This window comes from Nicotiana tabacum, chromosome 22 (genome assembly GCF_000715075.1).
Source record: "Nicotiana tabacum cultivar K326 chromosome 22, ASM71507v2, whole genome shotgun sequence".
Taxonomy (NCBI): Eukaryota; Viridiplantae; Streptophyta; class Magnoliopsida; order Solanales; family Solanaceae; genus Nicotiana; species Nicotiana tabacum.
The window spans coordinates 225,219,885-225,291,973 of NC_134101.1; the positions used below are offsets into that span (position 1 = coordinate 225,219,885).

The 72,089-nt window shown below is 38.4% G+C and overlaps 2 protein-coding genes across 7 annotated transcripts; both read left to right on the plus strand.

Moving 5' to 3' along the window:
- The first annotated feature begins 36,907 nt into the window (after positions 1–36,907).
- On the plus strand, positions 36,908–55,340 carry LOC107774382 (uncharacterized). Of its 6 annotated transcripts, none has more exons than XM_075243806.1 (12): positions 36,908–37,047; positions 40,894–41,108; positions 41,191–41,367; positions 41,460–41,669; positions 41,776–42,003; positions 42,154–42,966; positions 47,905–51,706; positions 52,391–52,483; positions 52,562–52,660; positions 52,744–53,130; positions 54,968–55,017; positions 55,107–55,340. In XM_075243806.1, exon 7 carries the CDS (start codon positions 48,600–48,602, stop codon positions 49,572–49,574), a length of 975 nt encoding a protein of 324 aa, XP_075099907.1. In that variant the 5' UTR covers positions 36,908–37,047; positions 40,894–41,108; positions 41,191–41,367; positions 41,460–41,669; positions 41,776–42,003; positions 42,154–42,966; positions 47,905–48,599; the 3' UTR covers positions 49,575–51,706; positions 52,391–52,483; positions 52,562–52,660; positions 52,744–53,130; positions 54,968–55,017; positions 55,107–55,340. The 6 variants fall into 5 exon arrangements, with proteins under 6 accessions (XP_075099907.1, XP_075099908.1, XP_075099906.1 ...); XM_075243807.1 differs by having other exon boundaries at positions 42,227–42,966; XM_075243805.1 differs by lacking the exon at positions 42,154–42,966.
- A 1,328-nt stretch (positions 55,341–56,668) lies between these two features.
- LOC107774383 (premnaspirodiene oxygenase-like) lies at positions 56,669–60,002 on the plus strand. The gene is made up of 2 exons (XM_016593892.2): positions 56,669–57,762; positions 59,215–60,002. The coding sequence occupies exons 1-2, from the start codon at positions 56,875–56,877 to the stop codon at positions 59,833–59,835; spliced, it is 1,509 nt and encodes a 502-aa protein (XP_016449378.1). The 5' UTR covers positions 56,669–56,874; the 3' UTR covers positions 59,836–60,002.
- Positions 60,003–72,089: the final 12,087 nt, after the last annotated feature.

Here is a 72,089-nt window from a genome sequence, read left to right on the forward strand (position 1 = left end):
ATCCATATATTAATAATATTGACACATGAGTCGCCCATGCAACACGTGAGTTGTCCGTGTGGATCCATATATTGATACTATTGACACGTGAATTATCTGTGTAGCATGTGAATTGTCTGTGCAACACATGAGTTGTCCGTGCGGATGCATATATTGATATTATTGGCACGTGAGTTGTCAGTGCGGATACCTATGTTGATATTATTGCATGTGAGTTGTCTGTGCGGATCCATATATTGATATTATTGATACGTGAGTTGTCCGGGTCGCACGTGAGTTGTCCGTGCAGTGTGTAAAAATTGCATTTCTTTGATAATTAATCTGATTTATTTGTTTCCCTTCCTCTACATGTTATGATACTATCTGAGCAGGTTATTTGAGGATGCTCATGTACTTAGTGACCATGTTATAATACATTCCATAATGTTCTATCTTTCTAGATAGCATGTCAGACCATGTTATTGTATAGATGCTCATGTACTCAGTGATACCCTAATTTTGGGAGGTTATTGTATTTCGTCGTAGTATTTTCGTATAAGTGTTTATGATGGTACTCTTAAACTTATTTAATATATTTTCAAACATAAAAAATTGTATGAATTATTGTGATTGTCGATTCACCTAGTATTGCGATAGGCGCCATTACGACAGGTAAGATTTGGGTCGTGACAATGAAATTTAAGAAATTAAAGTGGACTTTTGACATGTAAGCCAAATATATACAAAAGTATCAAAATTATTCTTTTAAATAAGTAGTAATGAATATTCCACATGTTTTTTTTCACAACCCAAAATCCACTAAGGGTCGTGATGGTGCCGGACACCACTGTCAGGCAAACCAATACCAAATAACTAGTAATTTCTTGTTTTAATATTTTTGAAATCATTCCTTTTAAACATTAAACAATGAATAAAGAATTCCGCTGCATAAATAATGATGTCTTTAACAAATTTTAACACTGAATAATCCCATTGACATCTCAAAACCCGGTATCACAAGTGCATGAGCAATTTCTTGGAAATAATGTAATATAATAACTGTCCATAATACACATTGGACAGAAGGAAAAATACAATACAGTACTCTAATGGAGACTCTACCGGTCGCGGATCGTCTCGAGAGGTGGAGCTCACCTAAGTCTCCGTATCAAACATGTCGTTGTACGTGACTAGGCCACTAGTCATACATGTGCTTGTGCAACAACAATGCATAGCAAGTGTAGTATGAGTACAAAAACAATGTGTACCTAGTAAGCATCCCGTCTAATCTCGAAGACGTAGTGACGAGAGGTCGACTTCGACACTTACTAGTGGTCCAAGAATAATATACCAATAATATAGTAAATCGTGGATTTTCATAAAATGGCTGTAACTCAATAGCATGAAGCAAGTAAGGAATTCTTTCATTAATAGGAGGTTTTCAAATTCATTTTTCTTCATCATTTATACATTTATCTCAAGTCAGGGAGGGCAAATATCAACATCTATAAAACTCAAGGCAAGCAATACAAGCATGAGCAAATCATGCCGAGGACGTACGACCCGATCCAACAATATTTAAACTGTGCACTGCCATAGGGTCGAATGGCGTGAACCATAGATGCATCTATTACCCCGCTCGTGAATCATACATGCAATGCGGTCAAATATAAATAAACACAACATCAGTCAATTAAGAATTCATCATGGGAACAATTATCCAAAGAAAAGTCAATTCTCTTTAAACAATTCAAGAAAATAAGGTTTAATCTTTTTAGAAATTTATTTACTAATTCGATGTGATTTAAGTAATTCAAATTGTCAATAAAATTTCAAATATTCCGAGTATAGCATGCTTTATGGGTCCTAGACTACCCAGACTTATACATAATAGTAGCTATGCACGGACTCTCGTCACTTCGTGCATACGTAGCCCCCACAAATAAGAACACAAATCCAATTAATTCACCTATGGAGACAATTCCCTCTTATAAGGTTAGAGAGGAGACTCACCTCGCTCCGAAGTCCAATGACCGGCTTCCAAGCCCTTCTAACGACTCAAACTGATGCCTCGATGTTCCAAAACTAGCCAAATAAGGGGCAAACCAATGAAAATACACCCTAATATTCATAACAATTCAATCTATATAAAATCTCAACTCCGCTCGAAAAGTTATCAAAATCGTCCTCGGGCCCACGGGCCCTGATTCCAAAAATTTTCGAAGATAAATTTTACCCATAATCTCACGAACTCAAATATGTAATTTACTATCAATTTCATGTCCAAAATCGTGGTCTAAATTCAAGAATACTCATTTTCTAGGTTTTCCCTCAAACTCCAAGTTTTCCACAAGTTTTCATGCTCAAATCCATATACAATTATATATTTAACTCACAACTAACATAAACCACTTACCTCATGCTTGGTGGTGAAAATGGCACCTCAAAGTTGCTCCAAAATCGGCTCCAATGGAAGAAATGTGGTTGAAATGAATCCAGTCCCCGATTTAAAAGAACCTCACTTCTTCCTGCATTTTCGCACCTGCGGTCACTTGACCGCTTCTGCGGTTGCACAAGTGCGACCACTTAACCGCTTTTGCGGTCCTCCTCCAGGCCCCCAATTTCCGCATCTGCACCCTTCCTTTCGCAGGTGTGGTCCCGCTACTGCAGAAAGATGACCGCATCTGCGGTTCAAGAATAGCCCAACCACTTTCGCTTCTGCGGCACCTAGGCCGCTCCTGCGGCTCCGCACCTGTGGCCAAAACCTCGCAGGTGAGGTTACATTAGATACCAGCTGCTTCACCCCTTCTTCAAATTCCAAATTTGATTCGTTAACTATCCGAAATCTACCCGAGGCCCCAGGACCCCAACCAATCATATCAACCAGTACCATAACATAACGCGGACCTGTTTAAGGCCTCAAATCATATCAAACAACGCTAAAATCATGAATCAACCTCCAAATGACTCCAAAACGACCTGCAGACCTCCGAATTCTCTTCTGATCGTGCTACCAATACTAGAATCACCATGTGGAGCTATTCCCAGACTCAGAATCCCAAACGGACACGATAACACAGAAATGCACTACAAACTAACTTATGAAATTCTTCCAAAAATGCTAACTTCCACAATAGGTGCCAAAACATTCCCGATTTTTCCAAAACCCGATCCGGACATACGCCCAAGTCCTAAATCATCATACGAACCTGCTAGAACCTTTGAATCTCGATTCTGAGGCCGTTTACTCAAAAATCTATTCTTAGTCACTTCTACCAATTTAAAGCTTCCGAAATGAGAATTCTCTTTCCAAATCGACTATGAACTTCTCAAAATTCAATTCTGACCCCGCGTACAAGTCCTAATACCTGAAGTGAAGTTGCTCATGGCTGCAAACTGCTAAACGACGCGCTAGAGCTCAAAATGACCGATCGGGTCATTACATTCTCTCCCACTTAAACATATGTTCGTCCTCGAACGTGCTGAGAACTGCGATGGAGCTGTCTGAAATCACAGTTTAACACCTTGTGCACCTACCTGTGCTATCACAACTCAGTTGAGCACCTTGGCTCGATCAATCTAAAGATATCCTCTTTCACTTAAGCAAATAAGCCTTAGAGCCCAATTCTAACATCCGGAATTCTCTGTCAGGCCTGTTCCCACATACGAACAACATATCAATCACCACACGATCTACCAGAACATGACTACATACCTTTGCTGAATTCACACCTTGCACCACTTTATTCACAGGACCACAATAACATTCTCTAAGCATAATAGTCGAATTTCCACGAATCTAATACTCCCATTGCACCTCATGACATGCATAGGACTTGCTTTGACTCTTACAATACTGCCATGACGGAAGAGACATGTAAAAATTTATAACCAATTGCCAAGTCAACAAATCATTGAGTCTACACTTCTTACAAGAACCATTACCTCATCCAGAACCAATTAATGATCTTTGCTCTTTAATATACTTCATATAATCCGACTACCCTGACCCTAGATCCAATAATCTTGTCTCACCTAGTACGAACTGCTCAGGCCATAAGCTACCCAAGACACGTCCAAAAAGTCTCACATGATGCCATAATATGCTAATAGGCTATAGACTTAAATGTGATACATAAGGAAAATGAATTCTGGAAGTGACTACTCAACTTATGTGGCTAATATGAGCTTTCCTCAGAGAAATGGGAAACAAAACACATAAAAACATATATAGGGAACTGTACTCAATATCACACTGTTACAGCGTGCAACCCGATCCAAACAACATACCCATGGCGGCGCGCCACCCAATCCACACATAAAATTCACATAAGGAGATATACACCGAGCTAAATTGCTCATTACAACGAAGATACCGAATATTAGTTACAAGCACGCTAAGTGCATGATACCATCCCTGGGGATACATATAGCGCCATAAGCTAACAAACTCAAGCACAACTACGATGTGATATACGTTATGAAACTAAAGAGTCATTCTGCTCACACAATACCATCGCTAAGTGGAACCTCAACACATAATAAAGCTATCGAGCCGTTCACAACTCACACAACAAAATATAGCATTACATGAAACAGCCAACGACGACATAACATCCAACATCTGAATACTCCTCCATAAGGAGAGCTATGCTGAAATGGACATCTCCGGCCTGATATGGATCCCATATTCATACCTAAATCCATTCACAAACCTCAAGCCAATTCTGATCGTACCAAACTAGGTTCATAACCTTTCCTGGGTCCATCATAACCCCCTCCCCCCATTTCCTATAACACACAAGAACAACCATCATATCTGGAGTAAACCTCCACAGTCCACAACCCAATAAACCGAGTGCCCTCGAGGCATAAATTCTCACATTAGCAATATTACCACAATATTCATACTTGGTCTAAATCTTCAATCAATCAACAGACTACATGTCACACTTATACGATCTTCCCGTGAGATACGCTCTCACGACCTTCCGCATTAGGTAACAATTCTGCACGCCCATACTACCGGTTGCACTAATATCGTAAAGCAAATCGAGAATCCATGACCAGATTGTAAAGCCTGACTTACAAAACATCGACCTCAAGTGACGCTGGAATCAATCCCAACTTACTATAAACGTCCAAGCTCCTTTCCTGCTCAACCGAGCTCGTGACATCCTTGTCAACACCGAACAACAACCTTGATTCTCACTTTCAAATTCCATACCACTCACTACACCTAACATGCCAATTTGCGATTGCACCAAATTTTCATCATAACATTCCGAACGACTAATATGGTCAACACTTCATCACCTGGAAAACGTTTTACTTAACTCATTTTAGGAGAACCATAGCAACACACAAGCGAATTCTCATAAACATTGAATATGCTAGTCTTCAAGTAGTGGTCTAAGCCACCAAAGACGTTCCGGGATCCGCCTACACATAACAGGCCATAATACATAAATACTTCCAAATAAAATCAATTACGGCAGCCGACAAGCCTCACACATACCGTCACAAATCACCTGCATAACTTAATCACGCTGAAGGAACTGATCACTACCACCAGTGTGCCAATTCAACCATGGCTAACCAATCCAACCTCTTCCAATTTATCCTTATTGCCTTAGAATAATAATGAATTCATTCAACACATAACGCACGCACTCTTCTCGAGTGGCCTTGCAACACGAGACCATGCTGCCTCAAATCTCACAAACCACCTCATACCTTCCTTGTGTGCATATTTGCATCTCAACTAGTACATCCATTCTGATAATTCCTCTACGAATCCGAAGTCATTTTCTCTCATTTATCCAAATGATACATTGCAAATCGAAGATATCATAAAACATTCCAAGCCTCTTTTCATAATCTGCTACAAAAGCTCGATTTTTTACCATACTTGTGGGCTCGAAATCATTAGGCACCAAACTTTAACTTTTGAATCCATTAGGACCGTTGTTGAGAGCCACCCACTCTGACTTGTGTGAGCACATGATTTTTTTCCCTATATGAATTACTCCCATAAATTCAAGAAAATAGATTTTCCCCATTATTTGCAATTTTGCGGATTTTTGTAGCATTTTTAACTAATTGTTTACATTTGTCGGCGCATGTTAATTTTGTGTAATTCATGAAAAATAAAAAAAAATATGTTGCATTTGCATTTAGGATTTAATTATACATTTTTAGATGGATTAGCAAATTAGTTATTTTAAGAGAATGGAAAAATCACAAAAAAATAGTTTATTTTTGCACTTTTTAGTTTTAATTCTGAATTTTGGTAGTCTTCCCTTCAATTTAATTTTAATTAGTTGTAGTAATTAATTTAATTTGATAGGATAATTTGATTAGGAATTAATTTAGGTTTATTTTTATTTTAATTTAAAAGAAATTAGGAAAAAGGGGGAAAATGAAAGAAAAAGAAGGCAAAAGAGAAATTAAATCAGATTTTGGGCCCTCCCCAAGTTAGTTTTCCCCTAGACCCGGCCAATCCGAGTCTAAACCCGCCAACCCAGGCCCAGACCCGCTCCCAATTACCCGGTCCACCCCCTTACAATCCAAACGACCCTGTTTTGTGTTGAGTAGATCTCAACCGTTAACTTTCCTTGATCCAACGGTCGCGAAGTGGGGGGGATGGAGGGTCGATAGTATTTATATTTCCGAACCTCTCACCCTCAAAATTGTCTCCCTCATCTCTTGTCCTTAAAGACGATGAACCCTAACCCTAACCCGCCGCCCTTATTTCCCCATCGTCTCAGGCCAGCAGCGATGACATAGACCACTCCAATCGTCACCAAACTAACACCCTAGAACCCTCTTCGTCCCCTCAGCCCAAATCTCCAATTCTTTACCCTCGAACATGGCCAGAACTCTTCGAATTTTGAATCTAGGGTTCAAGCCCTAGAAGCCAAAACCAAGATCATTCATGCAAGATCATCTCTCCAGTGTTTATGAGCATTTAAGGCTGATTTTATCGCGAAACAATGTTATTCGCCTGTTCTTGACAAAGAACAAGTGATTAATTTTATTTTGCGGTTTAAATCGGAAATCAGTCGCGAGTTCGAGTGTTGGGTGAGTTCTATTTCTTTCTTTGTCCATTTTCGTTCGTCTTTTCTCTTCCTCCTCTTCTTCTTCTATGATTATTCAAATGGCATGCTCTTGGTCTTAATTTTTTGAAGAATTTTGAACTCGATTGTCCGCTTTAGATTAATTTAGGTTCCATTTTGTCGGTCTTTCAGGTTTTCTTTTTCAAGCTTCTACTTGTTGTTCTTCGTCTTCTTAATTTTATGTTAAGTTATGGCATTTTCTGTTAATTAGATTGAATTGAGTTTTATTAATTTAGTTTAATTCCGGTCAGGGGTTTAGCTTAACAGAAAATCAATGGTTAGCTCATATTTTGGGTTTTGTGGTTGCTTCTCACTCGGATTGGTCATTTGGGGTTCTGACCTTTTGGTTTGGGCTTTGGGTGCAAGGTTGACCCATAGCTGGTTTTTAGGCTGAAGAAGTAAATTTCAGGGGTGAAGGGGGTAGTCTGGGTAATCGGTATAGGGAATATTTAAGTAACTAACCAAAGGAAGCTTGTAGGAAGCTGGGTTAGGGACTTATATGAGAATCTGAAAATAAAATTAAGGGTTTCTAAGCTAAAATAAAAATTGCAAAAGGTTTGAAATGCAAATTTGAACTGTTTGTGGCTACCCTAATGCTTTGCCTATAAATGTACATTTCCTTCTAACTAAAGGGATGGGGAAAAAATGACCTGAAAATGGAAGCGGCTGACTCTAAAAAGAAATACTGAATTCCCTGCATTTTTGGTTGGAGATTGCTCAAATTTGGTTTGTTTGCTGTATTTCTAATCTTTCCCATTAGCTAGAACCCTTGAAACCCATAAATTCTTGCATTCGAGTGAAAAATAGTCTGAGTTTTTGGGATTTTAAAGCTTATGTTGGGAGCTGTCTAGTTTTGAGTATGCTGTTCCATTGAGCTGATTCTGCTGTGATTTTACCCTCTACCTGAATCTGTTACTGCTGCTGCTTTTGTTCTGATCTCAACTCAGTTTGTCTCCTTTTGTTTTTGTTGTTTTTTACTAGGTACATATTCTTGATCTTAAACATGTAGGACTGGTTCATGTGGTGTTTTGAAGAAAAATGAAAATTTCTATTTTTATCAGATGTTTCCTTCTTTATATTCTTTCTCACTCAACCTGTGTGTTTAATTTCCTTATCTTAGCATGTTTAAAGTAAGGTTGTGCTGTGAACATTGAGACATACGTTGAAACTGTAATTGGAGTGTTATTCAGTATTTGTTGATTTCCATTTGTTTTAATTACCTGGGCTTTATTATTGTTCGAAGAGTTAATTAATTTTAGGTTTCAGGTTGTGTTTGTAAGTTCAGATTACATAAATATTTCGTTAATTAGAAAATCAGCATAGTTAAAGTCGAGCATGTGTTTGAAATTTCGGTATGTTCCAGTTATTAGGGAGTGAGGAAATTTATCATGTTAAAGAGCAATTAGCATTTTGCTGCTGATAGGGACTCGAACTCGAGTCTGATTCCTTGATTTTGACCTTGGCGATATTTGGGCTCTTGAGTCTGGGCTTTGAGGTCTTTGGTAAAAGAAAGTAAAATGCCATGGCTACTTGGGCTTGTCCCTTAAGCTTGAAAGTTTGTTGGTTACCGCTGGATTTTTCTCAATGTGTGTTTAATTAAAAATGCATGTCATATGAAATTGGAAGCCAAGCTAGTAAACAAAACTCAGAATTAAGTGCTAGTTCAATTTCATACTTTCACATGATTTTTTTAGGTTGATTGGTACTTAATTGATCTTATACAAACATTAGTTCTGAAAAGTGGGCTAAAAGCTGGCCCAGTTATGGTGTTCAAAGCAGCAGAGACGGTTTGCATATTACATGCTCTTGGGCGTCCATTCTTTATTAAAAATTGGACTCGTTCAAATAGGTTCGGATAGTGATTGTTTGTTGAAACGATTCGTCTTGGAATTAGTTGGTCTTTAATACAACTCTTATTAGTAATAAGTAGGATCAATCTTTAGTCTTGCAATAATTAGAATCCCTTTTAAGTTTGTTCCTTAATTACTGAATTCTCCTGAAATAAATCTGAGGTGTGCCATGCCAAACAAAATCTCAAAATGTATGGCCCTCATTTAATTAATACTCGAATCCTTAGAAATCGAGGCGCGTTATTTAGTTGAATTTTCATGGGCCTCGCAAAGTTAAAATGCGTAGTTGCTTTAGGCACATAATTTAAAATTACCTTCCTAAACTCGGGTGTGCATTTCATGTGACCCAAATCCAAATCTTAACAACGTTAAATAAAATGTGTCCCAGACTGCAGGTGCATTTCATATGGCGTGGTCCATAGACGTGTTTTAGATGACGTTGAAATCTTCCTTAAAATAATTAAAAGCGGTTTGAAGTAAAATGAACATAGGTTTAAAAGTGTTTTAAAATCAGTTAATTAGGCCAATGATAACAGTTAAGAAACCGTGCTAGAACCACGAAATCCGGGGATGCCTAACACCTTCCCCCAGGTTAACAGAGTCAATCTGTGTTCGCGGACTGAAAAACAGAGTCAATCTTTCCTCTATTCGGGATTCTGAACCGGTGACTTGGGACACCATGAATCATCCCAAGTGGAAACTCTGAATTTTTAATAAAATGATCCCGTTTCGATTGTCACTTTAAGTTGGAAAAAACTCTCTTATATACCCTTCCAGGGGTGTAGGAAAGTGGAGGTGTGACAACTTGGTCTGAATATAATCAACTCCATGAATCTTCTAGCACATAAACACCCTCTCGATGAAGCACACTGTCAAATCACTTTCCTTGAAACCAGCATCTACATCAGACATTGACTTGTACCCTTCCCCAAGTCTGAACATGATCAATAAGGCCAACTGTAGCACACCTTTAACAATTACTTTGCTCAAATTACCTCTGATGTTCCTTTCGCTTAGCTGAAATACCCCATCCATATGCTAATAACCTGAAATCTCACAAATAGACAACCATGCAATCAACCGTAGGCGGTGGGACTCTCCCACTTAGCTCGAAGCCACTATTACACAACTCCAGAACCCACCAAGATTCTTTATCTCTTATTAACTTGACTTTGCACAGTCAAACTGCTAGATTCCCGGAAATCCTTCCGTTAGCACTTCATGAACACTCTGAATCCCCATTAATAACCACATATTCGACCTCTTGCCGGACGGCCGATAAAATCCTTCACAGAAGCTTCGCCAACCACGCGACTGCTAATTTGCTCATAGGGGATAACCCATCTGTGGAAATTACCAACTACGACATCAATAACCCATCTTGAGCCCGTGCTCATTTACCAGCTGCATAAGTCCATTCACTTTTCGTGGACATCAATTAAATGTGCAACAATATCCTTCCATCCCAAGTCAGGTTGCATCCTTCTTCATGTCAAACAACTCCCTTCTTTCATATCCAACCTCCCGCCGCATAATAGGCAATACTTCAAATTAAATCATTAGACCCAATCACTATCCACTAACATTCCCAAATCATTCCGAACTTTCCTCAAGGGTGCGTAGTCATACTACCACAAAAACCATATGCAACTTTGCCACTCTCCCACTTTGGCAAAACTCACTCTTTTAATCAGCTACTCGACCCTCGCTTCTTATACCTGGCCTTATAGAAATTTAACCACCGCCTGACACTCCCCACATGTCCTTCCTCATCCTTTGCTGCTCAGTTGTTGCTCTAATTCAATCTCTATCTCTGAAACATTTGAACCAACAGATTATCATTAACTTTAACTTTTCGAAGATCGACTTTCTCGAGACGTCATCATTAGAAATACTGATTCAATCCTACACCACCGCACCCTGCGATTCCTGACAGTCTCTTCTCCAATACCATTTCACAATACCCTACCCCAAAGGCGAATTGAAGATAACCATACACCGACGAACTTAGCATATTCAACCACGAACAACGACACCATGACGCAGATGAAAATCCCATCACACTTGAAATCACCAAGTCTTGTTACTCCATTACTCCAAATCTGGACATCCCTAGCCCAATTACTTTTCCTTCGCCAGAAATGAAATATCGGATCTCCGAATCGTGCACTGATTAGACTTCCTTTAAAGTCATTCACTGCCCCAACACATTAGCAAGCACCTTACCAAAACGTCAATACTGTACGATAACCGATCATAAGTAAATCAAGCATTCTTTGCATAGCATCAAAGCTCTCAAGAGTGCAGCTACCGAGCTGAAATGACAGAATATCCTTTCGCAAGGTGACGACAATAGCCCAACCAACTATGTCGGGAGAAACACCCCGCACAACATCTGTAGTACCCTTACAATTCCTCGATTCCCGATTTAGAACCATCTCTTCATGGTGCATAAGATTGAATGGGAGGGAAATGAAGGCATAAGCCTCAAGGAATCAAATTGCACGATGAGGAATCAAGAAGGGAAGTACTCCTAACATCCATGTAGCCTCTCGAAGATAAGTACATACGTCTCTGTACCGATCCGCAAGACTCTACTAGACTCGCTCATGACTCGAGAGCAGTGCTCTGATACCATATTGTCACGGCCCAAACTCCACTAAGGGTCGTGATGGCGCCGAACACCACTATTAGACAAGCCAACACCAAATAACTAGTAATTTTTCGTTTTAATATTTTTGAAATCAATCCTTTTTAAACATTTAACAATTAATAAAGAATTCCACTGAATAAATAATGATGTCTTTTATAAATTTTAACACTGAATAATCACATTGACATCCCAGAACCAGGTGTCACAAGTGCATGAGCAATTTCTAAGAAACAATGTAATAAAATACCTTTCCGGAATACAAATTGGACATAAGGGAAAATAAATATAGTACTCTGAAGGAGACTCTTCCAGCTGCGGGTCATCTCGAGAGGTGCAACTCACCTAAGTCTCTATATCAAACATGTCGCTGCGCATGACTAGGCCACTAGTCATACATGTGCATGTGCAATAAAAATGCACAACAAGTATAGTATGAGTGCAAAAACAACGTGTACCTAGTAAGTATCCCATCTAATCTCGAAGAAGTAGTAACTAGAGGTTGACTTCGACACGTACTAGTGGTCCAATAATATAGTAAATCGTGGATTTTCATAAAGATGGTTGTAACTCAATAGCATGAAGCAAGTAAACAATTCTTTCATTAATAGGAGGTTTCCAAATTCATTTTTTCCATCATTTATACATTTACCTCAAGTCAGGGAGAGCAAATATCAACATCTATAAAACTCAAGGCAAGCAATACAAGCATGCGCAAATCATGCCGAAGACGTACGACCCGATCCCACAATATTTAAACTGTGCACTGCCAGAGGGTCGAATGGCGCAAACCATAGATGTATCTATTACCCCGCTCGCGAATCATACATGCAACGCAGTCAAATATAAATAAACACAACAATCAATCAATCAAGAATTCCTCATGGGAACAATTATCCAAAGAAAAGCCAATTCTCTTTTAATAATTCATGAAAATGAAATTTAATCTTTTTAGAAATTTATTTACTAATTCGATGTGATTTAAGTAATTCAAATTGTCAATAGGATTAAAAATATTCCGAGTATAGCATTCTTTTTGGGTCCTAGACTACCCGTACTTATACATAATAGTAGCTACGCATGGACTCTCGTCACCTCGTGCGTATGTAGCCCCCACAAATAGAAGCACAAATCTAATTAATTCACCTATGAAGACAATTCCCTCTTACAAGGTTAGAAAGGAGACTCACCTTGCTTTGAAGTCCAATGACCGGCTTCCAAGCCCTTCCAACGACTCAAACGGATGCCCTGATGCTTCAAAACTAGCCAAATAACGGACAAACCAATAAAAATACACCCTAATATTCATAACAATTTAATTTATATAAAATTCTATCTCCGCCCAAAAAGTTGACAAAATTTCCCTCGAGCCCACGTGCGCGGATTCCAAAAAATTTCGAAGATAAAGTTTACCTATAACCTTAGGAACTCAAATATGTAATTTATTCTCAATTTCATATCCAAAATCGTGGTCAAAATCCAAAAATACTAATTTTCTGAGTATGAAAACTTCAGATCCATATACAATCATGTATTTAACTCAAACTAACATAAACCACTTACCTCATGCTTGGTGGTGAAAATGGCACCTCAAAGTTGCTCCAAAATCGGCTCCAATGGATGAAATGGGGTTGAAATGAATCCAACCCCCGATTTAAAAGAACCTCACTGCCTCCAGTATTTTCGCACCTGCGGTCACTTGACCGCTTTTGTGGTTGTGCAGGTGCGACCACTTAACTGCTTCTGCGGTCCTCCTCCAGGCGCCCAATTTTCACATCTATGCCCTTCCTTCCGCAGGTGCAGTCCCGCTTCTGCGTCAAGATGACTGCATATGTGGTCCCAGCCTAGTCCAACCACTTCCGCTTCTGCGGCACATAAGCCTCTCCTGCGGCTCCACACCTGCGGCCAAAACCTCGCAGGTGCGGTTATACCAGATTCCAGCTGCTTCAGCCCTTCTTCAAATTCCAAATTTGATCTGTTAACCATCCGGAATCCACCCGAGGCCTCTAGGACCCCCAACCAATTATACCATCTAGTCCCATAACATAATGCGGATCTACTTGAGGCCTCAAATCATAACAAACAACGCTAAAATTATAAATCGACCTCCAATCCAAGCTTAATGAACTTTATAATTTCAAACTTCAACATTCGATGCCAAAACCGATCAAATCCCGTTCAATTGACCCCAAATTTTGCGCACAAGTCATATTTGACACTACGGACCTACCCCACTTCCGGAATCGGAATCCGATCCCGATATCAAAAAATCCACTTCCGATTAAACTTCTCAAAAACCTTCAAGTTTCTATCTTTAGCCAAATGACTCCAAAACGACCTGCAGACCTCCGAATTCACTTCCGATCTCGCTCCTAATACCAGAATCACCATGTGGAGTTATTCCCAGACTCGAAATCCCAAACGGACATCGATAATACTGAAATGCACACCAACTTATGAAATTCTTCCAAAAATGCTAACTTCCACAATAGGTGCCGAAACATTCCCGGTTCTTCCAACACTCGATCCGGACAACCACCCAAATCTGAAATCATCATACGAACCTGCTCGAACTTTCGAATCTCGATTTCGAGGTCGTTTACTCAAAAATTCAATCTTAGTCACTTCTACCAACTTAAAGCTTCCGAAATGAGAAATCTCTTTCCAAATCGGCTCTGAACTTCTCGAAATTCAATTCCGACCCCGCGTGCAAGTCATAATACTTGAAGTGAGGCTGCTCATGGCTGCAAATTGCTGAACGACGCGCTAAAGCTCAAAACGACTAGTCGGGTCGTTGCATTTTTTTTCTTTTCTTATGAAAAATAAATTTTTATACTACGTGAGTCCGAACAAGTCGTGTCCCTAAATATAAAAAGGAAATAATACATTGAATGATTTTTAACAAAAAAATTTTTTAAACAGATTAAAAATGATAATATATGTCAGACAAAATGGTACAAATGGAATGTATTCTTGCAAAACCCTTTCTTTATTAAATCGATATATTTTAATTATTTTGTTTTTCTGCTTTATTAAAATCAAATTTCTCGTAGCTGCCGCCGACAGTCTTTTTATCATATTTCATTGGTTACTAGAAATTGACCACGAATGGACAACAAATATAATTTCATATTCTACCAATCTTTAATAATTGCTACTCTCTACATAACAAAATAAATAAAACGTTAACGTCCTCCGTTATTGTTATATTCTAACCTGTTAATTTAGATTTTTGATAACTTCCTAAATGTATTAAAAACAAATAATTTACCTGTTCTTGCGGCAGCTATATTTGATTTACAAGGCATTTATGTTTAAACATATACTCCCTTTGTTTTATTGATGTAAAACTGTTTGATTGGACACAAAATTTAAAAAATTAAAGCAGACTTTCGACATGTAAGCCAAATATATGTACATAACTAAAATTATCCTTCTAAACTAATTTTGGTCAATCTTTTCATTTGTCTTTTCCTTCACTCTCTTCTTATAAAAGAAAAACCCTTTTTATAAAGTGGGTCCCAATAATTAATGCAGAAAAACTAAATGAGAATGCTAAGATATATAGTTTACATAAAAGGAAAGTACCATTATTTTTTAGTTAGGCTAAAAAAGAAAAGCGTGTCACATAAAATGGGACATAGAATCATATATTCTTACACGGGAGTGGCTCCGCTCCATTAGTGCTTGCCCCAGTATTTATCAATGTATATTTAGATTAATTACACGTGTTCATGTGAATCTTCGAAGGATGAGATTGTTTTTGTTAATTCTCTATTATTATGCTTATATATTCTCGTTGATAGTAATAATTGAAGAAAAAGAAGAAAAAAAACTAAAATCTGTGGAAGTTGATACCCACTAGCTACATTGTATCTATTAAATTGCTTTTTTATTTCATAGTTGGGTGAATATGCTTATTTATTCAGAAAATAGAGTAATTATTACATATTTTTTGAGCTTGATTTTTGTATTAGGGTAAAATTGGTTCATATTAAATGCTCGTATAATAGAATGACACGTGGAACTAGAGACAGCTGGAAAGCAAAATAGGTGAAAGCCAAGACCGGAGGCAACAGTCTTGGCTGGCACCAGGAAACCCCTGAAGGGAATGTTGCTCATGAAGACGAATGAATACATGTCAACCCATAGCATTCCATGTAGAATATTCTGCATATTAAATACATAGTTCGTTTATAGAATATGACATTCATAGCCTGCCGTTACACATTCTTCAATGGCCCCATAATTATCATTTAAGAGAGGCTTGATCCTAGGACATTGTTCCCTATGTGACACTATAAATAAGTATTTCAACAACCATTGTAGAGACGACGAATTTTCTGAAAACTTATGCTATATGCTGTTTAGAAGATCAATAATATTTTATTTTCTTACTTCTTAATACCGTTATTACTGGCTTCGCAAGCTCCGTCCCGGAACCAAGCTCTCCACTGTCTTATCTCGATTTCAATGCTAAGTCTTTCATTCTTATTTTACTTATTTTTTATTTTGGGATCAAATTGATTCTCTTGTCTATAAACCACATATAAATTTAATTGTAGCGTTTTCCGGGTAAACAATTTTATTTGTCAATGTTATCTTTATATAAGTTTAATTACTTATTATATTGGGACTGTAAAGTATGAAGTATTAATCGACATTTTTGGTTATAACTTTCTACTAATGGAAATATAAGCATAATAGAGAATTAACATAATGTATAGGGTAAAATCGGAGTGTCCAATTTTAGGTCATTACGACGCTTTATGAGCATATTTCCAAAGGTTTGAGACTATGGTCGAGATTCACACCCGAGGGGTTATCGACGTCGACCTCGGGGCAGTACAGATCGATAGTTATGATGAAAAAGTGGGTAGTCCCCAAGGCATGCGACTAAGGCCGACCAAGTCTATTTGGCTAGTTCAAGCCCGTACCATGGCATTAAATGGTTGTATCAACCATCTATCTTTGTAATAAGTGCATTTGTACAATATTGGGATTACCCCGCATATATAAAGGGGATCCTTGTCATTTTGTAGATCATCTGATATACAATATTGAATATACAAGAACATTCTCTATGCTTTCTAACTTAACAAATTCTCTTGATTCCACTACTTACATTTATTGCTTATATTCATCGTGTTCTATTTATCGTTCTTCATTTATTGCTCATTATTGGTCATAAAGAGCCGCCATCAAATTTATCATAACTTTTAATCCTCTATCGACTACCTTTAGCTAGGCATCCGACTCGACCTCGAGGCCCCGTATACACAAGCTCGAGGCTCCGATTTCCAGTCATTCGGTTTGATTACTATACTATGTGCAAGCTATTATCTCAGTGTTTCTAATCTTTCACTTAGCATCTATTGACTAACAACTAGCATAAAATAGATCACATATTTTTAGAACCACAAAATCAAATCTAATTGTTATTACCATTTTCAAGGTAAATAGTTTGGCGCCCACCGTGGGGCTAAAAATAATAGTGATTATTTTCTTGCTGGTTCACTCCGTAACGCAAGTTACCTTTTACACTTTTTCTTGTCCAAGATCTTTGATTTTAGGTCAAAATGTCTAACTCAGTAAATGCTCATGAAAAAAACAATCTTGAGGACCATGAAGAAAATGGTGTGGTTGTTCCAGGTATTGGTTTACCACCACGAAACCCTGAGGATGTACCAGAACCGATTCCCGTGTATGTGGTCTCGCGCAATGCTCAACACGTCGAAATAGGCTCCCACACCAACAAGAGCATACACCAAGGAGATCAACAAGAAGCTCAAAAAAACCCGGCTCAAGAAGAACAAGGGGTTATCCTTCACGTCATCTTCGAGATGTTACAAGCACAACAGTTGGCGATTGCTCAGCTGTAAAGGCACCAGAAAACTCCAATCACGGTAGCACCAGAATGGCTCCCCAAGCCGAGAAGGTACCAGAAAGATCAAGCAACAATGGGTCGGCAGCCTACCCTGCCATCATGAAGATGCTCAAGGACCTGACAAAGAGCATCGAGTCGGGCGAGAAGAAGATAGAATCCAACGAGAAAAAGGTAGAGACCTACAATTCTAAGGTCGATCAAATTCCTGGCGCACCCCCAATCCTGAAAGGTGTAGATTCAAAGAAGTTCGTACAAAAGCCGTTCCCACAGGAAGTGGCCCCGAAACCCATTCCAAAGAAGTTCAGAATGCCCGACCTTCCAAAGTACAATGAAACCTCGGACCCCAATGAGCACGTCACTGCTTACACTTGTGCAGTGAAGGGCAACAACTTAAAAGACGACGAGATCGAATTCGTCCTACTAAAAACGTTTGAAGAGATGCTTTCAAAAGGGGAAATGATGTGGTATCACAACCTAGCCCCAAACTCGATAGATTCGTTTGCGATGCTAGCAGATTCTTTTATAAAGGCACATGCTGGTGCCATCAAGGTAGCTACAAGGAAATCCATGTCTTCAAAATTAAGCAAAGGGAGAATGAGATGCTGCAAGAGTTTGTATCTCGCTTTCTAATGGAACAAATAGAACTACTACCGATTTTCGACGACTGGGCAGTGCAAGCCTTCACTCAAGGTTTGAACGAGCGAAGCTCAATAGCTTCGAAATAGTTGAATAGTATCCCATTGTTACTTGGTCAGACATCCATACCTGATACCAATAAAAGATTAGGGTCGAAGATGACCAACTAGGAGTCCCCTCGGGCTCGTTATATCCTAGCTGGCTTCCAGCAAAGGAGTCACAGCCAAATAAAGAGAGATACCAACCATACACTGAAGATAAAAGAAACACCCCAAGGCGTAACATACCCCGTAATGACCGAAGGATGGATTGAGGCCAGAATCCTCGGGGACTTGTTAGCAGAGCTGGATTCAATAGGCACACAGGGCCGACAGAGGCACCCCACTTGTCGGAATACAAATTCAACGTCAACATTTCATACATCGTATTTTCCATCGGTAAAATCAGAGACACTAGGTGGCCAAGGCCTGTGCAATCATACCCTTCACAAAGGAGCCATTACTTAATGTGTGAATTTCACAACACACACGGTCAAAGGACCGAGGATTGCCGACAACTCTGGGAAGAGGTAGCCCGGCTGCTCAGCAAAGGTCACCTCCGCGAATTCCTTAGTGATTGAGCCAAAATCAGTTCCGGGAAAGAGAGGCGACCAAGAAGAATGAAATAGATGATCCACAACACATCATCCACATGATCTTAAGAGGCATTGATGCCCTACAAGAACCCATGGTCAGAAGAACAAAAATATCCATCACCAGGGAAAAGTGAACTAGAGGTTACATACCTAAGGACACTCTCACATTTAGCGACGAGGACATCGAGACCTTGTCTCAGCTTCACAATGTCGCACCGGTAATCTCTTTTCTTGTAAATACATTTCAAATTAAACGTGTACTTGTGGATCTAGGTAGCTCGGCCAATATTATCAGGTCAAGGGTAGTGGAGCAGCTCGAACTGCTTGACCAAATCGTGCCCGCCTCTCAAGTCCTCAACAAGTTCAACATGGCAAGCGAAACAACGAAAGAGGAAATCACCCTCCCGGTTAACGTGGTCGGCCCTATCCAAAATGCCAAATTCCATGCCATTGATAGAGATATGAGGTCCAACGCATTTCATGGAAGGCCGTGGATACACTGAATTAGAGCAGTACCATCCTTAATCAAATGTTGAAATTGCCGACAAAGGACGGGATAAAAACCAACTACAGGGAACAACATGCAACAAAAAGGATGTTTGCGGCGCACGATGTGGCACCGATGCCAATACCTCCACCGTCGAGGGAGCCAAAGGATAAAAAAAAATTAAATAATGGTCACAAGATACATTATCGGCTATACCCGAATAAAACAAGCAAAGGACCGTGCCATGTCCTCAGAACAAACCATCAAAGCATATCGAGGCTCAAGGCTCTATCAGCATTAAGGTATAATCATCTCTCTTTTTAGTTACATTTTACACTAACCTGTGTGCAGGTATCCAAATGAAACAGCGAAAGTGCTTTCCTACTTCAAGGCCTTAGGTTCCGAAAGCATACGTTGCACTTTTTTCCTTCGACCGGGTTTTTATCCCAATAAGGGTTTTACCAGCAAGGTTTTTAATGAGGCAACATCCACATGCTACCTAATAAAGGCTCAACAAGTATTCAAGGCTTCTCTTCAATCAACCTCGAATGCTAGGGGGCATCCCCCCAGAAAGACACATCTTCGGAGAAGACAAGACGTGCTAATTGGGGTCTCGATAGGAAAACGATATATCAGGACAAATGGTCGAACAAACCGTGTCCGTATAGAATAACCGAGCCCTTGACAGCAAAAACATGTATACTTGTACCAAGTAATCAAAGAATACTTTCCCCTCTATCAAAGTATTTTGCGTTTCAAAGGAGTTCGGTATTTTTACCAAAATGGCTCTAGAGCCAAAAAAATGTCCCGAACACTCGGGGACTGACGTCAAAAAAACTCGAAGCCGTATGACCTCCAGGTTGGAAACTTCCCACTTGTAAGACCTCAATGAGGCAACATCAAGGTTACGAAAATGGCTTTAGAAGCCAAGAACATCCCGAACACTCGGGGACGGGCGTCAAAGACTCGAAACTATATGACCCCCGGGTCGGAAACTTCAAGTTCGTCAGCCCTCAGTGAGGCAACGTCAAGTCTACAAAAATATCTCCAAAGCCAAGAAAACTTTCAATGTCTCAGGGACTGTGGAGTCCCTAAGACCCCATACGGGCAACCTCGACCTCGTAAGACCTTTATAAGGCAACACCAAAAACTATAAGACCTCATGTAAGGCATGAACCATACTTGTACCAAGTAACCAAAACTGTAAAACCTCAAAGGCATGTAAAAATTATAAGACGTTACAAAAAGGCATTATCCCAACCTTAAAGTTAAGGTTATATATTCGAACTTGTAAGACCCCTAAAAAGGCATACCCTCGATATAGACGCTAAAACTACGTTACTCGGGGACTGAAAGGCTTCGGCCAAACACAATGACTATGGTCACAAGGCTGTACCAGCTAAACTAACGCTACTCGGGGATGCCCGACCGTAGCTATAATATCAAAGGCCTTCAATTACTTCGAAAGTAATTCAAAAATAACCAGTTAAACAGGCTACCCTCGACATAGGAAAAAGAGCTTCAACCATGCCAGCTCCAAACTATAGGCTTCGAAACATTCAGCCACCGAGTAAAACCTCCTGAGGTGCTCGTTCTTCGCTATATAACGACTTACAATTGAGGTTTTTATCAAACCGTCGAAGAGTCAAGCAAACACAATTTCAAAAATCCATTAACTAGGGAAAAATAAAGCCTATTAAAGGTCATACCGACCCAATACATAAGAGCCATTGCGGCCATCCCATATAAAAGTCATATCGACCCAATGCGTAAGAGCCACTACCGCCAGCCCATATAAAATGTCGTACCGACCAAACGCGTAAGAGCCTAAGGGGTGACTTATTCAAAAACTTAAGGGTCAATGAGCTTGAGGCAAAACCCGACTCGGAGACTAAACCCGAAACGGTTAACTGAATATGCCTAAGAGCAAAAGCATAAGAGATTAAATGCTAGCTTATACTAAAAGGTCGTAATGACCAAACGCGTAAGAGCCAACGGGCCAGCCCAATGAGCCCCAGGGCCATAATACAAACCTAAGGGTTCTCTTTAACTCGAAGACCAGTCCATCTGGCTAATGACCGACAAACATCAAAGCAATGGAAAGTGCATGAAAAATGAAACCGCAAGGCTTCCTCTTATACTTATATGAGGAAAAATACAAAACTCCATTTACAATGTCCTTTAGAAGTACTATACAAAAAATCAGAAAAGAAAGGCATAATTTGCATCCCCCTCGGGGACTAGGGCTCGTCGGCCTCTTTCTCGCTATCTTTAGCATCGGACAGAAGGAACTTAGCTTCATATTCGTCCGCCTTTGCCTGCTCTATCTCTTCAGAGAGATGAAGCCCCTGGCATGGATCTCCTCGAGGGTTTCCCTCAGAGATTTACACGTAACATACTCTTTGCTCCTACTATCACGGTCAAGAGCCCCTCTCAGCTCATCTCGAGTGTCGGCAACGTCTTGCAAATAGACAACCACTTTCTTATCAGCCTTGGTTCAGATCTCCTCAACTTTAGCCCGAGCATCTATAACCTCGACCTTCATCTTTAGAAGTTTAGACTCGAGCCTCGCAATCATGCTCGTTTGGACGGAGTTGTTTTCTCGAGCATTCTGGAGTTGCATTTCGAGGGCAGAATCCTTGGCCAAAGCATCCCTCTTGGCCATAACATGGGAATCTACTTGAGCCTTTAGCTCTTTACACTCATACCAAATCCAGCCAACTTCGTCCCAAAGTCATGACAGGCTCTCTATTTTACTCTGCAGTTGGAAATTGGAATATTAATCTCCGGAAGTAGAAGGAGGAGAATACATCGACTCAAAATAAAGGTTACCTATCTTTTGAGGTAGCTTTCGTAGTTCCGACATTGATCTGCCTTGTACCGCAGGTAATCCAACTCATCTCCCCGCTTCATACAAAGAATCCTGAGGGATTTCTCCCCAACCAGAGCTTTCCGCAACCTGGCCTTGCGACGAAGCAACTCAGACTTAAGCTTGTCAAATGCTTGCGAAAAGGGAGCTCAATAAGAAAGGGGAGGCACGAAAAGCTTGTACCGACTGCCAAAAACTCACCATGGAACTATGTTGTTGAGCTTCGTCAACAGTCAAGCACATATATACTGACTTAGTCTCAGTGGCCCCAGTAAACTACTCCCGATGGGAGCACGGTTACCTGATGTTCCACTCAATTCACTTGGCCCCTCGCCTCGAACTTCCCTCGAATTACCTTCGGCAACGAAAGTGGAAGGCAGCAAGAAACCCTTGTCCCTCGAAGTACCTTTGATGGGAATGGGGGACGGTGGAAAGAAAGGAACTGTCTTTCCAAAAGTAGAGGATTCAGAGGTCGCAGGTTCAGTCAACACGTCTCTTTTGAACCTCCGAACAGGGCTCGCCCCACTGCTAGCATCCTCGCCCTTCGAACACTCCTTCCGTTTGTTATCTATCCTCAGCCCTGAGGTTGGCAATCTTTCCTCCTCCCTGAGGGAACACGGCCTTGTCATACCTCCTTTTTACACCCCGAAAAGGGATATAACAGAGTTTTTCCAATTAAAGTAACATTAATCAAAATGAGATTATTTTATTTTATTTATCAGAGTCTCCACTTGGAATAGTTTATTTTGGTTTCCCAAGTCACCGGTTTATTTTAAAAATCCCAATTCGAGGAAATTTGACTTTATTTAAAGTCTGCGAACCAGAAATTCTAGATAAGAAATTTGGTTAACCCGAGAGAAGGTGCTAGGCATTCTCGGGTTTTGTGGTTCGAGCACGGTTGCTTAAACTATTAAAATTGGCCTAATTATCTGATTAATTACATATTTTAAAAATCTATGTGTATTTTTAACTTTCTAACCGCTTTTAATGTTTATAGAATTATTTTTTGGAACAAGTTACGACGTCGTACACTTGTCGTTTTGGTACGCATCGCAAACTGCGTTACATAAAATGCACTTGCGATTTACAAAGTGTTTATTTTATTATTAGTATTCAAAGTTATGGCCGGGTCACAGGAAATGCACACCCGAATTAGGATTTACGTATCATGACAACGCCACGGGAATTGTACCCGTGATCACGATAATTTTATTAATCGCGCCTAAAGCAACTAACGCATTTGAATTATTTTCCTAATCTTTAAGATTGTTGTGATGCCAAATTTATGAAGAAGATATTATTGGGGCAAATAGGCTAGCTAACATGATCTATTACTTGACTAGATTCCTTATGATCCAAGACCTATCTTATGGACCATTATTATTCCTTGCCAAGAAAGAAACAACTCTATTTTTTTCCATCTACCCAATTAAAAGAATTTATTCAAGAACCAAGACTACATACATCACAATTGAAATAAAACTAATTAAAACAATTTAAATGAAAACTAAGACATACTACTCAAATAATGTAAAATCCCAAATCAACCAACACACGCACCAAGCTATCATAAGACAATGAAATAAGAATGAAAATTGAAAAATGAACCTTTTATTGATGAACAAAGCTGAAAATTACAAGTCTATCGGGATAAACAAAGTAACAATCATTGGACCGAAATATCGAAATTATAAACTGGAACCTCGAATCGACACCGGAATCAACCTCGGCGTGCAATTGAACAAGGACCTCGTCTATCGTCCATTTTACCAATTCCAATGCTAACATTAAATCCAAACGTTTTCCTTCAGCTTATAACTTAATATTTTCCTTCCGTTTTTGATCAATTCCAACAGCTCACTTTCTTTATTGGATCAGAACATAAAGTAACATTAAAGTTTATGTCCAAATGTCATTTCCCCATCTTTGTGTGTGTCTTTTGTGTTATGAGAATAAGAGCTCCATTTCCCCTTGTATAGGTCTCTTTACACTTATAATAAGTCGAGCAAGCTGCCAACTTACGAGACCATTCAGCCAGGTTAGGAACCTCGTTCGGCAGCCAAGGGATCGCTAAAGGAAATACAAGGGAAAATATCTTTATGAAGCTCGCCTCCACCATGGACAAAAATGATAAAAACACGAGTGTACCACTTACGTGTGAAATTCCATTTCTCAAGAAATGGCAGAAACTCTCCAAGGATAATATCAATTGTCCGAGATCGAACAAACAAGCTCATCCACCCCCGGTCCTCATCCTCTTCATCGCTAACGGCAAGGGTCCGGGTGAATCGACGTCCTAGAGTAATCAGGCCCCGGTAATGCAAAGCCTGGTATAACCTAATGAGATTTTCACGACCCAAACAGATAGACCGTGACGGGTGCCCGAGTCCTACCTGTCAACCACCCCTAAGAATGCGTGTAAGATATAAACCTGAATAACATTTGCTGAATTGCGAGAATAATGTACATGAAGGAAATCTGCCCCAAAAGACACACATACATATACGTGCAACATACGTAGGGCGAGCCGACAAGGCTGCTATAGACAACTATACATCTCAAAACTGGAAGCTGGCAAGGCCACATACTATCCAACTAGACATACTGTCTACAGACCTCTAATAGAAATATAACAATACAAAGACGGGTAGTATATATATATATATATATATATATACACACACACACACAAACATATCATACCAAAATCAAAAGTAGCTCCGGATCAAGTGCAGCACGCTAACTCTCGCTGATCAAGGATCTTAAGAAGGAGGACCGCCAGCTTGCCTACCTGCACCTGCAGGCATGAAACGCAGGCCCTGTAAAATAGGGCGTCAGTACGAAAAATGTACTGAGTATGTAAGGCATGGAAATTAGTATGTAAAAGACGTAGATGAAACATGGAATATAGAAACACATCTTTAAATCTAAATAACTTTGTAAATTGGCCACTTTCAACGAAACTAATTTTCTTTAATTCGTGTACCCCTTTATCCTTCATAACTTTATTGCTTGATATAAATAGCGTAAATATGTTAACGTCAAGATGATCTTATCCCAGAGTCTACGTCAATTAACTGAAGACAAAACTCTTAACGTTCGAAAATGCGTGATGTAACATCCTTCCCCCCTTAAAAACATTCGTCCTAGAATGTTTAACTTCCCGTGATCTATGTAACTTTGGCATGGTCGCCTTTGTAACAATACTACTACCAACTCGTCCTGTAGAAACTTAATAATTTACCGCCACATAGGATCACAATCATCAATATCAACAATGACCTCACAGGACCAACGACAATAACTGACACTAGAATCCATACATGTACCTTAAAGTTATGACGTCTCGGTCTGACCCTTCTGTGGAAAAGGAAATAAGTAGGGATATCTAGACTTCATGTCTTCCTCGGCTTCCCAAGTCATTTCTTCCACATTGTTGTTCCTCCAAAGTACTTTCACAGAGGCTATCTCCTTATTCTATAGCTTGCGGATTTGTCAGTCTAGGATAACAACCGAAATTTCTTCGTATGACAAGTCCTCTATAATCTGTATATCATCCGTGGGAACCACTCAGGTAGGATCGCCAATGCACTTCTATAACATAGACACGTGAAAAACTGGATGGATAGACTCCAACTCCGAGGGCAATTCTAACTCATAAGCTACTTGGCCCACTCTCCGAATGATCCTCTATGGCCCAATATACCATGGGCTAAGTTTGCCTTTCTTGACAAACTTCATTACACCCTTCATAGGTGACACCTTTAAGAATACCCAGTGATCAACCCCGAATTCTAAAACTCGACACCGCACGTCAGAATATGACTTTTAATGACTCTGAGCTGTCAATAGTCAATCCCGAATAAGCTTTACTTTTTCTATGGCTTGCTAAACCAGGTCTGGCCAATGTAACCCAGATTCTCCAACATCAAACCACCCTACATGCGACCTACACTTCCGTCGGTAAAGAACTTCATATGGAGCTATCTGAATGCTGGAATGGTAGATATTATTATACGCGAACTCAATAAGCAGCAGATGATCATCCCAGCTACCTTTGAAGTCTATTACACAATCTCATAACATATCCTACAGTGTCTGAATAGTACGCTCAGCCTGTCCACCTGTCTGGGAATGAAATGTTGTACTAAGACTTACTTAAGTCGCCAATCCTTTTTGGAAGGACCTCCAGAAGTCAGCTGTAAATTGAGCTCCTCTATCCGAGATAATAGTTACAGGGATACCATGTAGTCGCACTATTTCCATAATATAAAGCCTTGCATAATCCTCCGAGGAATATGTAGTTCTAACGGGAAGGAAATGGGTTGACTTCGTAAGCCTATCAACAATCACCCATATCGAATCGAACTTACACTGGGTACGAAGTAAGACCATGATGAAATCGATATTGATTATTTCCCATTTCTAAGTCGGAATCTCCATAGCACGCAATAATCCACCGAGTTTTTGATGCTCAATCTTAACCTACTAACAATTAAGATACTGAGCAACAAATTTTGCTATATCCTTTTTCATCCCATCCCACCAATACACTTCCCTGATAGAGAATAGTGAGTTTCTGCCATAACCTGCCGACATAGCCCTGCAACATTAGGGACACATAATCGTCCTCGATATCTGAGGACCCCATCTTCTGTAATTCCAATCGGTGTCTTCTCCTTCTGAAGGGTAGTATCCCTATAATGAACTAAAACAAAATCCTTGTAATGGCATTCCTTTACTTCAATCACTAAAGAGGATGTTGTCGTATCCTGAATATTCCAATATCACCTAAGTCCAGTAACCAAACTCCAAGACTAGCTAGCTGATGGACCTCATGGGCTATTACCCTATTTTCTGGCTATAAATATGACAGACTACCCATAGATCTACGGCTGAGGGCATCGACTACTATGTTCGCCTTCCCGGATGGTATAAACTATCAACGTCATAGTCTTTAAGTAGCTCCAACCATCTCCTTTGACATAGATTCAATTTCTTTTGCTTGAAGATGTACTCGAGGCTCTTATGATTTGTATAGATATCAACATGAATGCCATACAACTAGTGCCTCCACATCTTTAAAGCATGAATCACTATGGATAACTCTAAATCGTAGGTCTGGTAGTTATTCTCGTGCTTTCTTAGTTGTCTAGAAGCATAAGCCACAACCTTACCATGCTGCATTAACACACAACCCAATACAACACCTTAATCATCACAATAGATCACATAACCATCGGTACCTTCTGGGAGTGTTAGAACTGGTGCTGAAGTTAATCTATCCTTTAAGGCCTGGAAACTCCGTTCGCAAGCGCCAGTCCATTAAAACTTTGCTCCCTTGTGAGTCAACTTAGTTAAAGGTGCCGAAAGTGAAGAAAATCCTTCCATAAATATCCTGTAATAACCTACCAAACTAAGAAAGCTACGAATCTCCGTCGGTATTGTGGGTCTATGCCAAGTCTTTATTGCCTCAATCTTTTGTGTATCCACCCGGATGACTTCACCCAAAACGCTATGCCCAAGGAAAGCTACAGAGTTTAACCAAAATTTACATTTAGAGAATTTTTCATAAAACTTCCCTTTTGTAGACTTATAAGAACAATACGCAAATGATCTGCATGTTCTGTCTTTCAATGAGAATACACCAATATATCGTCGATAAATACAATCACGAATAGATCTAAAAAGGCCTGAATACACGGTTCATCAAATTCATGTACACTGCTGGGGCATTGGTCAAACCAAACAACATAACATGAAACTCAAAGTGCCTATATCTGGTCCTGGATGTTGTCTTTGGAAGATCTCCATCCTTAACCCTTACCTGATGGTACCTAGACCTCAAGTCTATTTTTGAAAAACACTTGTCACCTTGCAATTGATCAAATAAATCATCAATCCTCGGGAGCGGGTACTTATTCTTGATTATTACCTTATTCAGTTGTTTATAATCAATACACATCCATATGGAACCATCTTTCTTCCTCACAAATAACACAGGTGCTCCTCATGGTGATGTGCTACGTCTGTTAAAACCTTTTTCAAGCAAGTCCTTTAGTTGTTCTTTCAACTCTTTAAGTTTTGCGGGGGCCATTCTATAGGGAGGAATAGATATTGGGTGAGTATCTGGTAGTAGGTCAATAGCAAACTCAATTTCTCGCTCTGGCGAGAGACCTGGAAGTTCAACGGGAAAAACATCAGCAAACTCATTAACCACTGGGATGGATTGAATGGTTGGTAACTCTACTTCCATATCCTGAACCCGAACTAAGTGATAAATACAGCCCTTATTGATCATCTTCTTTGCCTTTAGATAGGAAATAAGTCTACCTCTTGGTGACGTCATATTACCTTTCCACTCAAAAACAGGCTCTCCTGAAAATTGAAATTGCACTATCTTTGATCTACAATCAACATTGGCATGACAAGAAGCCAACCAATCCATACCTATTATAACATCAAATTCTACCATATCTAACTCGATTAGGTCTGCTATGGTATGTTGACCATGAACTACTATTATACAACCCCTATATACTTGCTTAGCTATCACTAAGTCCCCAATGGGTGTAGACACCTGAAAAGGTTTAACCAATTCAGGATTTATTTCAAACATACTAGAAACCAATGGAGTAACGTATGATAAGGTGGAACATGGGTCAATCAGTGCATATACATCATATGAGGAGACTGATAATATACCTGTGACAACATCAGGCGATGACTCTTAGTCTTGTCGTCCTACCAACGCATAAATGCGGTTCTAAGGATTGCTTGAGCTAGATGTTCTACCCTTGCCTCTACCATGACTCATTGGTGCTTGTGGACCCTACCCAAGGCGGCATACTGATGATGATGAACCAGCTACAGATCCCGTTAGCTGATCTATGCTTGCATTACCTCTCATCTGACAATCCTTCATAATGTGGCCCAGATAACCACAAGTATAACACACACCTAATCCCATATGACACTGCCCGGTATGCTGCTTACCACATTGAGCACATCGTGGCAAAGGCGGCCTCATGTGATTTGACTCACCCCTATATTGAGAACCTGAGGCCCTGAAATTCTGACCAGACCCTAAATATGAGGAGCGATCAAATCTCTCACCGCCAAACTCAGAGGGCATGCTAGTCGATGGCTGGGCTGGATACCTCGGGTACTACTGCCTTTGACCACCTCGAAACTCACTGGAAGGACCCAAAGACCTCGCCCTCTTATTCTGGGACCTATCATGCTCACGATCCTCCCTATATTTCTATTTACGCTCCTCTACACCCTAAGCGTATGCTTGAATACGAGAAATATCCAAGTCTAGCTGAAGTGAGACTGACATACAATCGTTAAGCAAGTGAGGCTCTAATCCCATCACGAACCGGTGAACCCGATCCTCCATCTTAGATACAATAATAGGATCATACCTAGCCAACAAATCAAACTGAAGATTGTACTCCCGAACACTAATATTACCCTTTTGAAGGGTCAAGAACCTATCAACTCTGGCCCGCCTAAGCTCTGGTGGTAGATAATGATGAAAAAAAGATTTTGTAAACTCCTACCATACTACTGGTGGAGCATCCTCACCTCTGGACAATTCCTAAGACTTGTACCAATTAACTGCAACATCTTGGAGTCTATTGGAAGCTGGCTCAGCTGACTCAGTCGCAGTTGCCTTCATTACCCATAACGTCCTCTGCAGTATATCAAATAAATACCTGAGGGTCCTCGTTTGAATCTATCCTAGTGAATACCAGGGGGTTTAAATTAATGAATTCATGAATCCTTGAACTGACAGACCTATCTACATGACCAATACCTATTTCCTAACGCCGAGCTTGTGCGGATACTAATCGGGTTAATAGCTGAATAGCATCTCTCATCTCCTGACCTGATGCATTCGGCTGAGGTACTGAATGTATAGGGGTGGGCACTGGAGTTTGTGCCCCTCGGAGCTTTTCTGGAAAGGGCGGGGTATGTGAAGTCTAAGATGGAACCTCACCATGAGACTTTCCCCAAGCCTTGGTAACTCATCGCGCTCGACTAGGAGTCTCACCAACCACAGACTTTCCCTTCTAGGCAGCCGAACTCATCGGAGGCATCGCTGAAAATATAGCATATTGTTAAGAACATGAATTCTTGTATCGCACGATCTGAGATAAAAAGAGAGGATAACATCCTATATGTTCTGTAGCCTCATGTCTATAAGTGTGGTGCACAACACACGCATAAACAAGACTCTACTAGACATGGCCTATAGACAACCCTAGGACAGAACTACTCTGATACCACTTTTGTCACGAAACTAAACCGATGGGCCGCGACGGGTGCCTGAGTCCTACCTGTCAAACCCCCTCAAACATGCGTCTAAGATATAAACCTGAATAACATCTCCTGAATTACGAGAATAATGTACATGAAGGAAATCTGCCCCAAAAGGCATATATACATATATGTGCAACATACGTAAGGCGAGCCGACAAGGCTGCTATAGACAACTATACATCTCAAAACTGGAAGCCGGCAAGGCCACATACTATCCAACTAGACAAATTATCTACAGACCTCTAATATAAATATAACTATACAAAGACGGGATATATACAAACATATTATACCAAAATCAAAAGCAGCTCCGAATAAAGTGGAGCACGACAACTCTCGCTGATCAAGGATCCTAAGAAGGGGGACCGTCAGCTTGCCTACCTGCACCTGCAGGCATGAAACGCAGGCCCCGTAAAATAGGGTGTCAGTACGAAAAATGTACTAAGTATGTAAGGCATGAAAATAAGTATGTAAAAGACGTAGATGAAACATGGAATATAGAAACAAATCTTTAAATCTGAATAACTTTGTAAATTCCAAAATATTTATAATGTCATGCACATGTGTATAAATGTCGTGTCATGCATAGGTATAGGTGTACATTATATCATCAATCCACTGAGGGAATCCCATCATATCGTCTCAGCCACTATGGGAAACATCATCAATATATACCAGCTGATCAGGTGGTGGTGCGTGTATAACGCCGTAACCTTTTCCATATCCCATATACATATATTTACATATATACGCGTATATATTGTTATCTGGTCATGAGTCAATGCACTTGTATAAATTGGTGAAATGCATGAAAAATACGTAAAAAATCTCAATATTCCTTCCAGATAAACTTTTTCAACTGCGTAATATTCTGAGACCCATGAAAAGAAGATGATAATAATTCACATGGGGAATCAAGAATATAGACACTCCTAGTATTTCTATGAATAGAGTAATTTGTGAAAACTGTGCGTTTGCTCGTTTCTTCAGTATAATTTGGACCATAATAAAAGAAAGAAGGGATGACCTTAACATACCTGGCATAGAAAAAACTCCGTATAATATTCCATTGAAAACCTTTGTGGATTGAACTTAGAACCCAAAAATCGGATTAAGCTTTTGCTTTTTGAAAATTTTGATGAAATTAGCTCTTGCTTCTTTTAAATTCTTTAGCGAAATTTTGAAGTGCTGAATGAATTTCTTAAGTTTTGTTCCTGAATTTTTCCAAACCAAGAAAGGGAGGCATTCTTGCTTTTTGGAATGTCTAACGTTACCTTTCCAAATGAATTAAAACAAGTTCTTTACTTTGGATTCTTTGAAATTGGAAACGAATCTGCTTCTCATTCTAACGTTTCTTTGAACTAATATTGATATATCAAGAATGAGTTATGAGAAGTAGAGGTGTCTTTGGAATAGAATATCAAAGTGTTCAAGAATTGAAATCCTTGTAACTGTAAAGGATATGTGGTCTTATGACACATAATCAAGGAATGACTTTAGTCATATCCTTATAAGGTGGCCAGCTGCCACGTTGCTTTTGGGTTGTAATTTTGTTAATTTTTATTCACTTATTAGTTAACAGGGTAATGTTTCGTTACCCGATAATTAACCAATTACCCGTATAATTTAAATATTACCGCAAATTACTTAAAATTCAACTTATTTTTAATATACTTCATATAACTTCATACATTATATAATTGTGGTCATATGGTATCTTTCATGGTACTAGTTCATAATTACCGGTTCTCATTGCTCGACCCGTATTTTATCCCAAATTGGCCACTTTCAACGAAACTAGTTTTCTTTAATTCATGTACTCCTTTATCCTTCATAACACTTATTTATCGCTTGTTATAAATAGCGTAAATACGTTAACGTCAAGATGATCTTATAACAGAGATGGCTAAGGGTGAGCTCAAGCCCGGCCTTATCCGCAAAGGACATTATAATCAGCACTATCTTCCAAAAGGATGGGTGAGCCTGCGCCAAGGTAAGCTGATACCTTCTACAAAACTCGAGTACGACCCTATCAAGAAGTCCCAATGTAAAAGGGTATGTATATACATTCAAAAACCCCTCGACATGGGCCATAACGCTCTCTTCCGTGGAAGGCGCATGCAACGCCACCTCTTCTCCCCATCCACAGTCTTTTCTGACTGCCTCTAGATGCTCATCACCTATTGAGGAGATAAACCTCGACGCATTCTCCTGACGGCCCATAACATTGGGAGGTTTCTCTCACGTAAAGTCCCTCTTTGAGACAAAGCACCTCGATGTTAGCTCGTCGGATACCGGTGGTGTACCACTGACCGAGTGCGAAACTAGGGAAGAACCCTCCTCTCCTTGGCAAGCGAATGTGGGCACAGTGGCCATGGCTATGGTAAAATAAAGAAAGGGGAAATGAAAGACTCAGGCGAAAGCTTTGAGGTAAAGGGAAATTGACGCAAGAAAGGAGAACCCTATGAGGAAGATAGTTGCTCAATATGGCAGTATCTTCAAAAGGGAAAACACGTACATATATAGAGCAGACGAGGGCTATTCGCCTGACCTGGGGACCAACGGAATCTGGCCATGTCAGTATCATTTTTTCGGGAAGCACACCGGCAGGGTCACCTCGGTCACTTTGCAACCATGCCATATAAATGGCACTATCGTGCAAACGCTCGGAAGTCATTAGACTCCGAAAATTATCGCTATTGTTGGCATCGACCCTATAGAAAAGATCGACCCAATTTTGAGATGGTGCCCGATCTCAGAGGCCTCAACTGCTCCAAGTATATGCCCCGAAGAGTCAACATGAAAATTCGAAGTCAAAAGCATTAAAACATGAAACGCGGAAAATTAAAGTAGAGAAATTGTTATATTTCCAAAAAAATATTTACAACAGGGGAGAATTTACAAAGCTTTTCCCCCAGGGAGCTCTTGCACAAAAAAGGAAAAACGACGACCTAAGTCTACTCCTCACCCCCACTACCCTTGGAACCACCGTCGGAACCCTCATATGGAGTAGCCGAAAAAGCAGACTCTTCCTCCAAGGTTCGGGCTTCCTCGATATCAGCCGAGAGATCGACACCCTTATCACTCGCTTCCTCAAGAGCCTGCCTCCTCGCTTGCGCGCGAGCATAATTAACGGCCCGAGTTAGCTTTTGCTCAACCTTCACTAGCTTCTTCTCGGCTTTCACTAATATCTCCCGAGCTTGTTCATTCATAGTGGTTGCATCTTTCTTATACGAAGACGCCTTTTCTTCTGCACAGACTTGGCTAACGATAATACGGCAACCTTCTCCTGGGTACTCTGCAGAAGGTCCCGAGTTGAGACTAGCTCCATCCTTAGAAAGTCCCATTTCGAGGCCACGACCCTATTTTTTCCCATTAAATCGAGGACCTCCGCGTTCTTTGCAGCTGCCTCCTCTCGGAGCTGCTCCACGAGGGCATTCTTTTGCTTGACCTACAAGGGAAAAAGGAAATTGATGAAACACCAAGTTGCAAGGACAAAGGGTAAGTTCACAAATACGGTATTACCTGCTCAGCAAGGTTATCTTTTTCTCGGCAGATTCTATCTAACCTCGCCCGGAGCTCACTCAGGTCCTCCTTTCGGGCAGAAGAGGTCTCCAGTTTCTGTAACCCCGAGTTGAGATTTCGACCTCCTTTCCACGACATATAAACTCATCTCGCAGCATAGAGATTGCATAATCATATATATTCTTAGCCTACAACAAAATAGAAAAGTCAGAAAAACGAAGAAAAATGCATGAAATGTGAAAAGTATGCATAAAAGGGTATCACCTGCTGCTGGAGCCTCTCCGCCCTCTCGATAGCATCATGGGCGTCAAGATCAATGTCCTCATCGACACCATCGAGGAAGTTTCCAAGCACACCTCTCCCTCGTGAGGGCCTTCTACAATGGCAACATTTGTGTTCTGTGTATCCTTGTATTCCCCAGGTGAGAATCGAGGACCCAAGTTAAGGCCATCCAGGACTTCGATATCTCCAATGGACATATCTTGTCCCCAAAAAGATCCGAGCCTAGACCCTTTGGAGTCAGCAACAACGGTTTCCTCAACAGGGATTGTACCACATCCAGTTAGGGATTCAGGGACCACATTCACACCCTCCTCGAGGGTCTCCACAACATAGGCTCAAGCCGAATCGACCATTCCCGATTCAATGGCTTTTGGCCCAGCCACCTGCGGGGCATCCGTTCCTGACCTCACCCTGTGTACCAAACGGTACTTATCATCATCATCGTCTTCATCACTAATACTAGGACTTGTTCCAGAAGCTGAAGCCGATACCTTGGAAGCAGCTCAAGGCCTAGGTGATTTAGGCTTCTTTGCCACAGCAGATTCGACAGCCTCCTTTTTCTTCCTCTTCTTGCCCTTATCGGGCTTCTTCCTCACTTTCGGGAGGCGGTCTCATCAGCACTCCATCGCCAAGGCCTGCGAAAGCATAATAATCAAAGATTGTCAACTCGAAAGAGATATTGAAACATGGTAGAGGCAACAACAGAAAGGCTTACCGTGATTCTTGGGCGGTCATCGCATTTTAGCCAAGTCGGGCCAAGAACGCTCGAGATAAGGGAACGAAGTATCCAATTTCCTAATCCACCTCGGTAGGTCCTAGACCGCTTTGGCATACCAAATGATAGCTGCATAAACAAGGGGAAGATCATTTTTTGAGAGAAAGGTGAGAAGACAGTAAAGCATATTCGAGGGAGAGGCACTTACGCTCCGTATTCCACTTCTCCGGGAATGGAATCCATTCGGCTGGGATAATGTCCAAGGTCCTCACTTTGACTAACCTACTCATCCATCTCCGATCCTTATTCTCATCAATGCTCGAGAAAAATGGATTCGTGGAACGGGGGTGAAGCTTGATCAAACCTCAAAAAAGATGAGGGCTGTATAGTCTAATCAAGTGATCAAGGGTGAAACTCATACCCTTGATCATGTTGGAGAAATAACGGATCATATAGACTATCCTCCAAAAAGATGGAAAAATTTAGCCAAGCATCACTTGATACTTATGACAGAAGTCGAGAATAATAGGATCTATCGCCAGGGAAGAAGGATCGGATGAATCAAAAGACCGAAAGTGAATGGGTATGTATATATGTGAAGAAAGCCAGCCTTGTGGTCCATTATGCTCTCGTCAGAATGGGGAATCTCAACTAGCACTGTTTTCTCCCATTGATAGTCTTCCTTCACCTTTTGTATATTTGTCACGACGCTAATATACCTAATATACCAAGACACATGTTTGCATCGGCCCGAAGTAGATGAGGGTCACTCGATAGAAAAGTCGTTCACAATATCGAACTCGGTGGGGGTACACTATTCAACAGTGGGGGGGCACTTTAGGTTTGCCCTTGGATGTTCGAGACGAAGAGGCAGCACCCTCTTTTCGAGGCACTATTTTAGAGGTTCTAACCATGGTGGTGGAAAGGTCTTTCTGAGAAAGGAAGTGAGAAACCAAAAGCGGAAGAAAGAATAGTGTGGAGAGTGATGGCTTTATCTCTGAAAGTTTGAAGATTGTTGTAAAAATGTGCATCACTAAACGATTGAGGCATTTATAGAAGCCATATGGGTAGCAGAAAGGACGAACCAATAGCGGTTTGTGAGCTTCTCGACAGTCGTGTTGATAGCGACCCTTGCGTGGCATTTTTGAAATATGGCATTAAATGCTCTGATAGGCTGACGTCATAATGGCAGTGACTAAGAAGTAGGAGTTAAAAACCGTTTCCTATCACTTTATTCTAGGAAACATGGGACTATATATATATGGTAAAATCGGAGGGTCCAATATTCGGTCATTACAACACTTTATGAGCATGTTTCCAAAGGTTCAAGACTATGGTCGAGATTCACACCCAAGGGGTTATCGACGTCGACCTCGGGGTAGTACAGATCGACCTCAGGTAGTTCCCAAGGCATGCGACTAAGGCTGACCAAGTTTGGCTAGTTCAAGCCCGTACCATGGCATTAAATGGCTGTACCAACCATATATCTTTGTAATAAGTACATTTATACTATATTGGGATTTCCCCTCATATATAAAGGAGGTCCTTATCATTTTGTAGATCATCTGATACACAATATTGAATATACATGAACATTCTCTCTGCTTTTTAACTTAACAAATTCTCTTGATTCCACTACTTAAAATACAAGAAAAAGGCTTATTTAAGACCAACCTTTAGGGACGAGTTAGTAATCTCGTCGCTAATAATATATGTATTAGGACGAGATTATATTGCGGTCCTTAATTCTTTATTTTATTGCGAAGATAATAAATCTGGTCTCTAAAAAAATAGTAATTGGTCCCAAATTATAATTGAGAGGCCTTGAGTGTGAGATAGTGCCGCCAAATCTAATACCGAAATATTAAAAAACTATTATTTTCTAAAAATTAGGCGCCAAAACTAAAAAGTAAAAGGTTCTAAAAAATATTAAACCTCTGTATTCTCAAAACATAGTACCGCATAAAATCCTTTTCCCTAATCTCTGTCTAGTTAGCATTAGAGCCGGTCTCGCTCGTCTGGTCGTGTGCAAAATCGATCAACTAATCATTTGCCGTAGTTTCTATCTCCTTATTTGAGAATCCAAGGTATGCCTCCTCTTTCAAGTTTCTCTTTTTCTTCTCTATGCATTCTGATTTCACTGATTGCAGATCTTCTTCTTTTTCTTCTTCTCTAACATTAAAAATTTGGTATTTTTCGTTTATATAATCAGTGAAAAGATTATTGGGTTGGGATTCCTGATTTGATAATTTAATTTTCTGAAGTGTATTCAAGTTTGTAGTGCATTATCTGAAGAATATTATTTCATTCAAAGTGCATACCAGTTTTGAAAGTTAATTATTCAATAAATGGCATATTAGTTTTATGTATTCAGTGAGGGATTAATCCTGAGGATATTTGGATTGCTATAATTTTTACTGTTGTTTGCTCAAGTTTGTTGTTTGGGATTTCTTCTATAAACTGATTGTTGGGTTGTTCCTGAAAGTTTATACTACTGACATTGTGAATATTTTTGTGCAGTTTACTTTTCTTAAATTTCGTTGAGCATGCTGATTTATTTTCTGTTGTGTACATGTGCTATATGCCTTTTATATGTTGAATTTTCAAGATTTATTGCTATTACTCATATTCTAAAATTGTTTTTCTATTGCCTTATTTAATTTGTTGGGAATTAGGTCTCAAAGGCTTGATATGTTGGTTTCAGCTACATAATTGAAACTTGTAAGATGTTAAAAAAATAAATATGAGTGTCTGTTATTCTATCATCTAGCAAAATAAAAAATTCTTTGAGCTTTATGTGTTTTTATTTGTTTCGTTTTACTTCTGATCTTCTTTAAATTTGTGTATAGTTTATATTGTTTCTTAATGGGTCTGCATATTTTTTTCTATTATGTTAAATTGTGGACCAAACTAGCTGAATATTGGAATAGGAGGGGTTCAAATGGAGTGGAATTGATATTCTGGATTGGTAAAGCTAATTAAACTAGTTTGAGATTAAGACGCATTAATTGCAATTTGTATTTAAGATTTATGTTTCAGTTATGATAATTCAATAATATTTGTATTTTCTTTGATCTTTTTCTTTGACTCATGACCTTCTTTTTCATTTAATATTTATGTTTCAGTTATCCATGCTTCCTTTCCTCTGTTTTTTTAATTTAATTGGTGGAGAATTGTATGTTTTTTTTCCCTGTGATTTTTTCAGTGACTTTAGTAGTTTCATTATCAATGCGCGCATTTTCCGTGGCAAACAAAAGTGAGTTGGCCCTGTTAGTAGTAAAGCTGAAAAATTTAGGATTTCTCGCTAGGCATTCATTTATCTAAGTGTCATCTGATTGTATATTGTAATGTATGCACTGAAAATAGAGGAGCCGAGTCAACTAGAAAGTGTGACCTTAGAGAGTTGAATCGGTTATGTTCATCTGATCATAACAAGTAGTGTGCATCATAGTATTTTTCTTATCTTTTATCTTTATTTAATTTACTTTTATTTACTCTCCAAGATTATGACACCTAGTAAGCAATGGATGCAACTTGTTGATAATTGGCTCGATGAAACCTACTTAATCGGAGTGCAAAAGTTTTTGGATTATGCTTTTCAGAAGACATGAGAAGAATATGAAATACGATGCCCATGTGTCAAATGTTGTAATACAATTTTAGGAAATCGTAAGACAGTTGAGATACATTTGAAAGTATATGGAATAATTCAAAATTATACTTTTTGGTATCATCACGGGGAAAAGTTAGGTGAGCCACTGTCAGAATCAGAAGATGAAGACGGTGATGAACTAGAAGAATGTGAAAATGAAAATGAAGTACAAGAATTGTTGGGAGATCTATATCCTAATATTTATGGATGAACCATGCACACTGATTTTGATGAATTAATTGAAGAGGAACCAAATATTGAAGCAAAACGATATTACATGCTATTGAAGGATTTGGAGCAGCCACTGTACCAAAATTCAAAAGCTTCAAAGCTTTCTTCTTTGATTAAATTACTTCACATCAAAAGTATGGGTCTTTGGAGTAATAAGTCATTTACAATGTTATTGAAAATGTTAAAAGAAGAGTTGTCACCTGATGGTGCCGATTTGCCAAAATCGTATTATGAGGCAAAGAAGATAATTCAAGACCTTGGCCTTTCTTACAATAAGATTGATGCTTGTACTAATGATTGCATGGTATACTAGAAGGAGGATAGTTTACTTGATTCTTGCAAAGTTTGTGGTGCGTCAAGATGGATAATAGATAGACATAACAGGGAAACAAGGAATAAAAAAGGTAAGAAGATAGCATCAAAGACTTTACGCTATTTTCCATTAAAGCCTAGGATTCAGAGGTTGTTTATGTCTACAAAGACATCAACTTTAATGACATGGCATAAAGATAAAAGAGTTAATGATGGAATCATGAGGCACCCAACTGATTCAATGGCGTGGAAGTCATTTGATGAACTTCATCCTTTATTTGCGACAGATCCTCGTAATGTCCGACTTGGACTTGCTAGTGATGGATTTCAGCCATTTCGGTATTCAAAAACCTCATATAGCATTTGGCCTGTGGTTCTTATTCCTTATAATTTACCACCTTGGTTATGTATGAAATAAGAAAACTTTATTTTGCCAATGCTTATTCTTGGTCCAAATAGTCCATGAGATGCAATTGATATATATCTTCAACCTTTAATAGAAGAATTGAAGGAGTTGTGGGAAGTTGGCATTGAGACCTTTGATGCATCATCTAAACAGAATTTTAAGTTGCATGCTTCTTTGTTATTGCCCATCAATGGCTTTTCAGCCTAAGGAAATTTATCTAGATGGAGTACAAATGGAAAATTGGCATGCCCATGTTGCAATAAATACACCTCCTCAATTCGATTGGCTAATAGCAAGAAGCAATGCTTTATGGGTCATCGACGCTACCTTCCTCTTAGCCACAAATGGAGGAATGACAAGGATTCATTTGATGGTACAAAAGAGAAAAGGCTCCCACCAAAATATAAAGTCTGGTATTAAGATACTTAATCAAGTACAAGATCTTCAAGGGATACATTTAACAAAGGATCCAAAGAAAAAGAAGAAGATATCACATAAAAATCGAAAGGATAACTGGAACAAGAAAAGTATTTTTTTGAACTTCCATATTGGAAGTTTCTTTTGTTGCGACATAATTTGGATGCTATGCATATTGAAAAGAATATATGTGATAATATTATGGGAAAAATCATGAATGTCAAAGGAAAGACCAATGATACAATTAAAACTAGATTAGACTTGCAAGACATGAATATTAGGCCGAAATTGCACCTTATCCAAAGTGGGGAGAAAGTTGAAGTTCCAAATGCATGTTACACATTTCCTCCCCGAAAGTAAGCACAAATTATGCCAATTCCTAAAGAATTTAAAGGTTCCTGAATGGTTTTCATCTAATATTTCTCAATGTTTGAACCTGAAAGATCACAAGATATCTGGGTTGAAAAGTCATGATTGACATGTTCTTCTGCAATATATACTCCCCCTTGCACTTCGTGGTCTTTTATCCAAAGAAGTGTGTGAACCGTCTATTGAGTTATCTTTATTCTTTAATGTGCTTGGATAAAAGGAGTTAAGGATTGATGACTTGAAACAAATTGAAGCGCAAATTCCCATAACACTTTGCAAGTTAGAAAAACCTCCTTCATTTTTCGATGTCATGGTGCACTTGCCTATTTATTTAGCCAGTGAAGCTAAGATTGCTCGACCTATTCAGTATCGGTGGATATATCTTGTTGGACGATGGTTATATTTTTTGAAATCTCTGATTGGTAATAGGGTATGTCCAAAAGGCTCTATTAGTATATTCATTGTTACATATACTGATGATATGATTTCTTTTATTACTATATTGTCATACGTTGTCTTACTATTTTTGCTTTTGGCTATTTGCAGGTTCAATATGAAACCATCAAAGACTGAAAATAATGTGGAATCAAATATGAAGAGTACAACCAGATATGCGTTCGTCCCGCCGGGTGCTATAAGAAAGGGACAAGGACGAGGATGAGGGCTTAGATCTTTGGTTGAGAAAGAGAATATGCCACTTAAGAGTTTATTTACTCAATCTAGTGATCTTGTTAAGCACTACATCCAAACAATTGAAACAAGTAAGATATTTTAAATCTACTATTTTTGATGTGTACAACTGAATTTTAATATTTAAATATTAGTAATATGATTTCGTTTCAGGTGCTATTGGGAAGGGACAAGGACAAAGGTTTAAAAGCTCAACCATGTCTGCTAGTCAAGGGTCGGTAATGATACATAAAGACTCTATCGTTCTTGAGAAAGAATATATGCTAATTGATATTCCATTGCCTCCATTTACTAATCAAATTAAGCAATACACCCAAAAAGTTGAAGCAAGTAAGTTTTTCCAAATCTGTGGTATTTTTAACTGCATATATTACTGAAATTAAATGCCAAAGTAAAATGGTTTTTTGTTCCATGTTCTATAGGGAAGGGATGGGAGAAAACTCCTAGATCTTCGTGCTCATCTTTAGGTATTTCTAAAAGCACAAGATCGAATTTTACCATATCTTCCAACCAAGAAATTCGAACAATGGATAAAAACTCCTTGGTTCTTGAGAAAGAGCATATGCAAGCCAATATTTCATTGCCTCCATCTATTGATCAAGTTATGCAACACTCCCAAGCAACTGAAACAGGTATGATATTTTGAATCCATATGTTATTAATTTGTAGAACTGAATTTTATTGCTATAGTTTTTACCAAATTATGCATCCGTAAGTTCTTCATCTAATCCTGGAAAGGTAAAAAGAGTTCGAGGGAGGAACAAGTGCAAAGAAGTTGCATCACTTGAAGTTGGACAAAAGCTGAAAGTAACCTTCTACAATAATCAAACAGTTGGAACAACTAGCAAACTGTTTTCGAGGCACATGGGAAGAATAGTTCGTGACCGTAATATGTGTCCGTTGGGAGTATTATCGTGCAATGATATTAAGGAGGAAAATCTGAATCACATGTGGGCAGCTATTGAGGTAAGCAAGATATTTATACACTGAAGATATATATTGAAAGTGTTGGTTTATGTTTAGTCAATAATGGCATGACAATTAGGATTATTTTGATCCGAACCACGTTAAATCTTATGTTCTTTCTTTTACGTTTTCGCTAATTATTGGTATCAGAGCAACATGATTCTTTAACGATCAAGGAGGAATAACAAGCAAAGATGATTTCCATGATGTTTGAAATTGATAGATTTAGTGGACGCAACAACTTCAATATCTGGAAGTTCTAGATGATGGTGTTACTACGGATGGAAGGTTCAATCCATGCTATTGACGGAAAGTATCCTAAGGATATATCAACTTCTGACAAGGAGAAGATTGAAGGGGATGCATTGAGTGCAATCCAACTATCCCTTGCACCTAACGTGCTTTAAAGTGAGTATGAGTACCGAAGAGACAGCCAAACAGTTATGGGAAAAGCTAGAAGGGCTATACCAAGACCGATCAATGACAACAAGGATGTTTTTACAATGGCGTCTTCACACATTTAAGATGGGGTCAGGTACTTCGTTACAAGATTATTTAGATGCGTTCAATAAACTTGTCATGGACTTACAGATTGCAGAAATTAAAAAGGAGGAGGAGACGCTTGCATGTGCTTTGCTATTTTCATTGACTGTAGGATATCGTGATATTGAGAATTCAATGATGTATAGAAAGGAGCCTATGAAGCTTGAGCAAGTGCGGTAGGCACTTAACTCTAGTGATGTGCGGAGGCACATTGAAGCAGATAGAGATGACTAGGCAAGTGGGCTCTTTGTGAGAGGCCAGACTAGCCAACAGGGAAAGAGCAAATCAAATCACAGATCAAAGTCTCGTGTGAACAAGAAGAATACACAGTGTTGGGGTTGTGGCAAGAAGGAGCACTTTGAACGAGATTTCCCAATGTTAAAGTCTAAGGAAAAGGCGAGTGCATCTACAGTTGAACAGGTACATGATTTTGATAATGATTATGTACTAACAACATCGTGTAATAATAATAGTAGTTATGAAAACAAATGGGTGGTAGACTCTGCTTGTACTCTGCATATGACGTTCCGAAAAGATTGGTTTAGCAGCTATGAGAAAAGTGGAGGAACCGTAGTAATGGGCAGTAATGCAACTTGTGCAATAGTTGGCATTGGCTCAGTTCAGGTTCGCTGCCATGATGGAGTCGTGAGGACTAATACACAAGTCCGTTATGTTCCTGATTGTAAGAAGAATTTGATCTCCTTGAGTACTCTGGATAACAAGGCTATAGGTACATGAGCGAAGCAGGAACTATAAAGGTGACTAAAGGTTTTTTAGTCATGCTGAAAGGCTGGAGAACGGCCTTTACACATTGGCCAGAAGCACCATTGTTGGCTTTGCAAATGCATCTATAGTGCAGTTATCTAATGATGACAAGGCAAGATTACGGCACATTAGACTAGGTCATATAAGCGCACGTAGACTAGAGATGTTGAGTAATCATAACCTTTTGGAAGGTGAGAAGTAAGCACACTTGACTTCTGTGAGAACTACATTCTAGGGAAGCAGAAGAAGTCAGCTTCAGCACTAGCAAACACAAGACAAGAGGAGTGCTAGACTACATCCATTCAGATTTAGGGGGTCCCACTAAACTTCCATGGAAGGGCAGAAAGAGGTATCTTCTCACTTTTATTGATGATTTCTCATGAAAGGTTTGGGTGCATTTTTTGAAGGCAAAAAGTGATGTTTTTGAAGCATTTAAAGAGTGGAATATTTTGGTTGAAAATCAAATGGAGCGGAAAATCAAGTATCTTCGCACAGACAATGGCTTGGAGTTTTGCAATGAAGATTTTAGTGAATTCTGCAAGGTTCATGGGATCTCAAGACATAGGACTGTCAGTCATACCCCACAGTAGAATGGAGTTTTCGAGAGAATGAACAGAACTCTTCTTGAAAAGGCTCGTTGTATGCTCCTACAAGCCAAAATGTCCAAAGTATTTTGGGTTGAAGCAGTTCACACTGCTGCTCATATTGTCAATTGATTGCCAGCATTGGCAATTGACTTTAAGACTCCGAATGAGGTATGGTCAGGTGAATCCTCTAACTATTCATACTTACGAGTATTTGGGTGTCCAACTTATTATCACGTTAATGAACGAAAGCTTGAACCAAGGGCTAAGAAGGCCATATTCGTAGGGTATGTGGATGGAGTAAAAGGGTAAAAATTTTGGTGTTTGTCTTTACTCAAATTTATAGTTAGTAGAGATGTCACCTTCAATGAATCCTCTATATTTTATCCCCATAAAATTTCCGTGGAGTTTTCAGGAAATAAGAACGACGAGCAGGTGGAGCTTCCGGTGGAGCTTGCCAAGGAAAATGATCAAGAGACTCAGGTTAAAGATGAGTCAGAAGATGTAGACCTTGAAGAACTTGCTGTCAATGAACCATACACAATTGCCAAGGGGAGGGAGAAGAGGTAGACACGAGAACCGGAAAGCCTTATAGATCAAGCAAACTTGATTGCATATGAGTTCGTAGCTGCACAAGAAGAGATTAAGGATCTTGAGCCCTCCTCGTATATTGAAGAAACTTCTTGCAAGGATGCTATACAATGGTGGTTAGCCATGACTGAAGAGATGGAGTCTCTTCATAAGAATCAGACATGGGTCTTAGTGAAAAGACAAAAGGGGAAGAGGACAGTTAGATGCAAGTGGGTCTACCGAAAGAAAGAGGGAATTCCTGAAGTAGAAGATGTTAGGTTCAAGGCGATATTGGTTGCAAAAGGTTTCAGTCAGAAGGAGGGAATTGACTACAATGAAATTTTCTCTCCAGTTGTGAAGCATAGCTCAATTCGAGTGCTACTAGTATTAGTTGCCCAATTTGACTTGGAGCTTCAATAGCTTGATGTCAAAACTACTTTCTTACACGGTGATCTAGAAGAGACAATCGATATGGATCAGCTTGAAGGTTTCCTAGCTGAGGGAAAAGAAGACCATGTATGCCAACTAAAGAAGTCTTTGTATGGTTTGAAGCAATCCTCTAGATAGTGGTACAAGAGGTTTCATGCATTCATGACTACACATGAATTCTGAAGGAGTGCATTTGATAGTTGTGTGTATCACAAGAAGATATCTGGTAACTCAATGATTTATTTTCTGTTGTATGTTGATGATATGCTTATTGTTGCTAACAACATTACAGAGATAAATGCTTTGAAGAAACCGTTGACTAAGGAATTTGACATGAAGGATTTAGGAGCTACAAAGAAAATCCTTGGTATGGAGATTTCAAGAGAAGACAGTGTTGTACATCTTTCTCAGAAGAGGTATATTGAAAGTACCAATATGCATAAGTGCAAGCCTGTAAGTATACCATTAGCTCCTCATTTTAAATTTTCAAAGTTACAAATGCCTTAGTTAGAGGATGAGGTGGAGCATATGTCAAAGATTCCTTATGCCAGTGCAGTCAGTAGCATTATGTATGTTATGGTATGCACATGTCCAAATATTTCTCAATCTCTAAGTATGGTAAGTAGATACATGTCCAGCCCAGGAAAGAGGCATTGGGAAGTTGTCAAGTGGATATTGACATATCTCAAAGGAGCTTCTGGTGTTGGTCTGACCTTTCAAAAAAGTGGAGGTATTTCAATTCTCTGTTATGTAGATTCTGACTATGTAGGAGATCTTGACAGAAGAAGTTCCACAACTGGATACATCTTTACCCTCGTTGGCAGTGTCGTTAGTTGGAAGTCGACTCTGCAGTCGATTGTCGCTTTATCTACGACAGAAGCAGAATACATTGCAGCAGCGCAGGCGATGAAGGAAGCTATCTGGTTGAAAGGTTTAGTAGCGGAATTGAGTTTGGTTAAGTTGGAATCAACTTTTAGATGTGATAGTGAGAGTTCTATTCATCTAATGAAAAATCAGAGATTTCATGAGTGCACTAAACACATTGATGTCAGGTTTCATTTTATTCGAGATGTTGTTGAAGAGGGAACTATCAAGCTCGTGAAGGTTATCACAGACGATAATGCTGCAGACATGTTGACCAAGATAGTCCCGCTCGCTAAGTTTGCACACTACAAGGACTTGGCGGGGGTGTACATCAACTGATGCAACTCCGAAGAGAATAGTAGTTAGGTGGAGGTGATATTTTCAACAATGGTTTGATTCTTCTTGTTTCTTACAGCGGGGTTGCCTAGTAAGCTTAGAAGTTTTGGCCAAAGTTATTCACACGCACGCTCGAAACGCAAACCAAGGTGGAGATTGGAAGTGTTGGTTTATGTTTAGTCAACAATGGCATGCTAATTGGAAGAGTTGGTGGAAAGAGTTGGTGTGGATGCTAGGAGGAAGTTTCCTCATTTGATGTCATGGGAGGTAGTTTGATGTCAGCAATGACATCAAGAGGAGGTCTTTACCTCGATAAATAGATGCACTCCTTCATTTGTAGAAACCATCCCAAAAATAATACAATACATTGTAGTGAGTAGAGAGTTAAGAGAGAAATTCTCTTAAGTATAATTGGGAATTCTCCCCTTCCTTTGTTAATAATAAAAAGTCAAATATTCTCTGGTGGACGTAGGATTATTTTGATCTGAACCACGTTAAATCTTGTGTTCTTTCTTTTACATTTCCGCTAACACATATCATTTAGTTGAATACATGTGTTTCTGTTTGTGCCTCTATGTAGAAACACATTGTTGTTTTACCCTTATTTAGAAATAGATTCAGTCACAGCATTCTCTGTGTAAGAAGTGCATACATGGTCTCTGTCCAGAAGTACGAAATGGGCAGCTTCCCTTGCTTGATGTCTTTCCATTTTTGTTCCAGCATATCCTCCAATTGTATTATTAAGTAGCTCAATGTATCTCTATAGACATATGGCAATAGAGCTGGCCTCGTAGAATCAAACGAATATGAAGATATTGACATGATATTTCTGTTGCGTGTGGTGCTTGTCCTCCAAATTTCGGAGGTGATCTTTGCTTGTACCCTTGATATCTCAACATATACACCAAGTTTCCATGACCAGCAATGCAAATGTGATTGGTATTTCTTCCTTTGAAAGTCCATTGTGCCCGTATTTTGAATCCAAAACAATATTCCTAGCTTGACACAAATGCTCATAGCTTGGCTCCATGAACAATATTCCATGAATATAATTTTTGGAGAATGTTAACTGATTCAATTGTTAATTGTTGTAGAGTTTGAAATAACAGCTGAAACTATATTATATGTTAATTGCTGTATAACTGCTGGAGAGTTGCTACTAACACAGGATTATGAGTAGTTACTAAAACTAAACTAATTCATTAACTCAACCCATGTTTTGATTATTGTAGGATAAACTTAAGAGTGTTGACATGAATGATCATCGTGATCGTATCTTCGCATGGATGAAAGAGTTATGGAACAACTCTCGTCCCCTCTCGAGAGTTATGAATCTCTTCTTCATTATTAATTGAATAGATAAGAAAGAGAGCGCTCCCTCGTCCCCTCTCGTCTACCTCTGCTTTGCCATCAAACCTGGTCGGATTCGCCGAAAAAAAAAAGGGAAACACTGACGACCACCATTTAAATCGGTTGGTTCCAGCTTGAAACCTTCAGATTTGCCCAAATCTGACTAAAAAGGGAGATGAGGGGTCTGATTTGGTTTTTGCTTTTTTTATTATATTGTGTTTCAGATTTGCTTTTTTTACTAATTACATTAGCAAGAAGTTGGGCTTCTAGTTTTCTCATAGCTCGAAAAGCTGTTCAGCAGCAATTTTCTCCACAAAAACAAGAAAGAAAGAAAGAAAAGTAAGAGAATAAGAAGAATCTAAAAGCGATAGGGATTGGGAGAAAATCGACTATCTTTTCTTGGTGGTAGCGGTGATACCTCCTTCTGGTTTTTGGGTCATGGTGTTTTCTGTATTTTTAGGAATTCTCGGAGTATTGGAGACAAGTTGGGCGCACGAGCACTGGCAAAGGAGAGCAACCTGGGCGAGTGTCAGCAAAGGGCGGTAGAAAGTAGTGCGTGAGCGTATAACTACATCGAGTACAGCAAATCAGCCACAGGTTTTGTTATCGGGAGTTGGTACCTCCTGTTTTACTGTTTCCCTTTTGGTGTTAGCTAAATTACTGTTACTTTACTTCGCAATAGTTAAACCTTTCAACTAGGATACTAGTTACCACTTGTTTCCTTCTAGTTTGATTTATGTCTGTTGTGCACTAGCGAGTCTTCTCTAGATTGTCGTAGATGTAGTGGTTGCAGTCTGGGATGATAGAATAAGGGCATGTCCTCGGGTGGGGCAGAGTGTGGGGCTGGGGTCAGGGGGTGGGTCGGGTAGCAGGGGAGGTAGAGGGGGCAAGGGAGCCTATAGGTTGAGAATCGGGTCATGGAACATAGGTTCACTAACGAGTAAATCCATAGAGTTGGCGAAAATCCTGCAGAAGAGGAAGATTAATATAGCGTGTGTCCAGGAGACTAGGTGGGTCGGATCGAGGGCGAAAAACGTGGATGGGTATAAGTTGTGGTACTCTGGTGTCCTGAGGGGTAAGAATGGAGTGGGTATCCTGGTAGATAGCCACCTTAGAGAGTCTGTGGTAGAGGTCAGGCGGGTGAATGATAGACTAATGACTATTAAGTTGGTGGTGGGTGAGGGTACTTTAAATGTCGTTAGCATGTACGCACCGCAAGCAGGCTTGGATGAGGATATTAAGAGGCGCTTTTGGGAGGGGTTGGATGAGATTGTTCGTAGTATACCGCCTTCTGAGAGGTTATTCATAGAAGGAGATTTCATTGGTCATATTGGGTCATCTGCAGGTGGGTACACTGAGGTGCATGGCGGCTTCGGTTTCGGGGAGTGGAACGGAGGGGGCATTTCGCTGTTGGACTTTGCCAAGGCTTTCGATCTAGTCATTGCGAACTTGAGTTTTACGAAGCGGGATGAACATTTGGTTACTTACCAAAGTACGGTGGCGAAGACTCAGATTGACTATCTACTCCTCAGGAGATGCGACAGAAGGTTGTGCGACAACTGCAAGGTTATTCCAGGTGAGACTCTCTCAATGCAGCATAGGCTTTTGGTGATGGACATTTGTATTAGGATAAGGAGGAAGAAGAGGTCAGTACAAGGACGCCCCAAGAGTAGGTGGGGTGCCTTAACTAAGGATAAAGCTAAGGGGTTGGAAGGAAGGTTATCGGCAATGGGAGCTTGGAGAAGTAGTGGGGACACAAACACAATGTGGTCGACGATGGCGGACTGTATAAGAAAGGCGGCGAGAGAGGTGTTAGGGATATCTACGGGCCACAATAGTGGCCACAAAGGAGATTGGTGGTGGAATGCAGTTGTCCAAGGTAAAGTGGAAGCAAAGAAGGCAGCTTACCTGCGGTTAGTAGGGAGCACTGACGAGGATGAGAAGAGAGAGAACAGTCAAAGGTATAAGGTAGCTAGGAAGGAGGCGAAGATGGTAGTGACGGAGGCTAAGACGACAGCTTTTGCTCGTCTGTATAAGGAACTAAGGAACAAAGGAACAAAGGTGGGGAGAAGAAGTTATTCCGACTCGCTAAGGCGAGAGAGAGGACAACTCGGGATCTGGACCAAGTGAGGTGCATAAAAGATGATGACGGCAAAGTTTTGATGGGAGATGACCAGATTAAGAGGAGGTGGCTGACCTACTTTCATAAACTTCTAAGTGAAGAAGGGGATCAGGATATTATACTTGGGGAATCGAGGAATGCCGACAATCACCATGAATTAAGTAATTGTAGGGACATTAGATTGATGAAGTCATGGAGGCAATGCATAAGATGAGAAGGGGCAGAGCTACCGGGCCAGACAAAATTTCGGTTGAACTATGGAGGTGTGTGGGTAGAGCAGGCTTGGAATGGCTTACTACATTGTTTGTTGTTATATTCAAGACTAATAGGATGCCTGAATAGTAGAGGTGGAGTACAATGGTCCCGTTGTATAAGAACAAAGGTGATGTCCAGAGTTGTAACAACTATAGGGGCATCAAATTACTAAGTCATACCATGAAAGTTTGGGAGAGAGTGGTAGAAAAGAGAGTGCGAAGGAAGGTGTCCATTTCAGATAACCAGTTCGGGTTCATGCCGGGGAGATCTACCACAGAAGCTATCCACCTTATTAGGAGGATGGTGGAACAGTACAGGGATAGGAAGAAGGATATCTACATGGTGTTTATTGATCTGGAGAAAGCGTATGATAGGGTTCCTAGGGAGGTCTTATGGAGCTTCTTAGAGTATAAAGGGGTCCCGATTAACTATATTAGGGTGATTAAAGACATGTATGATGGAGCTAAGACTCGGGTTAGGACAGTAGGAGGCGACTCTGAACACTTTCCAGTTATTACGGGGTTGCACCAAGGGTCTGTGCTCAGCCCATTCCTATTTGCCCTGGTGATGGATACACTGACTCATCATATTCAAGGGGAGGTGCCATGGTGCATGCTAATGATGACATTATTCTAATTAACGAGACACGAGGCGGCATCAATGAGAGGCTAGAGATTTGGTGACATGCTCTTGAGTCTAAAGGTTTCAAGTTGAGTAGGACGAAGACGGAATACCTCGAGTGCAAATTTAGAGTTGAGCCGACGGAAGTGGGAGTTGAAGTGAGGCTTGACTCTCAAGTCATTCCCAAGAGGAGTAGCTTCAAGTACATTGGATCGGTTATTTAGGGGATCGGGGAGATTGATGAGGATGTCACACACTGTATAGGGGTGGGGTGGATGAAGTGGAGGTTAGCGTCAGGAGTCTTATGTGACAAGAAAGTGCCACCGTTACTAAAAGGTAAGTTTTATAGAGCAGTGGTTAGGACTGCCATGTTATATGAACTGAATGTTGGCCTGTAAAGAACTCACACGTCAAGAAGATGAAAGTAGAAGAGATGAGGATGTTGAGGTGGATGTGTGGGCATACAAGGATGGATAAGATTAGAAATGAAGATATTCGAGAGAAGGTGGGCGTGGCCCCCATGGAGGACAAGATGCGGGAAGTAAGACTCAGATGGTTCGGACACATTCAGAGGAGGAGCACTGATGCACCGGTGAGGAGGTGTGAGCGACTAGCTGTAGTGGGCATGCGGAGAGGTAGAGGGCGACCTAAGAAGTATTGGGGAGAGGTGATCAGACAGGACATGGCGCGACTTAGGATTACTGAGGACATGGCCCTTGACAGGGAATTATGGAGGTCGAGCATTAAGGTTGTAGGTTAGGGAAAAATTGTGAATATTTCTACAGCACAATAGAGTGAGACTAGCTAGTTAGGAGTTAGACAAAGAATGCCATTGGTCGTCTATTGATGCAGGGCTTTACCTGCTAGTTTTACTATACCAGACATCTATTTCGTATTTCGTATTCTGTATTTCATATCTCTTATATTGTTGTTATTTATTATGCATTTTTATGGTACTAATATATCGGCTCCTGTTGCTTTTTTTTTAGCCGAGGGTCTCCTGAAAATAGCCTCTCTACCCTTCGGGGTAGGGGTAACAGTTTGCGTACATATTACCCTCCCCAGACCCCACTTGTGGGATTATACTGGGTCGTTGTTGTTGTTGTTGTTGAAAGAGTTATGGAACAAATGGATAGGAAACTTGCATGCAAAATATGTGAAGGATAAAACAATTCAACAGGTTCTTAAGAATATTCCAAAGGGAGTAGACAAGAAAGAATGAGAGTGGTTATTAAAGGAACATTTTTCTTCAGAAAGTTTTCAGGTATGCCTAGTGATTTAATAATCTATTTCGCTAAAGCATCTGCACCCTGATTCCACTTCATCTGCTAGTCATCTTTTCAATTGAATGCTGCCTAGAGCTATAGACTGATTACTTTTGTGATTTAGTAACTTAAGTCAGTTCCTTCCATGGACTGTTCTCGATTTTGCCATGTGTTTGTTGCATCTTGGTCATATAGCTATTTTGCCAACAATTACATATCCGTGCTAAAACTCAGGTTGGTATGAAAATCAGTGGGAAAGAGTGATTTCATGCTGTAGGTTATAGACGGAGAGAAATATATTCATTGGAAGTTTTCTGACATAGCTCTCAACTCCTTTTGTAGAGACATATCTATTGAAAAATATACTCTAATAACATGTATGCAGCAAGGTTGTTAAATCTGACTTGAGCAGTTGAGTTTCTTGCTAGTACATCTGGAATAGCCTTGATTTATGGACCTTTGTACTGTATCTCTAGTGAACCTTACAGTTCCATCTCTAGTGAACCTTACAGTTTGGCATGACCTATCTCTGTGCTTTTGCCTTCATATTCCTAGAGGCCAAGTATTCTAAGTATATATTGTATGTTGGAACATTAAGTTTATTCTGAAGATTTTTAGAAGCTCAACTTATTATTTAAGTTTATTAAATTTCTTACATTTAATCTTAATGTTCACAAATATAGGCGAGAATCAACAAGAATGCGGCAAATCGAGCTAAGTTGAAGATGCTTCATCATATTGGTAGCAAGCCTATTTGTAAGATCATTTATCAAAAGGTATTATCATAAAATTTCTATTTTCCTAAGAAAAATATTTACGAGCTGTTATTTGACATGTTTGCCTTTGATGTAAAGGGCGGAAAAGATGGCAATCTACCGGATTTTGGCAACAATTTTCTTTGAGACCCGTAAGAAAGATAACAAGCTTGTTGAACTTGAAGCAATTGAAAACATGTATGTTTGGTAAATTGAATATGTAAATTACTTGAAATTATGATGGATTCTGATTTTAAATGTTCTTTTTATATATTTTGTAGGCTCAAATCGAAGAAATTGTTCAAGCAGATCCATCTCTACCTAGCATAGAGATTATAGAAAAATGTTGTGGACCTCAAACTCATAGCGATGTGTTTTTATTTGGGGGTGGAGTGAAGGCGGAAGACTTGAAAGGTGGAACTTCTTCAAAGTCTGAATTACTGTCCGCGCTACGTTCAACTCGAGAAGAAAACAAATCTTTGAATGAGGAAAACAATTCTTTGAATGAGGAAAACAAATCCTTGAATGAGCGCTTGTCTACCTTAGAAGATGAGATGAAAGAAATGAGGAAAATAAGAGAGTATTTCGCTGCTCAACAATCACATGTCCCGCTTACGACGACATCGCCCGTTTCAATTGAATGACCATTGTTTTTGTCTGCTGACCAAGTTAGTAACAATATACCCAACTTTTTAATTTTTATTCATGATTTGCGTATAGCCAATTTCTATATTACATATTTGTTTGACTTCACCCTTCTAAAAGGAGAATGATTTAATTAATGTACAATGGTGCAGTAAGTAGTCATAGCTTCCTATGGATTTCAATCTTTAAGAAAATCAAGAATGTGTGGTAGGAATTTGAGGAGTTGTTAGCTGGAAAATGGCAGAAGAATAAGGTTGTGGCAGGATGAATGGCTAGGACCTGGAAATCTATAGCTTGACCTATGACTACTGGACTAATATGTACCACTAACTATATCATTTTACTTCTTACAGTAAAGTCATTAGGGAGTGCACATATCTGCTCCCATGTACTTGATTTGACAAGAGCTTCATGCAAATATTTGCTTATATCTTGGTACTTTCATGCCATTTTTTGCTTACCCATACACCCAATGAGCTCTAAAACTGAAAGCAGTTACAAGGTAAAAATTGAATAATAACAACATAGCTAAGTACCTCCCATTGGAACATTCAGTAGACGATAAAAGCAGAGGATCTGAAGCATCAGAAATGAACAATCCCCAACTGTAACCAGCAAAAGTTTATTCATTTGAAACCAGAGGCGGATCTAGGATTTGAAGGTTGCGGGTGCCATACTATTTTGTACGTAGACGTATTATTATTTATATTGTCCAAAAAGGGTAAATGTTCAGTTTGATCAACTTTGAGTTTTGATTCAGTTTATACAAACAAATATATCGAACAAAATATTTGTTTTGACAAGTTAGCTCACATCATAAAATTTCCAGCAGTATTACCAATATCATAAAATTTTATCTGCATGAAAAAAATAAAAGACAACTACTTCTTTCATCTACTGGAACTTGAAAATATCTTTCAATTAACAAAATACTACCATAATCAGTTTGGGACAGCAACACTGTAGCTGGGGAGGATTTTGGGTGTGAAACGATTTTGGGGAAATAAGGGAGCTTTGTTATTTTAATGTACTCAAAGGAAAGCACAATAAATAAGTCAAACAAGATTAAATAAATAAAAGGGTAAAAAGAATTAATAAAATAAACAAAGAATAAATGAAAAAGAAAATAAGTGAACATCTGACAACTCACATTAATTGTCCAAAAGTACAAACAAAAGTTACAAAACATATACATAGTGTTGGGCCAGAATCAACCTCCCGCCATCTTGGAGAAATTTTCTAACCTTTACCATTGGCACCCAGTGGCAGTTTTGTTCTCTAGGGTGCCATTTTATTATATGTAAGATATTTCATCTACATATATAGATATATACACAGAATTTCGACCGAGGACTGCGGGTGGCGGTGCACCCCCTCGGCTCTATGTAAACCGCCCCTGTTTGAAATACTCTGTATCTTTACTCTTTCATGTCAGCCATGCTGGTTTAATAATCATTTGAATTATGTGAACAACGGCTCTCTGTGTCAATTAGCTTTGGCCTGGCATAAACGCAGAACATTTAATTGAATGAATGACTTCTCTCACGTTAAAACTTAGATGATCTGCCAACATTCTGTTCTCCCTGTGTTTGTCGGAAGCATTTCATAGCTTTTACTTACACCATAGCCACTTGTAGGTTATAGTTGTCGCTCTCAATCTCAACAATAAAGTCCTCGATCGCCCCTACATCATAGGTTTCTTTTGTCAAGCTAGAAATTAGCCAAGTGATGTTGTTGTCTGATCAAAATAGTTAGTATCTTGAATGGTAAATCTAGAATTGTCATACCGGAATTTATCGAACCAGAGTAAGATTAACCATCCCAAAGCTTTTTTAATTAATTTTTCTTATATTCTTGTAGCCTTGTTGATGTTGCGGGATAACACCTGGTGAATTTAGACTGTTTTTGGGGTAAGCGATTTAACTATTGCTCATTTAAAATTATATATGTTTTTTAACCAATAGTTATTTATTATCATTTCAATATTTTGTACTTACAGGTTTTGAAGACTGAACTAAGTCAAGATTCAAGTTTAGAAGATGCACAAGCTCATTATTATTTTGATAATTGTTATGCAAAACTTGATATCATAGTCTAGATCAGGATGATAGCTAAGTTTTTTTTGTTGAGGTGTTGAGAAAACATAGAAAGTAACGTCATCATGACATTTGAACTTGATATCATCTTTTTATATCTATATTTTTCAATACAATTTGATATTGATTAATGATAAAAATTACTTTTTGTGGCATTGAGCTTTTAGGACTACTCATGGATATTAAGAGACCATGAATACGATCGCTAAATTACAAAATTATTTTAAACAGTGACGTCGTCTCTAAACATAATCTAGGACCAGTTAAAGGTTGGTCGCGAAAATGGTAACGATAGAAATGGCGACCAGGTTTTTTGTCCGTCTCTAAAAGATAATTGAGGACCAGTTACAGTTAGTCGCTAAAATGATTTAACGATGGGAATATATATATTTTTCATCGTCTATTAGGGACAAGAAATGAAATCTCTAAAAGTTATTCACGACCAGGTTTTTTGTCCGTCTCTAAAAAATAATTTTAGACCAAATACAGTTGGTCCCTACAAAGATTACATGACGGGAATATATATTTCTTTCGTCGACTATTAGGGACGAGAAATGTAGTCTTTAAAAGTATTTAACGACCAGATTTTTTGTCCGTCTCTAAAATGATTTAACGACCAAGTACTAAGACCCATCGTTATTGACATTTAGTGTCGGTTGCTATTACGATGGGTTACGACCAGCCTTTTCCCTTCGTAATTTACCCTTTTAGGGCCAGATTTCAACCTTTAGGGACCAGAATTCCCTTCTTTAAGGCAGTTTTTCTTGTAGTGTTATATTTATTGCTTATATTCATCGTGTTCTATTTTATCGTTCTTCATTTATTGCTCATTATTAGTCATAAAGAGCCGCCATTAAATTTATCATAACTGTTAATCATCCATCGACTGCCTTTAGCAAGGCATCCGACTCGACCTCGAGGTCCCGTATATACACAAGCTTGAGGCTCCGATTTCCAGCCATTTGGTTTGATTATTATACTATGTGCAAGCTATTATCTCATTGTTTCTAATCTTTCACTTATCATTTATTGCCTAACAATTAACATAAAAATAGATCACATATTTTTAGAACCACAAAATAAAATCTAATTGTTATTATCATTTTCAAGGTAAACACAAAAAGAATCTCATCCTTTGAAGATTCACTTGGACACATGTAGTTAATCTAAACATACATTGATAACCACTGGAGCAAGCACTAATGGAGCGGAGCCGCTCCCTTCTTACACAGCCACTTCTTCAATAAATAATATATTTTAATTATTTTGTTTTTCTTCTTTATTGAAGTCAAGGTTCTTGTAGCTGCAATTGACAGTCTTCCTATCTATTTTCATTGCTTACTATATTAGAAGTTTACTAGCTTGGATAACAAATATAATTTCATATTCGGGTCCACAATAATTTGTCCATTAAAATTAAATTGCTTACCTAATATTTTCTCATAAAGTCAGCTAAATTATTTTTGAGAAGAAAGCTCAGCTGGGAAATAAACAAAGACCTACTGTTTTGATCAGACTTTAGAAAAACAAAAATTGGTAAAATGTATCTTTCATATTTGTCTTTACCACAAATCCCATTTCTTACCAAAACAAAAACTCTGTAAAAGAGCATATGCTACAACTCCTTGAAAACCCAATTGAACAAAATAAACCTTTCTTTTCACCCCCAAAATGATGTCCTTCGACTTAGTTTCCATTTTCCTTTTTGTATCCTTCCTCTTTTTATTAAAGAAATGGATGAATTCAAAAAACCAAGTCAAAAGATTGCCTCCAGGTCCATGGAAACTACCTATTCGTGGAAGTACGCTTCATATGGTTGGTGGACTTCCACATCGTGTCCTTAGAGATTTAGCTAAAAAATATGGACCACTTATGCACCTTCAACTAGGTGAAGTTTCTGTGGTTGTGGTTACTTCACCTGAGATAGCAAAAGAAGTACTAAAAACTCATGACCTCGCTTTTGCATCTAGGCCAAAACTTTTGGCAGCCGAAATTGTCTTGTATGACTCTTCCGATGTTGCCTTTGCTCCCTATGGTGATTACTGGAGACAAATGCGTAAAATTTGTGTCTTGGAAGTGCTCAGTACCAAAAATGTTCGGTCATTTAGCTCGATTAGACGAGATGAAGTTTTTCGTCTTGTTGAATTTTTTCGATCATCTTCTGGTAAGCCAGTTAATTATACAAAAAGGATCTCTCTATTCATGAGCTTTATAATCTGTCGATCAGCATTTGGAACAGTATTCAAGGAGCAAGATGAATTTATACAAGTAATGAAAAATGTTACAGCCTTACTGGAAGGGTTTGATGTGGCTGACATATTTCCTTCACTAAAGTTTCTTCATGTGGTTACTGGAATGAGGGCTAAAGCTATGAATCTCCACCATAAGGTAGATGCCATTGTTGATAATGTCATAAATGAGCACAAGGAAAACCTTGCAACTGGCAAGTTCAGTGGTCAATTAGGAGGTGAAGATTTAATTGATGTACTACTAAGACTTATGAAAGATGGAGGCTTTCAATTTCCAATCACCAACGACAACATCAAAGCTATTATTTATGTAAGTACTACGTATTGCAAAGGTCTTCTCTAATTAGTCCCTTTATTCCTGTTTATGTGGCCCTAATTTTTTTGTAATTGGCTCACCTCCAGTTTAGTAATCTTTCCGTTCAACTAGTGCATATCTAATATAATGACATCTGTCCAATATTCTATTTGTCTAACCAAACCTTAAACCATGGTTAAAACTAAAAAATCCTCACATTTTATCCTTTCCTTACAATTAGCTGTATATAAAAGGCGAGAATCTCGCCATTTTGGTTACTGAATTATTTGTAACAGTAAACCCTTTTTGATGAATTTTTATTTTTATTTTTATTTTCATGATTCAAATTTTTAATCGTTGAACTTTCTTCTCCCAAAAATCCCTACCTTCCAATGAAATATTATTTTCCTAAGCACCGTAAAAGTTTCTTTTTTGTTCTTACACCTTTTTGTATTTCTTAGAAACCAAATAGTGGACTATATTGTGTTTCTTGTACTTGACAACTGCATTGTTAAAATATTTTGTTGAAGCTAATGTGAAGAAAAAATAAAAGTAAAACATGGATAAATTTCATTCTTTCCAACCTAACAAAATTCTAACAAGATTTTCAGATAGCTGACTTTTTCTTTTCAATTTGAAACTAACCCACCAAGCCAATTTTTAGCTTAACAAGGGTTAAGGGATTGTTTAGTCTAAATGATTCATGACCCTTAGATCTAAAATGAACAGATGTCATTAAACTAGATGCACACTGGTGGAACTGGAGGGTTACTGTACTGGAAGTGTGCCAAATCCAATTTTTTTTGTCGAAAAACTAACCTCTTCTCTTTCTAAGTTTAGAAATAAATTAACTTAAACTTTCTAGTTTATCCTTAATGACAAACTTTTATGGTTAAACAAATATTTTTAACATGTTTAAGATTATTAGTTTTAAAAGTCTTATAACCACACAAATATTATAGTATATTTAAAACCACAAGTTTCGAAAGACTTCATTTTACATAATAAATTGAACGCGAGGAGTATTATTTTAGCATACATTTAAGACCACATGATATTATAGTATATTTAAAACCACAAGTTTCAAATTGCATCAATTCTATTCAATAATTATTTATGGTACTTAGAGAGAGTCGATTCAGTTAGCTTTCAAATATGACTACTAATGATGCTTTCATAAAGCTGGAATTTACACTTTTGGAAAGTACAATGAAAAGATTAAGTCAGCCATCACAACTTAACATTCTAGGATAATGAAAAGAGTAGCAAAATATTATGATACAAGAAATAATATTTCCTTAATTATACATATGAAGAAATACTTTTGGTCTAGGTGTTAGTATTTAGTAGCACAAGTCTAGATAAATAGGCTAATTGAATATTTCAGTAGAAGTTGGTCAAGGAGTTTGTACAAGATAAATAACACACATGAGATAATTTGACAATGTAACTTGCTCATAAATGTAGGACATGTTTGCCGCGGGAACAGAAACAACATCAACCACAATTGATTGGGCCATGGTGGAAATGATTAGGAATGCAAGTGTATTCGCCAAAGCTCAAGCAGAGGTAAGAGAAGTCTTTAGTAGGAAAGAAACTTTTGATGAAAATGATGTCGAAAAGTTGAAATACCTAAAATTAGTCATTAAAGAAACTTTAAGACTCCATCCTCCGCTTCCACTTATGCTTCCAAAAGAATGTAGGGAAGAAACAAATATAAATGGCTATACTATTCCTTTGAAATCGAAAGTAATGGTTAATGTTTGGGCTATAGGAAGAGATCCGAAATATTGGGATGATGCAGAAAGCTTTAAGCCTGAGAGATATGAGCAGAGCTCTGTAGATTTTGTTGGTAATAATTTTGAATATCTTCCCTTTGGAAGTGGCAGGAGAATTTGCCTTGGAATATCATTTGGTATAGTTAATATTTATTTGCCATTAGCTCAATTATTATATTATTTCGATTGGAAACTCCCTACTGGAATCAATCCAAGTGACCTAGACATGACTGAGTCGGATGGAGCAAGTTGTGCTAGAAAGAGTAACCTTTACTTGGTAGCGTCTCCGTATCAGCCTTCTCAAGAGTGATTCAATGGCATCAAACTTGCTAAGCATCACTCTCCTCTCCCCTTTACTTTTACTTTGCATTGTCCATCCTTCCAGTGTACTTCTCATCTTATGATGTTTTAGGCTTTACCTTTTTGTAATATACCGTGTCTTTAATTAATAAGAAATGTATATGATATTTTTCATTAGAGAATATCGAGTAACATTTTCTGTTAATTTTAGTAAGGTGCCGAGGGAACACAATATATGAAAGTACAAGAGGGGAGGGGTGAATTGAGTGCCTATTAAAACTTGGTCGATTATAGTACGGACTTAGTCGACTGATACGGAGACAGCTTACACAGAATTGTTAGTCCTTTCAATTTAAACCAGTGTAAATCACAACAAACAGTAAAGGAACAAAATATAATATGAGAGCAATAAAGTAAATGACACCAGAAATTTTTATACTGGTTCGGAACCAATGAGGTATCCTAATCCAGTCCTCTTGGGTTGCAAGAGTGTTGTCTTTTAGATCTCTTTGTAAATTGAAATAAGTACAACCTTAGTAGTTTTCAGCGATCACCACTAACGTTGACAAGATTGGTTTTCACTCGCTCACCAACAACGAACAAAGGGTTGGTTTTCACTCGCTCACCAACAACGACACTTTGGTTTTCACTCGCTCACCAAAGAAACAAACAATGACACAACCTCTCAGCATTTTTCCCTTTCTCTCTATCTTTTATGACACTAGTAAACTTAAGGATACAGTGCTTGACTAAGGTATAAAAAGAGTAGGAAAGTTGTCTGCGAAGCTGGTGCTTCTTTACTGGAGCATTCTGTTATTTATAGCTATTGTCTGGAGCTAGCCAATACTGATGATTCCTTGATTGTTGGTTTTATCCCTTCTTCCGAAATATTACTGCTAGGATATATTTCTCCTTAAGTAAAGCGATCAATAGATTCTCTCTGAATTTGGACAGTCTTTTCTTTCCTTTTGAACTCTCACTCAATCTTCCTTTCCAACATTGAGATGTACAATGAATTTGGTCCTTCCTTGACAAATCTGTATGAATCTGGACGACTGTCGAGTCTTCTTTCAAGCCCGTTGAATTTCCTTCCTTGGTCCTCTACTGGATTATATGGCACAAGAGAATTCTTTGATTACAACAAAATTGTTTCTTACATGAAGAGAACCATGCATCCTGATATCTTCCTTCAATGGATAAGTTTTCCATATCTGCTTTCACGTAATGGAATATTTGACCACTTTATACGAATGTGATTCCATATATTGTGTTGTTCCTTATATTGTGAAGGACTTTTCCTTTTGAAGCATAAGTAACTAAGTGCCCTGTTGATTGTAATAAGGAATGATAGTAAGTAATTCCACCTTCTTTCTTTATCCCTCGTGAGATGCTTTTTCCCACTAAATATCTTCTTTATCATTTTGGGAATATTCACAACTTCAATCTCCAGTATACTTAATGGAGCAAACACTGCAACTTCACCCGGTTCTTGGTTGATTTCTCCATTTGATTGAACTTTACTGGATCTTCTCAAAACGCATCCTTAATTTTCTCGACAGAGATTTTCTTTCCTTCTGTTTTTCTTGTACCAATCTTCTAAAGATCTTCTATAATTATTTTCTATATCTTCTTTGATACATTTTGAAACTTTCTTCTCTTCTAGAAAAGGTAAATCATCCCAATAAATTTAAATAATATACTCCATAAAAGTAGTATGCATTGTAGATATTTCCTTCCTCAACTTTGTAGTAAATCAACCATCATTCTTCCATCTGCTTTCCATAATAAACCTATAGCAATAAATTTACCACAAGTAAATGTTCTTTGATTAAATCTTATGTTGGTTTGATATCATCAAAATTAGTTTATGAAACCTTGTGGCTAACAATCTCCCCCTTTTTGATGATGGCAAACCATTGAGTACAAAAAATGAAAATTTAATCAAAGAAGATCAAATGAAACACATTAAAGAGATAAGTAAGATAAATTGGTTACTTCCCTGAAGTTATCTCTTCAATGTATAAATGATGGAACAAGTAAAGGCTCCCCTCACTTTATGCGTTACTCAGTTATCCTCCCCCTACCTTCATGCAACTTATCTTAACATTTGCAAGGAAAGTTTTGAACCAACTATTCTCTCCCCCTTTTGTCATCATCAAAAGGGTGGAATCATCTTGCAGGAATTATGTAAGCAATTATTCTCAATAATCACTTATTTAATTCATAATATCAAAAATTCATAAAAAAAGCTCACAGGATTTTGTTGTTCAAAACATCATTTAGCAACTAAGAATGTGTAATTGCACGCAGTCACTTGAAAATTGCTAGATGATTTAAAATGATTAAGAAAACTTTTGTTATCCACAAATATTAAACTTTCAAAAATGTTGAACAAAACTTAAGACCCTTAGAAAGAAAACAACATATTAATGCATACAGGAGTCAAGAAAAATGGACATGTATTCATACCACCCAAAAAAAGGATACGGGATCATATCACCAAAGAGAAGGATATGGAATCATTCTCATGAAAGTCATTTATCCTTTTCATGACATGAGAATATTAAAAATCTCCATGCCATTTTTTTTATTTCGGTCCACTTTGTTACCTGCAAGTTTTGCATCTGAAAATATCCTACTAGATCAAAACAATTAGTTCTTGCATACAATAATCCATAATTTAGAATGTCAACTAAAAATCTTTTGTGGCACTATAAAAAGATATTATGGAATCAGGTATACCAAAATATTTTTCATAAAAATGAAATAGAGTGTCGGTCATATCTTGGTACTTTATTCGATGATTGAACTTACTAATTTTCTCCTTGCTTCACATTATTTGGATTGTGAAGATAAAGGTAAATTCTCCATTATACTCATTTTCAACCCGATCATCTTCCCGGGGCTAAAAAATGCTTGATATACTTTTGGTTAGTATTACCAAAAAAAATATGCTCTTGTAAGTACATCTTTGAAAAGAATAATCGTCAGATGATAAAGATGGATTTGTTTTAAATGATAACTAGTCTTAGTCACACGAATGTGATTCAAAAAAACTTTCAATTCCAGAGAGGCTAAAGAATAATTGTAATCACGTGATTTTTGCCCTATATGAGAATTACTCCCACAAAATTCAAAAAATAAAATAATTTTTCTTGGTGTGCAATTTTTGTGATATTTTATGATATTTTGTGTAACTATTTGTATGTTTGTCTATGCATGTTTATTTGTTAAATTAATAAAAAAATACAAAAATAGGCATCTTTTGCATTTTTAGCATTTAATGTCCAAATGAACAATTTTATGCTTAATTATTACTTAATTGTGCGTTAATTGTTATTGGAAGTTAATTTGCGCTTTTATAACTTAATTTAGTTCTTAATAATAATTTAAGTACTTTTATAATTTAGTTTTAGAAAAATAAAAGAAGAAAAGAGAACAAAAATACAAAGAAAAATCGGATTGGGCCACTTCTTCAATTTCAAACCACAGGCCCAAATAATTGCCCAACTTTCCCCATGACCCGGTCCACTTCAAACCGGGTCGACCCGGTCCGCTCCATTAACCCAACACCCCTTCTTCATTTTTGTCCAACACAAAACAAAACCAAAAAAATAAAAAATAAAAGGTGAATTATCACTATTAATAGTTTTATTTTTTGTTTTTTTTTATATATAAAAAATCCGAAGATATTTTATTTTATTTTTATTTTTATTTTTATTTTTTTAAAAAAATATATAATAATTTCGGGAATGATTTAAAAAAAATAAGAAAAAGGGAAGTATTGAATAAAAAAAAATATAAAAGTAAAAATAGTTGAAATTCTCTTCTTTTTTTTTTAAAAAAAAGTAAAAGAATGTAGAAAATTTAAAAAAATAAAAAGTTTTGTGGAAATTTTTAAAAAATTTAAAAGTAAAAGAAGGTTGGAATTAAAAAATAAATATAAAGGTATCTGAAAATTTAAAAAATTTAAAGTAATTGAAAGTAGCATTTTTAAAAGAAAAAGAAAAGATAGTGGTTTGTTTTTTAAAGAAAAGTTAAATAAAGTGAGATTCTCTTTTAAAAAAATAAAAAGTGGGATTTTAAATAAGATAAAGTAATTTAAGTTGGAATTTTAAAAATAAAAGTAAATAAAGGTGAGATTTCTTTTTCTAAAAAAAATAAAAGCAATTTGTAAGTGGGATTTCTTTTAATTAAAAATAATAAAAAAAACAAATCTGAAAATTTCGAAAATTTTGCTATAAATAGAAGAGAAAATTTAGGAAGAAGGAGGGGATAAAAGAGGAAAAACTAGATAAGGAGAAGAAGAAAAGAGGGGGCGGAGAGAGAAGTATACACTCGATATACACTCTGGATACACAGAATATACAAGGACAGAATTCATTTTGGAGAGAGTAAAAAAGATAGAAACAAATTTTCTGAAATATTGAGAGCGGAAGAACACCATTGAGAGTTCAAATCTAGAAAGAAAAAATAAAGAGAGATTTCCGCACTATTTGTCTTCTCCATTTTTACTAGTTTTCTCCGTGTTGCTGGGATTTCTGGACTGAGGTGTTGAAGCTACTGTGTTGGGCTTTCTGCTGCTGTATGTTGCTGTGTTACATACTACTTTGCTGATCTTCTTCTTCTTGTACTGTCATTTCCAGGTACACATTTGTACACTCTCGGCTTGAAGCGAAATGAAATATTAATCAGGCTTTGTTCCTGTTGAATCCCTCCTGTTTAGATTTGTGTTTGAATATAATTTTCCTTTCTTTATATAAAAATGTAGTCAATTAATTAATGAGTAATGGGCTTGCGTATGTATAATTTCCTCATCTAATAATTTTAGTTTAAATTAATCAAATACTAGTTAATTTGTTTTTGATATTATGGTGTGTCAATCTCATGTTCCAGTATTATTGAATAATAGAATATAGAATGAAAGCAATTTTTCTTTGTACAAACTCGATCGCAATTTTCCATTCGCATTAACCGTAAACTAATAACTAATAAGTTACATCTTTTTAGCATGTAATTAATTGAGGTATTTTCTTTTGTTTTAGAGACAAACTTAATAGAAAAAAAATGTAGTCACTGTAGGTTTATCCTTAAAAATAAAAATGAGATGAGCCTCGCCGAAAAATACAAAAATCGCGGGGCCCTCAGTAAATATTTGCTTTAAATTTCTTAGACTTCGGGATGGACCGTTTAGCAAAATTTTACGGCCCTACCCAAAGTAGATGATACGCTAGTCGCTTTAGGCGCGCCTTTAATAATTTAATTTTCTTAAACTCGGGTGCACATTGATGTGACCCAAATCCAAATCTCAACGGAGTCAAAGTGTGTCGATGACCACGGGTACATTGATTGTAACGCGGTTCGAGATACATTTTCACAACGTTGCAATTCCTTGTAAAAAATAATAATAATAATTATGAAAGCGGTAAAAAGTTAAAATTTGCACATAAGTTCACATTTGTATAAAATCAGATAATCAAGCCGAATATGACAGTTGAGCGACCGTGCTAAAACCATGGAACTCGGGAATGCCTAACACCTTCTCCCGGGTTAACAGAATTCCTTATCCAGATTTCTGGTACGCTGACTGTAATATAGAGTCATTCTTTTCCTCGATTCGGGATTAAATTGGTGACTTGGGACACCCTAAATCTCCCAAGTGGCGACTCTGAAATAAATAAATAAATCCCGTTTCGATTGTCCTTTAATTGAAAAAAACTCCCTTGTACCCTCGCGGGGGCGGAAAAAGGAGGTGTGACAGCTCTGGCGACTCCGCTGGGGATTAAAACCCAGAACCACTGGTTCAGGGTTAGAAATTCGAGCTTAGATGAATTATTATATTTGGTTTTATCTGATTTTGTTACATGATACATGCCTAATGTGCTAAATGATGCTTTTACCGCTTTGATATTATTTGAACTGTATATAAACTGTGCCGAAACCCTTCTCTTCTTACCTCCGGGGAGAAGCTCGCTGGTCGAGACTCCCTATTCTGTTAGTGTCATCCTTTGAAATAAGAAAGAGGCCGGACAAGTTACAAAGCCGGACGACCCCGCGGGTCCCCGGTACGTAGCCCCCTCCTCGACTCGAGTTGTCCGCTCGGGTACACAGTCTAGAACAAATACCCAGGTTATGAACCTAGAATAACTCAGCTTCATGCCGGATCCCTAGTAGGAACGTTTGTTTGCATCACGTGCATTTGACTTTGGAGCTCAACACAGGGGTTGGGTCTGTCTAGGACAGGTGTACCAAAAATGAAAATGACCATCCTGATGCATCTTACTTGCTACTACTTGCGCATTTATTTGATTCGGACTTGTATGTTGACTGGCTTGTGAATATCAAGAATAATATTTTGAAATTGAAAAAAAAGAAATAGCGGTTAGGGAATTGATTGTTTATTTTTGAAAAAAACCAATACCCAAATGAAAACCAAAGGAAAAATAGAAGAAAAAAAAGTCGTTGTTCTGTTTGTTTTTCAAAAAAAAAATAGAAAAAAAATAGTTTGTCATGAAAATGAAAATGAAAAAGAGTCTTATTTTTAAAATAGTTTTTTATTTGTTTATGAAAATGCCAAAAAATAAAAATAAAACAAGTCGTGCGTTGAACGTGGTTTTATTATTTGTTCCAATATATATATATATATATATATATATATATATATATATATATAATCCAAAAAGTATTTTTCTTTACTTCCAAAATATATATATATATATATATATATATATATATATATATCTTTATTTTCCATTATTGATTTTTTTAGAAAGTCTTTTTAATTGTTTTATTTTTTAAAAAATATATATATATAAAAATAAAAATAAAAATATTTTCGTTTAAAAAATAAATCCGAAAATATTTTGATTCTTCTTTCAAAATTGAAAAGAAAATTCAAAAAAACAAAAAATTTAGAAGTATTTCTTTTATTAAAGGTAAAATTCCAAAAAATATTTTCTTTCTTCTTTAGAATAAGAGAAAACAAATGAAAATTCAGACAAAAAATATCTTCCTTTTACTTTTGCAATTCTCAAAGTTCAAATCAAAAGAAAAGGAATTCTTACAAGTCTTTCTTTTAAAAATAAAATCAATCAAAAAAAAAATACTTCCTTTGTTCTTTTAAAGCAGTTCTTTCACAAATTCCAATTAAAAAAAATGTTAGTTCATTTACTTATTCATGACCGCCCGAACTACGCGGGTTTGATTCTCACCGGATGTGAGATACGTAGGCAACCCTCATCGGGTCCAACCCCCCTTTTGCTAAAAAAGCCAAAAACAAATAAAAAAAAACAAAAAAAACATGTCAAGATTTTTAATTTTGTCATAAATAAGTCGGGTGATGTCCAACTTCCCCTTTTACAAAAACAAATGGCAAAAATATATATGTCAAATTTCTAAGAAGTCGGGTGACGCTGTTTTATCGAGACATAGCCGAATGTTCCCGAAGGGGACGCCGGAAGACTGACTTTACATAAACAGCCACTTTTGGGTCATATTTAAGATTTGGTCCAGTTGACCCACACAACCTTAAAAATCTTCGTCCCCGAGACGTTGAAAGGCCGTGTTTGCAATATTGAGTTTTCTAATTTGAAAAACGATAAAAAGAGTCATAAATAAGTCAGGTGATGTTGTTATGTCATAAATATCCGAATGTTCCCGAAAGGAAAGCCGGAAGGCTGACTTTGCATAAACAGCCACTTTTGGGTCATGTTTAGGATTTTGGTCAAGTTGACCCACACAGCCTTAAAAATCTTCGTCCCCAAGGCGCTAAAGGGCCGTGTTTGCAACACCACGTTTTCATTGTAATTTGAAAAAAAAAACAAAGAGTCAGCGGTTAGGTGAATACCGTTTGAATTTTTAGTCAAAAATAAGTCGAGCCAACTTCGGCCGTGTCTTAAACCGTTCTTGCCGAAATAGCCTTAGAGTATCTTTCAGTTGTCGAAAGGTTATTTTCGTAAAAGAATGGACAAGTTTGTAAAGTGTCATAAAATAATCCTCCCGGCCTCAAATTCATGTGAAATTTGGAGGGGCCACGTTTGCAAAAAAATAACCGTTCGGTTGCATTTGTCAAACGGAGAAAGGAAGCTGGCCATTTGTTTTGAGTTTGTAAATCTTTTGATTAGAATATGCGGGTTGTTTGATTTTCAAGTTTGTAGGTCATCTTTAAACCTTTGAAACCCAGTTTGTTTTAATATGAAAATTGAAAAAATGTTTATTATTGTTTATCCTTTATTGGTCCGAACTACGCTCGGTCTGATTCATGCGGGGTCATGATACGTAGGGGGTCATGATACTTAGGCAATCTCCATAAGATTCGACCATCAATAATAAAAAATAAATAAATAAAGGAAAGTGTGGGAGATTTTCAGAGGGGCACAATTGTCTAACTGCTTAGGTGCATTGTATCTCTGATATATGATTGTCTGTCCAATGCCCTAACACTAACGTGATGGCTTCCCTTTGATGTGTCCATATATAGAAAAGTGGTTGGTTGTGGTAACTCCTCCCTGCAAAGCAAAATCAAAGGACAATGGCTCCGAACCGCAGAACCGAGTGGGTCGGTACTGATGACCGACAACAATTGGTCGAATGGAACAACGGGTTGGTAGAAGAAGTGAAAATGCTGAGACAACATGTGGCAGACATGTATCAGGCATGGATAACGGGAAAAGCACCACCCCCTCCACCGCCAAGCCTCTTGAACTCGGTCATTTCCCAAGCACCCAACACCATAATGGAAGATCCCCCATACTCTCCATCCCAACCCACTTATGGCAGCTTTCCCAGCTACCCGAGTAGCCCATCACTCCTCAATGCTTTTCCGCTCCCCAACACCACTTCTTTCCCCGTGACCTCAAAAGCCATACCTCACTTCCCAGGTACCCGGCTCCATGAAATGCTTACCCACCCATACAAGCCTACCAAAAGCCGTCTGGATCAGGTTTCCGGCCCTGTCAACATGCAAGAATGAAGAGGTTGCTGAAACGAGGAAAGGCTCTCACCCCTATCGGGGTATCTTATGCCAGTCTGTTTGAAAGGCTAAGACATGCTGGCTCGATTGATCCACTCCCCGCATGAACTCCAAATCCACTTGCAAGGAACTTTGATTCGGCAACACAATGCGCATACCACTCCAATGTCATATGGCACAACATTGAGAGTTGTCATAATTGGAGAAGGGAAGTAGAGAAAATGATCCAAGAAGGGCGGGTTGTGATTAATAACAGTGACATGAAGCACTCGAACCCCCTTGAGAACTTGCCGACGGAGGTTGATGAGATTGAAGCTGGTAATGGTCTCGACAGTATTGATGCAAAGCTCAGTGTCTAAGATGCCAGTTTTTTATAAAGTGGGAAGACACTTCGTTCCTTGGTTAGCAAGAGAGAAGCTTGTGGTGGTTTATTTTGTCGTCATTTCTGTTGTTCGGATTATTAGGGTTATAAGTCGGATATTGTCTTGTGTCAGACTGTCTTAACTTTCCATTTTGTCATAGCGGTTGTTTAAATTTTGTCCAGTTTGTTTTAGGATTTTGTTCTGGATTGTTTTGTTTGTTTTGTTATTCAAACCATTTCACCGGTAGTCTAATACAAATCCGGTCTTTTATTGTTTCCATTCGTCTTTTGTTTAGTCCTTTTACCATTTTGTTCAATGCCGATTCTAGTGACATGACATGCGCACACAGTTTGGGCCTAATCTTAAAAGTTAATCATAAAACCCCGAAAAGGTGATTAGACCATTTAAAAGAAATAAGGACGGTTGAGATTATTCAGAGCTCGAGTCATATGGAGCTGGGGCAAGTAAAACATAAAGAAAACCGTTAAAGGCAAGATTTGCCAAATTGACATAAGGGTCTTCATGATAATGAGAAGTGAGAGTGTCGCCCAACGGTGCTTTAGAAATGACAAATGAAAAAGCAAACGTGTGAATATAATTGTCAAGTCCAGCACCATCGGAAGAGACTATAAATCTATGTTTGCACTGGCATGTTTTGAAGACTGGAATGACGGAGGCATTTTGTTCTACTACCTAAACACTTTATCCTTCGCTACCCCTTTTGAGCCTTATTTATTTTCTTTCATACCCCTCGTTCGGAATCAACAGCAACGACTAGGGAATACGAGCCTGGAAGGTAAAGAATAATAATAAAAAAAAAATAAAAAAAAATGAAAAAAAAAAGAAAAGAAAAGAAAAGAAAAGAAAAATGATAACAAAAAGAAAAAAAGAAAGTCAAATGAAAAAAGAGGAATTGGGAACTACGTTTGACCTGATTCCTCAAAGAGGATACGTAGGCGCTTCACGGCTCGGTCATGATTTTGAAAAATGAAATGATCAATTAAGATATCCCCAAGCAAGAAACTGGGGCAGATGTTGCGTTTATTGTAAATAAATCTAGTTCCGAAGGTTGTAATTAATAACCCAAAATCAATGCATTTTTTAGCCTTTAATACCATTTCTTTCTAACCCTATCCAAAACCCACATTACGATCCAAAGAAAGACCTTCTGACCAGTCTTCAAAAGATGCCAAGTCAGACAAATGAAAGTCTTACCGGCGAACATAACATTCTGTTCCACAGCAGAAAGGACTCTAATCTCCAGCAGAGAGAGTCATACCGCCAACACTCCAAATCCCCAGCTAGAAAGTGATATAAATGAGAGAGTCTTATCGGTGAAAACCTTCACAGGCACCATAAGGTGGTGAAAGCTGAGAGAAAAACCAAAATGAGAGAGACTTGATAGTGAAAACCCTTCGGGCACTACAAGTCGAATAAGATTGAGAATCAGATGGGGAATTGCCAATTGAAGATCTTGAAAGATGACTGACGGCGGAGGATAGACCACATGCGCATGTCATGACCATTAGAGTCGGTATCTGCATTTGATAGGTTTTTATTTATAGTTTCTTTGTTAAAGAGTCATTTTTTTTCTTTGTCTTTTTATTCTGTTCCCTTTTATCTTTTTCCTTTCATAGAAAAATCCCCAATATAGTCTGTTTGATCAGAACAAGTGTGAATTGACTTCAAAATATGCCATCAGCTTTCCAAATATGCAAGATGAGATCTGACTAGTACATCCAAGTGGTATAGTCAGCAAATAACAAGCGCGAGGCCAGTGTCAAGAAAAATATCCCCAGCAAAAGGGAATTGACAAAAGGATTGACGAGTGTCAAGAGGGTATCCTTGCCAAAACCAAGGTTATAAGCCCCAAGGCCAAGGCCCGTTGAACAAAGCAAGGAAAGCAGTGAACATGGTGTGGGAAATTCATACGAGACTAAAAGGTCGGGGAAATGCCAGTTTCCGAGCTATGCCACAAAAGAAGAGGGATATCCCCAGCAGAAAGGGATTATCCCCAGCAAATAATATCATCCCCAGCAAGTTGTGCAACGCAGAGCAGGGAAGGAGAAAGGGAAAAGCCATCCCAGTAGGAGTATCACAACCAACCACCATGTTTTAAACTAACAAATTCTGTTTGATTTGAAGCAGGTAAAGGAAATGGCATTGAGGCCAGAAATGCATGCCACAAGGGATATTATCAAACTGGGGCAGAAAATTTTCCTTCCATTTAGAAAATTTTCTGGAAATCAGGTACCCATTCGGGGAAGAATAAAGATAACGCCAGTCTCAAGGGAAGTGGTTTTTGAACCAGTGTTGCCCCCAACATAATACGTTTCAATGGAGGAAGTTGTTCCCCAGCAAAGGGATGAAACTTGAGCTAAGAAAAAGCAAGAGGCCAGCATCATTCCCAACAGCCTTCCGAAGAGTGAAGCACTAGTTCTAAAGGAATCAGAATCCCCCAGCAGTGTTATCCTCGACAGCGTTATCCCCAGCTGATAACATTTTACCCCCCAACAGATAAGTAAATAATTCCTCAGCAGTGTTATCCCCAACAAGTTTTGAGGTAAGACATTTCCAAGTTTTGAGGATTGGTCGGGTTCATCCGCCCTCAAATAGGATATGTTGGGTTCATCCGCCCTCGAATAGGATATGTCGGGTTCATCCGCCCTCGAATAGGATATGTTGGGTTCATCCGCCCTCGAATAGGATATGTCGGGTTCATCCGCCCTCAAACAGGATATGTCGGGTTCATCCGCCCTCAAACAGGATATATGTTGGGTTCATCCGCCCTCAAACAGGATATGTTGGGTTCATCCGCCCTCGAATAGGATATGTCGGGTTCATCCGCCCTCAAACAGGATATGTCGGTTTCATCCACCCTCAAACAGGATATGTCGGGTTCATCCGCCCTCGAATAGGATATGTCGGGTT

Excerpts from the sequence above, each read along its gene's own strand:
- LOC107774382 (XM_075243806.1), top strand. The coding sequence starts at position 48,600 with ATGACTATTAAGTTGGTGGTGGGTGAGGGTACTTTAAATGTCGTTAGC.
- LOC107774383 (XM_016593892.2), top strand. The coding sequence starts at position 56,875 with ATGATGTCCTTCGACTTAGTTTCCATTTTCCTTTTTGTATCCTTCCTC. Across the intron at positions 57,763-59,214 it reads ACATCAAAGCTATTATTTAT|GACATGTTTGCCGCGGGAAC; the intron begins GTAAGTACTACG and ends TCATAAATGTAG.